General features: G+C 40.1%; 3 protein-coding genes across 6 annotated transcripts in view; all 3 read left to right on the top strand.

Moving 5' to 3' along the window:
• si:ch211-195o20.7 (cytospin-A) overlaps positions 1-22,153 on the top strand; it is a 404,502-nt gene extending 382,349 nt beyond the window's left edge. Inside the window, exons 1-12 of one of the 4 annotated variants that reach the window (XM_061063324.1) lie at positions 6,678-6,985; positions 7,606-7,739; positions 9,241-9,861; positions 10,027-10,079; positions 16,052-16,581; positions 16,853-16,949; positions 17,066-17,132; positions 18,198-18,258; positions 18,578-18,674; positions 19,849-19,965; positions 20,052-20,111; positions 20,627-22,153. In XM_061063324.1, the coding sequence (XP_060919307.1) occupies positions 7,700-7,739; positions 9,241-9,861; positions 10,027-10,079; positions 16,052-16,581; positions 16,853-16,949; positions 17,066-17,132; positions 18,198-18,258; positions 18,578-18,674; positions 19,849-19,965; positions 20,052-20,111; positions 20,627-20,716 (1,833 nt within the window). In that variant the 5' untranslated portion in view covers positions 6,678-6,985; positions 7,606-7,699 and the 3' untranslated portion in view covers positions 20,717-22,153. Of the gene's footprint in view, positions 1-6,676; positions 7,740-9,240; positions 9,862-10,026; positions 10,080-16,051; positions 16,582-16,852; positions 16,950-17,065; positions 17,133-18,197; positions 18,259-18,577; positions 18,675-19,848; positions 19,966-20,051; positions 20,112-20,626 lie in introns of those variants that run through there. The other 3 variants (XM_061063326.1, XM_061063327.1, XM_061063323.1) reach the window with 3 other exon arrangements.
• On the top strand, positions 1,816-5,291 carry zgc:193593 (uncharacterized protein LOC564090 homolog). The gene is made up of 2 exons (XM_061063395.1): positions 1,816-2,047; positions 3,271-5,291. Exons 1-2 carry the CDS (start codon positions 1,997-1,999, stop codon positions 3,562-3,564), a joined length of 345 nt encoding a protein of 114 aa, XP_060919378.1. The 5' UTR covers positions 1,816-1,996; the 3' UTR covers positions 3,565-5,291.
• A 1,338-nt stretch (positions 22,154-23,491) lies between the features above and the next one.
• cd109 (CD109 molecule) lies at positions 23,492-44,655 on the top strand. Its single transcript, XM_061063366.1, has 32 exons — positions 23,492-23,656; positions 23,778-23,929; positions 24,014-24,042; positions 24,195-24,428; positions 24,552-24,674; positions 24,787-24,826; positions 25,585-25,663; positions 25,751-25,850; positions 25,974-26,094; positions 26,183-26,292; positions 26,375-26,566; positions 26,849-26,953; positions 27,083-27,145; positions 28,308-28,478; positions 28,573-28,725; positions 30,103-30,172; positions 30,375-30,459; positions 30,599-30,716; positions 34,861-34,974; positions 35,091-35,309; positions 35,536-35,677; positions 37,174-37,350; positions 37,458-37,539; positions 37,646-37,877; positions 39,532-39,703; positions 39,938-40,131; positions 40,332-40,487; positions 40,618-40,683; positions 41,426-41,565; positions 41,690-41,846; positions 43,277-43,379; positions 43,585-44,655. Exons 1-32 carry the CDS (start codon positions 23,577-23,579, stop codon positions 43,782-43,784), a joined length of 4,179 nt encoding a protein of 1,392 aa, XP_060919349.1. The 5' UTR covers positions 23,492-23,576; the 3' UTR covers positions 43,785-44,655.
• The last annotated feature ends 27,434 nt before the right edge of the window (positions 44,656-72,089 follow it).

The following is a 72,089-nucleotide window of genomic DNA, read 5'->3' as shown; positions in this document are numbered from 1 at the left end:
CTCAGTAAGTCTTCAATGAAAAGGTGTTGATACAGATACATTACAAATGTGTGCCCACTCGTTTCTGCTGCCCCCGTGTGGCCAAAATATTTTGTTATTGCAGATTGAACTTTTCATTTAGCAGCACCATAGGGGCACAGTTTAAATGTGCTTAACAATTTGTGAATATTCCTGCAATTGACATTCCCATTTACCTCCTTTCACCTTTTGTTTACTGTGTACCAAATGTTAGCATGCTAACGCACTAAACTAAAATTATTAATATTGTAGGAATACTAAGCATCAGCATGTTATTTGAACATGTTAGCATGGTAGCCTTAGCATTTAGCTGATACACAAATTGTATACCTACAGAACAGCTAGCATGTAGCCTCTTAGACTTGTTAATGGTTTTCTTTAGGCTACATCTGCATTGAAGTCAGAGTTTTTCTGCTTTTGTTCAATGTTTTAAGACTGTTTGTGCTGTAGCCTAATAAGATTCAGAGGCATTATTATTCTGCAGTATTAAGGCTGTGTCCTCTTATCAGAGATGAGAAGGTCATGTTGGCTGCTCTCTTTGGAGAGAATTCATCTCTTCCAGTGAGAGAGACGTTATCCACACATCCATCTCGTAATAACCTTTACCCTGAGTTTAGAACCCCCCGGGCCTGAAAGCTTAGAAGTTGCTGACATGGCAGGAGAAGCTTTTCTTAACATATACAGAAAAACATTTAAATGATGCCATTCTAGCGGTTCTGAGTTCCAAAGCTTTGTGGATAAAGCAAAGGAACGACTGAAGTCAGAATAAGGTAAAATTAATAATGTACCGTACTAAACCTGAGATCTCTTCTCATTTATCATTTTGCTTTTGATCCCTTCAAACAAAGCGGCAACCTTGGGTGTTGAAAAATGAAGCCAGTGCGGATGTTCAAAATCAGCAGGAATAAACGTGTATACAGCCTTGTTCAAAAAACAAAATAGGTCTTATTAGTAATTGTCTTAATCAGCACACACTGGCTGATTTTTTTTATAACGCATCCATTTTGATTTAATGAACCATATGTGTTATCCATAGTTAGATGCCTAGCTGACCTGATTGACAGGTTGGCACGATATAACGGTTTGTGAAGAGGCTTAAAACCCGCCTCAGCTCCGACTCTCAGCCTATCGTTAGGTTGACTGAAAGTTAGGCTGAGACAGAATTTCCAGCATTGCGGCTGCTGCCGATGAGCCTCCGGAGACCCCTGCAGTAACAGATGGGTGACGAGACTCGGGCTTCGTCCATTAATATTCACAGTCTATGCTTCAAACCAACAGAAAAACATAAGATTCCTAAATAATGTCCAAAGAATTGAAATGGCCTTATGCCACTATTACCTGTCCCCTCAACCCTGCACTCACATACTGCAATTATTTTGTGCATTGATTTATATCATCTATAATAATTTGATGGTATGGCTGAAATATTCACTTTATTAATAAGAATAAGAACTTTATGTATACATGTTTTCATCATGATGTCACAAAATACAGAAAAAAGTTTGTGTTTGATAAGGTGAACTCAAAAGTGCATCGGACAGAACTCTGCAAACATGTATACAAAAAATTTGAATTCCATTGGTTTGATAAATAAACTTCATTGGTAAATTGTTACAACCCATTGATTTTATGACTTTCTAGGAATCAGTCACCGCCACACCCCACACAACCTTCTTTTTGTTGAGATCAACTTCTTTGTCCCTGTGTGTTCTCCTGTAATCCCCTTAGACAAACCACCTGCAGACTAAGTGTTATGTAACAACAGCCAGGACTTTATAAGAGTTAACAAGGCTGTCCTGCTTCAGACACCTGAGCAGGGATTGAAGAGTTCACACATAGGGACGGCCCCACTGTCTGTGGGTTTCCCTGTCCTGGGAATCCAGGAAGAGGAGCTAGAGAGAGAGAGAGCAAGAGGGTGCTGAGTGCTATTTTGCTTTATACTTCATTTTGATTAACCAACATTGTGGAACACTCCGAGATGTTTTTCAGACTCCCAAGACTGACGCCTGGATACATCAGGCTGCTGCAGGTGAGTAGGATTTGTCATTTAATTGCTGTTGTATTGAACATCTGTGAATATATAAAGGTATGATAAGTTGAACAATAGTTTGAGTCAAGTACATGTAACCACATATACATTTTTCATGTGCTCTATTTGTATACTCTCAGTTGACACTTAAACCGTATAAACTACCAGTTAGCGGGAAAGTAAAGTGCTGAGTCATTAAAAGTTTCTTGGCCGTGAATATACGAATGGAAACAGTGTATCCACGTTATTGCTATTTTTCTATATCAAGGAAATTTGTTCTGATTTATGGCCTTTAAAACAAAAGAAAAAAGTTGCAACAGCCCTCGCAATGCGTTGGAGTTTTAGTCTATGTAAAAGTACCATGCTCTGTCTATATACAGGCCGCTAAACAGTAGAAAAAAGCAGCAGATCAAATAATGTTGACAGTGTGAAAGAAGCCATTGATTTAATAAGGTGTCTTCAAGGTTTCATTGGCACGTTCAGAAGTTAACCAACAATGAGTATATTCAGAAAGTTGGTTTCATTAAGCTGCCTCTCTCTCAGTCAAAGTCCAAGGTAGTTGTGACAAGATGATTAATACAGTATTGTTATAGCTTATACACACTATTCACAAAGATGAGCTTTCTCCAGAATTCTGTTTTTGTAACAATAGCCCTTTGTTAGAGCACACAAAGCACAATCACTTCTTCGTTGGTGTTTACCACAGACAATTGAGAAATCAGAGTCTGTGACAGTCCATTGCATTGTAAATGGAAATGGGAACCGGGTGATTGAGCTACAGGAATGGCTTCTTAACTGTCTGTGACAGAGCACCATTAGAAATGATGAGGTTTTTTTTTTTTTAATTATTATTTACTCCTATGCTTTTTATAATTGTCAAGGGCCCTCCAAGGAAATAACCCATGTCGCAAAACAGACGAGCTTTTTGTTTGTCAAAAGAGATACAGCGCTTTTAGCTAAATGAGGGAAGATGAGTTTTTAATCTCTCAGGGATTGGTGGGAGTAAAGGATGGAGTGAGGGAGAAGGGGTGCTTATTATAGGTTACTCATTCTATGCTTTAGAAATTGGCTACAAGGCCTTAAATTGATCTTAATTTATGTAATTTTTTTTAAATAAATCATCACTTTTTGTTAATTGTTTGCCAAGAAGTGCTGTTTCTGGTATTTCTGGACTACAAAAATCTAACATTCCTCTGATAAAGTCCCATTTCCTCCCTCTCCAGACCCAGGCCTACCATAATGTGGCCATGAGTCCTCCAGCTGAGAAGACCATGCCAGGCATGGCCATGCTGCTGGGGGCCCTGGGGATCGGGATGTGTGGCTACAGCTCCAGGCAGTTGGCCCTCCACCACAGGCCCTCTGCTCGGGTGCTGCAGTTAGTCGGCACACACACTGATGCCAGCATGGTGGGCACGGCTGCCCATAGGAACCCATTCCAGGATGTTACTCGCCGGGCTGGTGCCTACCAGGAGATCCCCCCCCCCTCCTTCGTCGGCCTGAAAGTCCCAGTGAAATAACCTGTGCTGGCTTGGATGAAGATTGGCTGACAGCACGGGTTGAGTTTGAGTAACTACACTTAACACAGGTCCGAGATTGCAGCTATGCTGGCCCACTGAAGTGAGGCCCATGTGCTCTCTTGTGTAGTGCAAGTGTGGATATTTGACCGACTTCAACCTTTCTTGTCAGGAAGTTGGATGTCTTGTATGACACGTAAAAAAATAGATCAAACGCTAACAGATAAACACACAACAAATAAATGAATAAATTAGACACAAATGTTAGCAGCTGCAATGCACTATGAGGTATGTACATGACTATTATAAATAGTTGGATGAGTACGCTATAATGCTGGAACTTCCCAAAGACTGTAGCTGAATGTATTGAAGGAGCTAAGATGTTCAATTTGGAGACATTATGTGTCTTTCCAAGACATGGCGTAAAAAGGAATTGACGCTTGGCAGTGCCCTTCTGCACACAGATGGTTGGCAATTCTCTGTCTCTCTGTACACCCGCTTTCCACCCCTTTCCCTGCCAGCCATGTTCAAGTGCTCGAACAGCCCGTCTTTGCCCATGACTTCAATTGATTTTCCTCTGAGGAGAAGCAGGTGCCATTTATCAACAAGCATTGGCGTTTGCTGGCACAGTCTGGCTTCAACTGTCAATCAAATCTATAGAAAGAAACAGAACAGCTTTGAATCACCAGTGACTGGTTCTTTCCGTTGTTGAGTGAAGTTATTTTCTCTTTGAGGGTGGTCAGAGCATTGAAAGAATAATAGAGATTGGCAGGACAGGTTTGTAGAATTTAACAGTTCTTGTAACAGAAGAATGTCAAGTATATTTTCCATCCAAACCTGAGTCATGTAAACAACTCTTCAACACCCCTTGATAGATTACGAATTCAAATTTACCGTGCTGAGTCACAGCAGGGGTCAGGCCAGCAAAGGTAAAATGGCGATTCCTTGTGGATAAGCGTGTGTCCTCTGTGGAGATTACCCCAGGTGGGAAATCACTCCTGGCAAACATAATCAAACGCTTAATCCGGTATTAGAGACAAAGACCTGTGAGTCGTAGGCCTTCAGTCCCTGTGCATCCTAACTTTGCACCATTCCCCCTGCAGTGTCCACCATTCATCCCACTGTCATAGATGGATTTATAGATCATGCGATTGGTGTTTTGTTAACACCAAAACTGTAGCCTGCAAAAAAGGGACTTGGGATGTGGCGAGACGTTGAGTGTGGTTGAGAATGTGTGCCGTGCCTTGAGGATAGCACAGGGTTATCTGTCCTGAATAAAGAAAAGGAGCAGCATAGAGAATAAAAACGAGGATCCACAAAGACCAAATGGAATGAGTCAGAGGTACTCTTTCAGGAATATTCTGAAAGTGGTGAAAAAGCAGAATGGCGAGAAAGTTGTGTGTTTCGTCACTTAAGGGTCGGCCAGACCTCGAAATCCTTCATTGCTGAAGAGTTGTCTCCATCCTTCTGCCAAATTGGATTGTCAGCTAGTTGTAGGAGGTTGCAAGTTGTTAGAGCCCTGATAGTGGCCCTCCAGAATGCTCAAGCAGTAGGTCACCAACAAAATCATCGTAATCCACTCAGCAAGGGCGGCTAATGGCTCCAACTGGCATCAGGCACAAAGCAATTGGTCACCCTTCTCTGGACAGAGACTGACACCGATAAATAATCTCATGATGGGGTTGTGATGGGCTTAGAAACAACAGGATGCTCTGAGTCATGGAGGATAAGATACACATATGAGTCAACATGATCGTATTTGAAATACAAATCTGAAAGTATGTTGGCACAGATCTTCATCTTATACACATCCAGGCTCTGCACCGCTGTACTGTAAGTGTGAAATCAGTGTAGAAGGGGCGATGGAGGTTGTGTAACACACCTGGCTGCTTTTGATAGATTCTCTCTATACTGCAGCAGTGCACAGTGAGCACAGAGCACTCTGAAAACCGATTGATCTCAATCAGAGAGTGAGGGAGAGCTTGTCTCCACTGCAGCAAACTTCCTATTTCACTCAAGAGTTGAACCTTGTATGAAGGGGAACCTGGAGGACGGCACACTGACAGAAAGAAAATAATGTGGAAACATGTTAGCTGTTGGAATAAAATACAAGGGGGAACGTTCGAAAAGCTCAGTATTCATCTGTTAGCGAGTGGTGTGTGTCACACATTAGTTCCTTTGTAAAAGTCTACGAAGCTGAGTTCAGCTGTGTCTGTTTAATAAGAGATGTTTGTTCTGTTAGCAATGTAATTGACATTTAATGACTTGATGTTGGAAGAGATTAATAAAATAAAAGCGTTTGGAAAACTCTTCTGTTGCACTTACAGTAGTCTCCCCTTTGTGTGCATCATTGCGTTGTGAAGTTGTGTTTTTGTGCAAAGAAATTAATGTTTTAGTCAAAGTGAAAAACATGCTGTTTGCTATAATTAGGCTTCAAGAGAATGGCCTGCAGATTTCAGAATTTAGATAACATCCGAGGTAGGTCAAAGACTTCAATCAATCAATCTTTATTTGTATAGCACCAATTCATAACAAATGTTATCACAAGACCTTTTAATCTTTCTTATATTATCTACAAAGACATCACATGAATCCATCATGAGCACAGCACTGGCAAAGACAAACTTCCTTTGAAGAGGCAGAAACCCTCAAGCAGAACCAGAGTCATGAAGAACAGCCGTTTTTTTTTTTTGTTAAAGTGTCCCGTCCAGCTGAGGATTGACAGCTTCTGTTAACAAAATGTGAGATTTCTTTTTTTCATTTAGTGTGTATTAGCCAATTAGAGACAGAGTAGGGAAGGTCATCTCTTCACCATACTGTAGGGGAGAAGATAGAGGCTGTACTGCTGAAAAATGTCAATCAATCAATGATGTGAATCAGAGGGCATTTAAATTGGATATACCCTATGGAGACTGAAAAATAAGTGGGTATAAACCGTGTACCCTGCACTACACCCCTGGTCATATCATGAAAGAGATTCTGGATTTAATGAAAGTCAAAAGCTAAGTGAAAAGGGGCCAGAACCATGGGCTGTAAATGGCCAGAAGTCATTCCAGTGGTAACAGGATTTTCCCAAACGTAGCTCAACTGCGCACTCCAGTGGACGCATACAGTACACATCGTCTTCATCGCTAAGGGATGTTCAGAGTTCTCTCACTCTTGGTTGTGTCAGTCCGGCATTGCTATTGGGTTTTTGCCACTTTTTTTGGGGGAAATTTCCAACTCCAAAATGTAAACTGGGATTAAAGGTTGTTGTGAGCTGAACGCAGCTGCAGGTCGTCCGTGAGTCCTCCTTCCCTCTCTGTGAGCACACAGCGGGACAGTGCGCTCGGCTGAGCAGCCCTGAAACAAGCATAGCGTGGAGGAGAGAGCTCAACAAACTGCGAACAAAGGGGACCTGGTATTTATTTGTCAACTTTGAAGGGTCTGTACAAACTTTTTTTTTTATTGGTATACAAAGTATAGGAGCTGGTTTTGTTGCAGCAGGCGCAGAGTTAAAAGTTACTTTTCTCAACACGTTTCTCAGTGATGCACACTTAATTCCGGCTTTTATGCAAATGTTAAGATAGCGCGCTGAAGTCTGTACCGTCACATTAAATACACAGCCTATGTGAGGTTCGTGGGAAATGTAGTTTGCCAACTTGGACGAGTGTTTGTAGCCTATTCCATATGGCGGGATGTCTGGGCGTAAATCGTCTCGTGTGTAGGCTACAGTTGAATGGATACATTATATGGATGAGAAAACTTCTGGTCACTCTGTGTCATGTCCTCATGCGGTTGATCTCACTCATTCCTGTGATTACATATAACTGTGTAAACACACTGATTCACTCCAGTCATTCAAATGTGCATCACGAGCTTCCTGTAACCGCCCTCAGTCTATCTCCAACTTTGTGGGGGGAATCAGAGTTCTTCTGTCCGGAGCTAAGAGCGGACCTTAAAGTCACTGGATTATTTCTCAGCTGTAGAACAGTGCATGACTTCATCCATCATTTTATTCGGCTGGGTGTGGGTGTGTGGATGGATGTGTGTGTGTGTGTTTAGGTCACCTCCACTGTGCCACTCTGGTCTGGGCTGAGTGAAAGAGCAACAAGCACCTGCAGGGCACCATCAGTGGCCCAAACCCCATTACTGCAGTATGGGCAACTTTTCCAGCAAGGACGGCCATGGACCCACAGGTAGGTCAGACACACACACAAACTCACACACACACACTGCACACCCTCATGAGGCTGCAATTTATTTCCATTTTTCAAAACCAGCTCTGGCTTGTAATCACTCCCCTTCAATTGTCTTCTTACTTTCTGAAATGGTTTTCAAATATTTGGCAGTGCACACAGACACCTGGCAATGTGTCTGTTAATGTGGGTGTGAGTGTTTTTTTTTTCTTTTCTTAGATAAAAGCACCTGAAGGCTTGAGTAGTACATGTAGTGCCAGGAGGGCATGGGGAAAGAGAATACAAATAGATTAAGGAGGATGCTATAAAGACTGTATAAAGGGGAGGTGGATTAGGGGTAATCAGGAAATTGAAGGCAACAAAAGCAGAAAGTCTGTGCATGTGTGTGTGTGTGTGTGTGTGTGTGTGTGTGTGTGTGTGTGTGTGTGTGTGTGGCAACAGCGGGAATCTTGGCAGCCCTCCGGTGTGTCGCTCAGTGAGTGGTCATTCTCCTCGCGTCCCCCTGTGATTCGTTCTGGCCTCGCCGGGGCCAGCTGTGATGAATCGGCAGAATTCCTCGGCTCAGCACAAGGGCAGCGGATTAATCATAGGAAGCCTAATGCTAGCCGACACACACGGACCTCAGTGAACGCACACACACATTCTCTCATTCAGTCAGTCTGCCACCCGTACGTGCGGTTGGACGAGCACATTAAAGGTCTGGAATGAAGAAATAAAAAAAAAAAAAAGAAGCAGGGGCTGGCATGAGAAAGTTATTAGACAATCCTGTCATTCTTTCCCATTGATTGGACCTAAGAGCAGGTGGTGTGTAACGTCTTTGGGAATGTTCGACTGCTGCTCTTACATCATTTCATTGAAAGAAAACACAAGTATTACTTGCGGTGAGTCTTTTGTCCAAACAAGGAATCGGAGGAAAGAAAGAGAGGCGTGATGCTCACTGGGGGGGAAGGGATTAAAAAAGAATTTGTGTTATTATGTCAAGTTTGGACATTTATTCACAGCCAATTGCTACAATCTAAGCTATAATGGGAAATTACCCCCCCCCCCCCTGTATGTGTTTGTTTCTGAATTTGGAGAATGAATGTCACAGCAACACTGTGGGTGAAAAGTCAAAGAGGAATGTCTCTATGAAAGCATTCATCTTCAGGGGCCAGGCCGGCATGTTTCCTGGCTAATGAGGTCCTTGCTGCTCTGGTCACCTCACTGAATGGTGCTTTCAGTGTCAACATGCCAAACCAGTGACCAATGAAATGTTTTCTAACTATATTATTCGATCCATGACGCAGCTTCTCAGGCAGATCCTGAATTGTAGCAGGAACATAATCAAGCCCCCCCCCCCCCCCTTTCACTCAAAATGTAGTTTATTGTGACTTTACTTTGACATTTGACCTCTACTGTGCAGCACGATGTGTGTGAAGAGTCTGACACCAGCTGGCTTGTTTCACATTCATCCAGCATTAATTCATTAGTTTGTCTGAATTTTCATGTTTCCTTCCTCCAGTGGCCCATGGGGAAAGTTTCCACACTCCCCCTGCTTCTCCACAGAGTGATGAGCCTTCTTTCATACCTGGTGCCCCCCAACTCCATCACCCTACTTCACCCAAACTACCCGCTGCAGCCCCAACATCACCTCCACCCCCGGTCCCAGTCCCAGGCCTCACACCTAGCGTGAAGAAAGCACAATCCAGCACCAGCCCTACAGCTGCCTGTCCTCGCCCTGAGCGGAGGCCTCAACCATCAGCCGGCTCACATAGCACCAGCGTCGGCTATGGAGTTAACCCCGTTCACGACAATCCGGGAAATACTGCTTTTAAAAGACAAGCTTCTCTGGGGAGGAATGGGGGTCCCCCTACCTCCACCCCTCGGACTCCTGTCTCACAAAGTCGGACTGTCACCGTCAGCCCGACAAAGGCCCCCTCGTCTCAGTGCAGTGCCTCACCTTTGGGGGGCAGCTCTTCGGGAAAGAACTGGAGAGGAAGGGACAGTGGCCTGAGTCAGTCTTTACTGCACGCTCATGAAGCTGCAGACAGCCAAGGGGCTGAGGAACTGAGGAGGCTGCTGGAGGAGTGTAGGACAGCTCTCGGCATCACTGCAAGTCAGGATGCAACCAATAACACAACAGGTAAGGGTTATATGACTGTAATAATAAGACTCAATATCTCCTTTAATGTGCCTTTTTGACCTAACATTCCCCTGTTTACAGAAGAAGGTAGAATCTCATCCCTTGATATTTTCATTTTCTTAAATGCACGTGATGTCATCTGACATTTCTGTATCCATCCCTCAGAGATACTGAAGCATCTGCTGGCAGAAGTAAAGAGTCTGAAGAGTACATTTCAGGTGAGATTTGCTTCAAAGGTTATCTGTTTTTAAAGGAGGAGTTTGCGTGCACATTTTGGCAATATAAAACCTGACATTTCTCAATTTGAGGTGACTGTGACTTTTTTTTGTTTTTGCCGTGTATTGAAACGCGATTGATATTGATATTGTTTGATATCGCTAGTATCATATTAAAAACGTAATTCTGGTATTGTGACAATCCTAGGAGGTACACATGCACCAATTGTCCAGCTCTTGACCAGACTGACTTGAGTTGTGACTGGTAGGTCGGGTCCTCACAGATATAGCTAATTCTAATTCTATGTCCACAAGCTGTTTCATGCCATGAACACAGCAAAACAAACACTAATACACATCTATATACACACACACACACACACACACACACACACACACACACACAAGCTAACACATTGGCAGTGTGGATGTGAGGTGTCCATCAGCAGAGGTGAAAAAGCATGACTGGCAGATAAACACAGACTGTTTTCTATCACTCACTCCTCTTGCCTGAAAGTCAATCCCTACCCATGGTGGGTCCACACATCCTGCTGTCTGGATGTAGAAATGTGCTCCCATTGTCTCTCTCGCTCTGTCTCCCCAGAGCTGGGGAAGAACGTGCATGTTAAAATATCCTTTCATTTTCTCCTAATAATCTTTGGTTGCGGTACAACACTTACTATCACATTCATAGCCATCAAATATCACACAGGTCATCTTATAACATTCAAACCTTTTTAGGGACTACGTTTTTTTTATCCCATTTTTCTTAACGTCTTTGGTCTTTTACCTGCTCTTTTGTAAAGCACCTCGAGGTAACACTTGTTATGAATAGGCGCCGTACAAAAAAATGATTGATTGATCAAAAGTTTTCAAAAATACTCATCAAGCAAGCATTAGCTGAAGTAGCTAGCCACAAGTGTTAAAAACAGCTAACAGCTAAACTCCAATAAACCGGGGATTGCTTGCTTATTTAGAGAAGTCTGACCTTTTTTACAGATAGCTCAAAATATGGGGATAATGTCCCTTTTTGAAATTGATTTTGCCCTTGCAAATGTATTTTTAAAGTATCTACAGTCCAGGTTTTCACAAATCATTCAGAATGTCTTCTGACACACTTGAGAGACTGAGGTGGATTAGTAGAGCAATGTAAACAGGATGTTATACACTCCAATAAGTCAGAGTAGTTCTGGTGACCTTTCATCTACAAGATGAAACCAAAACACACCCTTACCCCTCCCCAAACCTCCAACCCCACTGTCTCTATAGGTCTTGGAGTGGGCCCCACTGGGAGCTGCAGCTCTACTAATTAAGGTCTTCCTGTGCTCCGCTTATTCGAAGAGGCCAGAAAGAGGAAAATCATTGAGATCATCTTCTGTTGAAGTTTCTTGTTGCTCATACTTGTAGAGTTGGGGTAGAGTTGTTGTGGCTGTGTATGAAGAGAGAACAGATCAGGGGCTCAGATGGCCGAGTGGTTAGGTTGGGTAGGGAGGCGGTAGTCCTTTGAGCTGGCGGCCTGAGTTCGGGTCCGACCTTTTGCGCCCTTTGATGATGTCATTTACCACTCTATTTCCCAGTTTCCTGCTCTGTCCACTGTCCTATCAAATAAAGGCAAAAAGCCTAAAAATACATCTTGAAAAAAGAAAAGAGACGGAACAGGTATCTTGATTGTTATAAAGATTCATGTGTTGCCTAATTGTTAAAGTGACCTGACGTTAAGCGTACATCACATCACGCACGCTTGTTTTACTCCTTATGACAGCGGCAGAAGATGCTCATCCCATATCTCGGTTTAACCATTTATTAAGTTCTAAACCAAAAGTTGAAATAATCATCATACACAACTCAGAGCAAAACTTCTCAAAGCCGTCTTCAGTCTTATTGCTTGGGCGTTTCATGCTTTTATGAGGATGGTGATATGCTGCGGTAATTTCCTGTCAGTCGTTCCGTTCCAATTCCTGACCCTCCCTTATGAGGATTGAAGCCAGAGGCTCCCAGTTTCCTCCAGATCTGCCACAGATTACAACAGCTGCGATATGACACGCAGAATGCCTCGGACAATCCCCAATCTTTTCTTCCCTCTGCGACTGACGTAACCTCTTGTTATACTTTGACTCAGTCATTCATCAGAATCACTTTAATTCCATTATGTTGCAAGCAAGCTTTTACCAGCACTCTGTGTCACCTCTTTCTCGACTTGATATTCAGTCCCTGCTTCCTCCTGTCTTTTCCTTACTCTCTCCTACACTTTCCCAACATCCTCACAAGTTACTTGGAAATATAAGCCATGTAAAGGCCAGCTAGACCTCAGACAGATTGTGGTATGGTATCACTATGAGGTGGCTGTGTATTAGAAGTCGGTGTAATCCAGCACTGTGTTTACACGGGCCCTTGGTTGAGAAATTTAAGCTAGCAAAGCTCGACTTTATGAACCTCCTCAGCCTGCTCTGCTTTCCTGGGAGCCTTTTTTTTTGTGGAGAGCCTAGAGAAGGGGAATGCAGTGCAGAGGAGGGGGTTTACATTCGGTTGTTCAGGACACAAAACTTGTTTTGTTTTGTGCTGTGTGACGAGGTTGGGGGAGTGGGGCTGCAGCTCCCAATGTCTGACAGGCCATGTGTTTATGTGTGTGTGCTGCACGTGAGACAAAAACCCTCACAAACACGTTCTTTTGCACTGAAAGTCTCGACTCGCTGCCATTACTTTTAGCTTCATAGCCTCCCTTCTTGTGCCTCTCTGTCTTTTCTTCCTTTGCTCATTCACTCTGACCGCTCCTCCTCCAACAAAAGAACCAAAAACAATTACCCTTTATTTTGCTGCACACAGACATGCACTCCTGAAACCTTCCAGAGCCATTTTCATTCACACATGCAACACATGCTACCACAAATGTAGGTGCATTTTCAGGAGTGTTTGTGCATACTAAAAGGCCATATCTCATCTCCCCTGCTCTATCCCTTTTGCTCCACCCACCCCTCCTCTTTCCTGCTTCCGTACTTCCTGCTTTGCTTCTTCACTTCCATCCATCTTATGTGACCCCAACTTGCTTGAACCTTAATTTCTTAGCCCCGACCTTTTTTTGACCTTCTTTTCCATGTTATTTAAGAAGCCATCATTCTTCCTGCCTCAGGTCGTCTCTAAAGCCTCTCCTCATCTTTCTTCATGGATATAGTCCAGTCCTTGTCTGTCACAGAAGTACGGTAGTTTCAATGCAACTGCATTCAGAAGAAACAGGCATGATTACCCAATGTGCAGTCAAGTATTGAGAATTTCAGCCGATGTAACCATCTGTCTGTGCTTATTGTGCACCACCAGTCTGGAATTGTCTTAACCAACAAGAATGAAAACACTCAGTTTGTGGGGGGGGGGAGGAGGAGGTGTTTGTGGGGGCTGGTCAGATTTTTGTTCCCTTCTGAAGATTGAGTCAATCTGAAAGTAGCTTTGGAATCAGTTCCAGGTGAACGCTGCCGGAGATTTCCAGGAATTATCTCCAGGTTCGGTCTTTTCTTTCTTTTTCTTTCTGGTAGACTGCTCCAGAAGCCCAGGCCCAAAAAGGCCCTGTTTCCTGAGGACTGGAAGGCTGTTCAAATAGGGATTTGTTTTGGAGGCTTGGAATAGGGAGCTTGTGCACATACTGTCCATATTGCAGCACAGAATAGGTTAAAGTGACTTGGGCGCCCTGTTTTTTATGTCTGCAACTTAAAGGTTTAAGAAGCAATTTTGATGTGCCATTCAGAGGGTATACATCCATTTGTAAATGCTAAATGGACTTGGAGCTTGTATAGCACTTTTCTAGCCTTCTGACTACTCAAAGCACTTTTTACACTGCATGTCACACCTACCCACTCACACCCGTTCACACACTGATGGCAGAGGTTGCTATGTAAATGGAAGAAACTTAATACTATTCACACAATTTCATATGCCCCCCGAAGACGCAGCGGGAGCAACATGAATGCCCTTTAATAAGTGTAAAATGTATTTAACCCTTTCTGTATACACACCCCAGGCTGTGGAAAGCTGGAGAGAGGAGCCCTTACAGAATTTAGATGTTTCCTCAAGTATGTATTAGAAAGACTGGGTGTGGAGTTGAACTAGGGACTGATGGATAAAATACAGACCCACACACACACACACACAACCTTGGACTTCTGACTAAATCCCCATTGTGCTGGACCCTTACCAAGAATGTCAGGGACTCAGATGTGCATCAATTGTGTGGACAAGTGTATCTTTGTGTGTGTTCCTGTGGATGTCAGATACCACATCTGGTCATGCAGTGGGGCACTAGGTCAGCTCTTGTGGGAGTAGAAGATTGTGTGTGTGTGTGTGTGTGTGTGTGTGTGTGTGTGTGTGTGTGTGTGTGTGTGTGTGTGTGTGTGTGTGTCTTAAGACTGACAGTACCCACCCTTATCTCAGTGTGAAGTGAGGAGCGTCCCTTCCTGTTTCCTTAAACAGACATGCTCTAGTTGGAGTGTGCGCATCCAGATAACAAAAAAAACACTTGAAAAGTTTCTTAATATAGAACGTCTCCTAACAGAGATGGCGATCCCACTGTTCATTTGACAAAATGTTGCCAGGAAGGAAGCGCTCCAACTTAGCCTGAATGTAATAGAAAACCCTCACAGTGTGGTTTTAGTGGTGAGGTGAGGAAATAATGGAGGTGTATGTGTGGGAGACAAGAAGGGAATACGATATGTGTGTGTGTTCCTCCTTTGTGTGTGTATGGACTGTAATCGGGTCCAGCTGTGGTCTTGAGTCACTGGTCAGATGAGAGAGCGACTTGGCTCAGCGACGGCCTCCTCCTCCACATCTCCATCCATTCTTCATTTAATTACCCAGCCTCCCAGTGCCTCCACATTTTTCACATCTCTCTGGTTAACATTGCTCAACATTTAGTAATAAATCTTTGCATGATTATTGCCACTTTTATGGTCCTGTCTGTATTTTCCCTTCTTTCTCATGCCCTCTTTCTATATATCTTGATGATTACCTAATTTTGGGGTTTTTTGTTACCCTTATTTTGTACTTTACTGTTGGAGTACTGTAATCTGGCAGTGGAATTGGCTCAACGTCTGGGGTGGTGTTTTTGCATGTCTGAAGCAATAATACTCCTTAGAAATAAAAAAGCTGAACGCTTTTTCTCATTACTCATTCCTTGCCAGAGTAAGGTTTCCCCCTGACCACCCGGCTCGTTTTCTAGGTAAACACGAAAATGAAACAAAAAAAGCTTTTATTGAGATTTTAGCTAAAGTGTTGGTGACACACAAGACAGTTTCACAATGCAACCTTGGCCCTGCACCAAAATATTGCGCAAACATTTCTTTTCGTCCAAACTTGTTTGGCGTCCTTTTAGAACACATTCTCATTAAGTTGATTTTAGATGACATGACACTCAAAGCAAAAACCTCTTCACTATTCAGTTATGCCTCATTACAGTTGACTTGCCAGCTCTTCTTCTTCTTCTCTGTGCTTGCTGAGGCTTGCCGCTCACTTCAGTACAACTTCTCCTAATGAAGGGCAAAGCAGTTATTTCATTGTTTGTTAGTCAATACTCATGGTCTGCTCAGGGTTCAGTTCTGTTTGTTTTGGGATTCATGTCCAGTCTGGGTTTTAAATTGCCAGGTTGTTTTTTTTTAATCTGTTGTTTGGTTCACAGTATAATTGTGCTTATTTAAGTGTAGAGGCATGAGTCAGCTGTTTACACTGGGATGAAAAAACAGGCTGGATGTGATGCATTAGCTTTTTTTGTTAGCCACATTAGCAGCTCAGGATGAATTTATGTTGGTGAGCCTGTAACTTCATCTTTGGCCATCATAAGGTCAAATAATCATAGAAAGCAATGAGATGTTGGTATTGGAATCACTATGACCACATGCAGAACAATAAAAGTTCCCAAAGAACCAAATTGCCACACATTTAAATGCTCGAAATAAAAAGGTTCTTTATAAGTTGGTGTAATGGTGTTTCCTTTCTAGACAGAACGTGGGGAATGGCTGCAGTTCCAGGCTGACCTACAGGTGGCGGTGTCTGTGGCAGACCGTCTGAGAGCCGAGGCAGAAGAAGAGCTGACTGCGCTCCGAACGGCACACAAGGATGTGGAGAGGGAGCTGGCAGCTGCCCAGCAGAGACTGAAGGAGGCTGATGTCCAACTGGTTACCCTGAGAGGGGAGTTAAAGGAGAGCCGGCAGAGTCTGACGTCTCTCACCAAGGGTCTAGGTCAGGAACCAGAGAGGCCCAATAGACCAACCAATGAGCCAACACACAGCTCTGAAAGCAAAGAAGGGACCCAGAGGGGCAGGGAGAAGGGGTCGTCCAGATCGTGTAAAGAAGAGATGGAAAGTAAGAGTCCCAATGAGTTGACGAAGAATATTGTTAGCGAGGAGGCCAGAAAAGAGTGCAACAATGTAACCAAGCGTTACCTGAAAAATGTGACCAATGAGGAAAAGGCTGACGGAGAGACGCGATCCAGCGAGACTCGAAGGACGCTGACCTCAGAGAGGTCAAGGTGAGACAAACGGAAAAGTTTGATATTGTAGTTCTTTTTGCAATGCACACACACTGAATAGATTTTTTCAACATTCTTAAAAGATGAAGCTTAAATATGGTCAGACAGATGGATAATTACACTGTTACATAGTCATAAATCCATGTCTAAATTTGTTCAGGACTATTTATTAATTGGCCACTTGAGGACATTTTGCACAGCTTCATTTAATGTTGGAGCCAACAGATTAGAAAACATTTGGCTTGGCTGATCAAGTCTGTTTTCCTTCCAGAAGTCTCTCCAGGTTACCGGCTTCCTCAGACCCCCCCGCCGTGCAGAATGGAATCTCCCAGACAAAAACTGCCTCAACGTTTGCACCCTCAAACAAGGTGGACGATTTATATTGTGAAAGATCATTACAGTTTGGTCGTTTGCATGAAAATCATCGGTTTGTTGTTCTTGTTATGATCCGATCTAATTTGAATTAACTTCATTTGTTTTGAAGAACTCCGGGCCTCTGAAAGGCAGAAGAAGTCTGGATTGGCAAGACAGCAGGTCAAGCACCGACACAGGTGTGTGTGTGTGTGTGTGTGTGTGTGTGTGTGTGTGTGTGTTTATAATACTTGTGTACAATGTGTCACTTTGTTCTTGTGTTTGTTATTTAGCTGGAACTTTATCAACTTAATTCTCAAATTGGTATCTTGAGAGTTTTCACCACTAGCAGTCAAGTGCACTTTTGTGTGGGGTTCTTTTGCAAAAACAGGTTTCTCCAATTTTATTTACTTTTATTAATACAGTAACTGAAGCAGTCACTAAAGGGTGGTTTCACATTAGGGACCCGGGTCAGAGTTTACTTGACCCCAAAGTCCGGTTCATTTGATCAGTGTGAACACAAGCGTACTGTACTCGGGTACCGTGCCTGAGTCCGCTTGAAGAGGTGGTCTTGGGATTCATGTGTACTTGAGTATGATCCATGTGATATGTGAACGCAAAACAAAGAATGGAACCGCTATATGACATCATTCTAAACGTCTCCTGTCGCTTCAAAAAACGTCGTATAAACACAGCACGGCCCCGTTTCGTCTACTGAGCTGCACGGTACATGTGGACGTCGAAAGAGGGTCGTTGTTGGGGTCTCAGAAATAAAAACATCCAGCAGTATGCACTCAGTCCGCAAGCGGTTGCCATGGTTGCTTCTTCTTCTGTCTGCTTTGTGTAGCGGATTTGCAAACCAACTATGTGCATACTGCAACCTGCTGTATCAGACTTTGTACTCAGGTACGGAACCATGCTACTAATGTGAGCGCAGACCAGCGGGCTCAGGCACGGTACGAAACAACCGTGCCTCTAGTGAAAACGCTCTAAGTCACTCACAGGAGAATAATTATAGCTGGGGTTGGTTTGAACATTTCAAGAACTGCTTATGCTAATGTTGCTCTGTGTGTGCTGGATTTCTACATCTGCACTTGTTGGCTAACTATCACAATGCTTAGTCCAGTGAATATCAGTGTAAAATCACGATGCCCCAAAGTGCCCTTCAATCAGGTAGTTGTGCTTTTAACGTCTGAAACATCACGTTAGCATGTTGGTGGGTGATTTATAATAACAGCATGCTGCATTGTTGCTTGACTTTACAGGAAAACGTGAGGAATCTCTTAACAAGTACAACTCTAGCCTCACAGAGCTGCCTCCCACCAAGTGAGTGCACACACACACACACACACACACACACACACACACACACACACTGACAAACGATTATGTCCAAGAGGCCAACCAAATTTCAACATCCTGTTAATGCAATTACCACTTTTGACCCTGACACATTTTTCTGGTGAACTCATAAAGCTCCGTATTGGATCCACATCACCTCTCCTACTTGAATCGATGTGTTAATTGGGTTTTCTTTTGCGGTAACTGAATTAACTATGTTATAGGATTTTCCACAAAAGCACATCTTGTAAAAAGTCCTGCAGTGTTACTGTGAAGCCCTCAGCAGTTTACATCTTGTTGTCAGGTCCCAGGATGGTTTCAACATGCTGCTGCGTCGCCATGGAGGCTCCAAGAGGAACTCGCTGCTGCGCTGGTGTCAGAGCCAAACACAAGGCTACAAGGTTAACCTGGACACGATTTCATTTATATGTTTTTCTTAAAGCTACACTTTTTTTCTTAACACAAAGAAATTGGGAATTGAATGGCAGCAACAGTTCATGAGTGAAGTGAAAATAAACTTTCTGGTGTCTACTGGCTATAAACGTTGTATTTTCTGGTTTAAATATTAAGTGACATTTTCTAGGATGCTTATTGTACATCGTTAAACCACCAGCCAGTAAAATCCAGTTGTCCACTTGATCCTTAGTGTATGCTTGAACAGAAAAGCAAAGCTCTGAACACATTATCTGTATCCTATAAATACAGTATATGCTAACAATTCTCAAATCTTGCTGCATGAACAAATACAGTTACCACTGTATTAACCATGGATGAGATCATTTCTGGATACGTTGTGTATCCGGATGTGAATCCAGTCATTGATGAGTTCACCCTGTCCTCTTTAAAAGGACAGCAGTGAGTCATGTCAGTAGTTTATGTTTGTTTGCCTTGCTGCACATGTACTTTAAAGTAACGTAAAGAAAGAGCTTCCAAGGAACGACACAAAATGTGTTTCTATGGTAAAAGTATGAGCCAGTTATGACAGGTTCCATGTGTCTTTATATCTCGGTTACAAAGGCTGCAGCCAGCTGTGACGCTAGATGAAGTTTTCTGTGGAAATAACACAGCTCATTGAAGCAACAAAGAGGACAGATTCAAAGTGTTATACAGCAAGAAGACGCTTGTTTCACAGGGGACCAATTCAGGAAAGAGCCAGACTCACCTCTACACATAAACAAGCGTCTCATAGCTTTTCATATTCCCACTAGGAAGTCAACATTTTCCTGATCAAACATTTCCTCTATAAAATGTTTGAAAAGCCGGTTTGTTTCACTGCAGACATTTGTCTTGCAGCAGGAACAACACAGTGTAACTAATAATAATACAGACGGCTGTGCTTCACTAAGGTGTCCCGGTGAGCCATGCCAACGTGACAGTGAGCTAACATGAACTGTACTTGAACCCTCACACTGAAGATGAGTAATGGAATCCAGCCATGATTCAGTTTTATTCACACAAAAATGGAATTTAATTTATTTTGAACAATGCTTGCTTAGAAGTGAATTTCTGTAAACTCTTGAGGTCATTGTTTGTCTTGTGTTACCCTAACCTTTCCTGTCTTTTGTGTCTACGCAGAATATTGACATCACCAACTTCAGCAGCAGCTGGGCAGATGGTCTGGCCTTCTGTGCCGTTTTTCACACATACCTCCCCTCACACATCCCTTACAGCACCCTGACTCCAGAGAACAAGGTGGGAACTTTATCTAGAGTGTGTTTAATGCATTCTTGATGGTGATATTGGATGTTTAACTCTGCCCTTTCTTTCTTTGTTTGCAGAGGGAGAATCTCAGTCTGGCATTCAAAACAGGAGAGAGTGTTGGGATCACACGGACTCTGGTACGTTAGACAACTTGCTTTTTTAGAATCCAGTCAAGATGTTAAAGGCTTTATATGCGATTTTTTGATCCAGCAGATGTCGCCCTTGAGCACCAGCATGAAACCAAAACAACTCACGCTGCATTGTTGTGTTAGCATGCTAATGCTAGCGCTCTTTATTTTGCTCTTATCTTCACACTGCATGTAAATTTATACGAAAAAACGCTTACGTGACATAAATAAGCAGTGAGTACAGGATGTTATTCTTCTTTTCTCTAGTCCCTCAATTAAACAACTTTTATACGCGAGGGGATGAGCTGGCTGGCCGTCCCGTCCATGTAAACACGCTGTAGATACGGCTCGGAAAACTCGGAAAGCATCACAGTCAGTGGGACTCGGGTGTCACAGTCATTGTAGACAGTCATGACTCACAGAGTTATTTTCAGAGGATAAACTTGATTTCTGCTACATTTAAGTGTGAAAAAAATCACATATTCTTCCTTCGATTTTGAGATCATTCACTTTCTTGCCCACAGACGGTAGAGGAGATGCTTCGTGTGGGGGGTCCTGACTGGCAGAGGGTCCTGAACTATGTGGAGAGCATCTACCGTCACTTTGAGATGTGACTGCTGGAGGTACAGACTGACATAGTGGACTCCTATAGATGCTTTTCAAAAAATGATATTAAGACTGATGGATCCCAGAAAATCATGCCATAAATATGTTGGATGTCGACAATATTTTCTAATTGCCAGGAAAATTTGTAAAAAGCAATAAGAATGAAAAAGGACTCCAGAACCAAATGATATATGCTCAGACATATATTAGTGATCAGTGTTTTTTTTCTTCAAATGTGACTTTACAGATGTCGTCTGTGGTTAGAAAAACAGTTAAGTGAGTTATTAACTGTTTAACAAACTTGCAGTATTGACTTGATAAGTACTGCCAATGAGCAAGGAAACACACATTACAGACAAACCAGCTTTTACTACCTGGAACACTGGCTGCAAATCTCTCCTTTTTCCTTTTTTTTTTTTAAAGTTTAAGATGTGTTTTATTACTTGGTTAAGACAATGATATCTGGAACGAAACAAAAATATTCCAAAATGTAAATTGGTTGCTGTGGATAAAATTTCGTCCCGCTTGGTTTTCTGTCAAACTTCCTCTTATACAAGCTACGTGCAACCTTTGAGATTTTGTATCGTTGTCATTGGCTACAACATCAACGTCATTGGCTAGTGTTATTTTAAGTGTTGTAATTTCTCTCAAAAGATGACTTTCAGTTAATCAGTTTGAGATGAAACTGCAAAAATGAGAACCTGACAAACTGAGAAGGGGATCAGTCAGCCTTTTTAAAAAAAGTTACAAACAGTAACTTTAAAAAAAACGACTCGTTGACAATCATAGTCATTCGTTATACTAGATGCATGTAAAGGTAGAGTTGCTGTAAATGTCTTCACACTGGTACACCACTAACAGAGAGAACTCTATTGCATCATGTCCTTTAGTTAATCTGTCTGAAGTTCTTGAACTGCACAGTTTTCACTGCCAATCTGTTGTGAACTTAATTCTTTCTTTAGTGCTCTACTTTTGACTTTTTGCCACTCTGTACATATGCACTTTTGTCAGCACTTTGTGAGAACTTTGTAAGAATGTGATACTGTACAGATACCAATGTTACAAAGGCTAGGTGGGAATGAAGCTGCATGCCTTCAAACCAGTCAGAAAATATGTTCAGTTAAAAAGTCTGATTCTAAAACATGTTATTGCGGCAAAGATTAAAACATTGTGTTCAATTTGGCGAAAATGGCTGTGGCTGTACATCTCAAATATCTCGACCTCACAGATGTTGAAATGAACTCTCTTTCAGCCCCATGTCGAGAATCTGAATCATAGGTGTTGTTTTGACAACTTTAATGCTGAGTTATTTTTTTGCCAAAGTCCTATGTGCCAATTATTTGGATCCTCATGTGTGTGAAATAAACAACATTGTACAACATGTTTATATGTAACTAGTGTAAAAGAATTGATACCTAAGAAATAAAGTGTAAATATGAAACTAATGGTGACACTGTGTGAGTGATGTGTAATCCCTTGTCCTCATGAGAATATTCAGAGAACAGTCACAAGTCAACTTTATGAAAGATGAAGCACGTTTATTGGTTTTTGGTCAAGTTAGTTGTTACCATATCTCCTGGATTAGTCAGGTTTTTTGGCAGAGTGTGTCTGTAATGAGATCGCCTGCGATGATGTAGCAGTGCAGACTTGTATATATACCCCTGCATTTCACAAAAACCAGTAGAGTACCTATGTTCCTCCACTATTTGCCATTATCTTCTTCATGTATGAACTAGTAAATACCTTACACTACTAAACATCAGATTGACATTCAAAGTAAAGAAAGATCATAAAAATACATTTAATTAAAGGAAAAGAAACAAATGCTTTGTAGCAGTGAAACAAGGGGATCCAGATGAGATGCATCATTTACATTTAGATTTTTTGTTCTAATCTGGTTTTAGAGGCGATAAATATTCAATCCACATCTTGGTCAAGGTTCTGTTTTGTGTTGAAAGCAGCTCCACTTTAAAGCAGAGGCTTAGCCTGGACTTTACTGCCACCTGTGGGTAAAGAAAAGTAAATGCAGGTTTTTTATTGCAGCTCTGAATATTTTAATCATTGCTTAGAGGTTAGAAAATGCTCCCACAATGTCAGCATATCTTCTCTGTGCTGCTATATTAAGGACACACTTCTTTTATGAGCTGTATTTTTTTAGTTGAAAGTGCAAACACTGCAAAACAAACTCATTCAATATACAAGAATTTGTTTTTCAGTTTAAAACTAAGGGGAGGTGGGGAGGTTTAAAGCAAGTATTTTGATAACTGATCATTTCAATTAAATTCAATGACGTGTTGTCACGAGGAAATAAAGGTCTCACACTTGTTTACAACAAAGCTGAGTTGTTTTCCAAGGAGTGGATATAAAGTTTAAAATGTTTCAGCAAACAATGCAGATTGAAGGAACAGCCTCAGTATTCAGATAAATGCCAACAATTAAACGCTCAGGGGCTTTAGTGTCGCTTTAGTGTGACATTCAAGACATATCTTCTTCTCAGCGTGGATACAGTATCAGCTGAACGTCTCTCTCAAGGCTTAGGACGGGACTGGGAATCAAACCCTGAATAGACAGATGAGACGATTCCCCCTCGGCAAAGGCGGAAAGAGTCTGTGTGAACATCCCCCCTCTCTCACTCCTCTTCATCCTTTGTGTGTGACAAAGAATATATGTGTGATAATACCTGTATGCATTATGGTGTGCTCAGGCAGAGCATGTGAGGTTGGTCTCGTGGGGCGTTGGTGTGTGGACAGGAGGTGGGGTTTTTGAGCTCCTTGGTCAGGTCACTTGTGTTTTTTTACAAAGCAGACCCTGCCAGTTTGACAACCGATTTAAGAGTCGTATGTTGAGAGAAGAAGACACACCAGCAGCATGCCTGGGATCTGGATTGTGGTTTTGAGTTTTGGGGTTTTGTTGTGCGCTGTTCCTGGTTCCACTCAGGATTCATCAAAGTAAGTTACAAAGTCAATCACATTAAGAATGCATTATTTTATGTAATTTATTGAAACACAGTTGTTTTTCTTCTTATGATCCAACTTGTTTCACCTATCATTGCCTTCCTCTTTCTACCAGGACACTGTTTTTGATCTCAGGTCCAGAAATGTTGCATGCTGGGACACCGACTCCTCTGGCTGTCACCGTCCATGGTGACTTCTCTGGCAGGGTCGTCGCTGAAGTTACACACAGAAACACCAAAGTAGCCCAAACAGAAGCCTTCCAAGGAGGTGACCCTTTAACTACAGACAAGGTTGATTTGCTTTTTGACTTTTAACATTTTTAGAGAGCTAAAATATCATTCTGTTTTCAAGGTCCGACCAGGATCCTCACACTCCCTCCTGTGAGTATGAATTTCAACCTTCTTGTTTTTGCTTTATCCCTAAATCGATTTTTTGCTTCTTGGTAGTATTAGGAAACAATTGAATAACCTCTTTAGCCTGATGTCTCTGCTTTTCCATCACATTTCTAAACATTCTCATACGATATCTTCAGATTTCTGCGACCATAGCCCACGATTCCCGTTTAAACTTGACGGTGAATGGCTACACTGGGGACACTCTCATTTTCACCAACACCACTACCCTGATCTTCAGCCTGAGGAATGTCTCCACCTTCATTCAAACAGACAGACCATGCTACCAACCAGGCGATACTGTCAAAATCAGAATTGTGTGTGTTAAGTTGGATAAACATCCGTACAAAGGCAGAGTGGGGGTCTCTATACAGGTGTGTCTCTTGTCTTCTGTATGAAACAACAAAGCCAGAGGAGTTGAATAGATTTTTTTTGCAGGCTATTGTTGTGGTGGAGATGGTGGGGAAGTTTGACTGATGTTCTTTTGTCACTTGTAGGATCCCAGTGGGATTGTTGTTGAGGAGTGGGAGTCCAAAGAGAATCTGGGGATTGTGTTGCGGGAAGTCAGTTTATCACAAGCGCCTCTTCTTGGACTGTGGGTGATCACAACCACAGTGAATGTAAGAAATAATAATAGAGACTTTTTGACCTATGTAATCCATGCTGTTTAAAAAAACAGATTTTTGAATTGTTTATGAAGAGCAGTTTTCATTTAAATTATATCCCCTACAGGGTGTTACTGACAAGACAGCATTCACTGTGGAGCATTATGGTAATCTATTAGTTTGTTACTTAACTATTTATAAGCCTTTCAAGCACTTCAGTTTGAACGGTTGGCAGTTTTGGTTGGTCAATTGGCTAGTCCACTTCTTAGATTAAGAATAACTTTCTCATCTACTACGGATGAATAGCCATGAAATCTTGGCATTGACATTCATAGTCCTCTGAGGATTTACTCCAGCATCCCATTTAGGTTTGCATTTAGCATGTAACCTATCAAATATCCCAAAAATGATTGACTCCAAATGTGGTGCAGATTTTTCAAGGTCCCCAGAGGATACATTCTAAATACTGTGATCAAGTAACTGTTCCTGTTGTGCTGCCATCAGGTCAAACTTTATTTGTCCCATGTGTTGTTTGTAGCAACAAATATCTGCAAACTAATCCTATCAAGCCTCAGCACTATTTTTCATTCAGGAGCTAATGAGCCGATGTTAGCATGCTAACATCTTTAAGTATGATAGGGAACATGGTACAAAAAATCTTATTATCAACAAGTAAGCATTGTCATTGTGAGCACTTAGCATAAAGTTGCTTTTAGCTCAAAGTAAAACACTTTAACACAAAGCTAAATGCTCACTTTAGCATAAAGCTACAATAAATGCCAAATAATGCTACATGTTCAGTTAGCGCTGCTTTTAGGAGCAGTAACAAATAGCTGCTAGCTTGGCTGTTAACTGAAATTCTAATTTGAGTTATCCTTAACTTAATTACTGTCATCCCCATGATTTTACGTGTTCCCTGTTGCAGAGCGTCCTTTTGAAGTTCTACTAAAGACACCATCACACGTCCTTGTAGGAGATAAAATCTCAGGATCAGTTAGAGCACTGTAAGTACATAATATCATGCAAATCATTTGTGTTGCCTGTACACACATTTTAAGCAAAAATTCAGCAGTACTTTGTTTCCAACCTAGCTTACCAAGTGGACAGCCTGTGCATGGAACGCTAGCTGTGTCACTCTCTTTGGTGTCTGCTATGCACAATGCAGAAGCTCCATTCATGAAAACTAAAGAGGTAAAGTTGTCTCTCTGTAGCTTATCTAAAAAGTAAGGATATAATGTGACTCTCTTTAACCAGAATATACACTTAAGTATTATAAACAGCTTTAGGGGCTAAATGTTGACCGTTGTTTTCCAGATATATGGGTCAACACAGTTTTCCTTTAGTAAAGACCTGCTTCAAACCCTTCACACATCATCAGAAAGCAACAAAAGCAGACATGTACATGTTGTTGCCTGGGTTACAGACAACTTCACAGGTGAGTGTTTTTTTGTAACTATGTTGATTCAAGCATTGCATCCATCTTAATTTCATCGTTAAACCAACATGTTGCATCAACCTCAAAGGCTTTAAAGTGAACACAACAGTGGAAATCCACCTAATACAGGACATACTCCAGCTTGCATTCCATGATTATCCAGATACACTTAAGCCATCTTTACTCTTCTCTACATTAGTGAGTACTTTTATTGGTGTATTTAGCATCTATTTTAAACTGTTATTGTCATGAGCTAACTCCCTTCTCTTCTCTTCAACAGCTAAAGATCTGTAGATATGACAGAGAACCACTCAGCCCAGAAGACCTAATGTACTCTGCTGTGATTGAAGTCACTCAGAGCACATCCAGTTTTGTCATTGAATCTACGACTCTGACAGCTCCAGTGTCTGAGGATGGGAACGTCCATGTTCAGATTCAATTACAGGATCAAGTAGAGATACTTTTTATTCAGGTAAGTGTTTTGACCGTTGGTCCTTCTGTTTGGCAGTTTCGTTTTATGTAAGATGAGTAGTTTCAGTGGAAAAGTATTACATGGGTGTCTACCAGTAAGGAAAATATCACCAGGTACTGGGAGTAACATCCAAAAAGCATTACATACAATGCTAGGTTAACTTCCCTTAACCAATTGATTATTTATGTTAGTAAATTCATCAATCTTGCCAACATAAATCCTCAATCAGATTTTTAAATTCAGGATTTATATTCATATTCTAGACTTTGTGTTTCTTATCAGGCAAGATACCAGTCCAGTAAGGAGACTCTGAGGATCTACAAAAACCACTCCTCTCCCAGTGACTCGTATATTCAGATCTCACAAATGAAGATCTTACCGGCTCAGGTGACAAGACGGGAATTATATTTCACTGATGCAATTTAGACATTGAATACTAAAGCATGCGTGCACGCCTTTACAATGTGTTTATTTATGCAGCTAAAATATAATTCTCCAAACACATCTCACTTTTAGATTGGATTGCCTCTTCAAATAAACGTGGAGAGCACCTATCAACCAACAAATTTTCACTATGTGGTATGTTCGGTTAAATATTTGAAATCATGTTTTGTATAAATAACAGAACACAAATAATATCAATTAGAGCTTCATTTGGATCAGTAACATATTGCATATTTACAGTTACTGTGTAGATATATTTTGCTGTAATTTTCTGTCATTTCGGATGATTCATATTTTATAAATGAAAACAAAGCATGGGAACCAAGTGTGGCAACACCAGATTTTATATTATACACAGTGTACATGAATATATTTACTAAATCAATCTTTTTAAATAGAGTTTAATCATAATAAATGTTATCCTAGGACACGCTACAAAAAAAGCAGGTTTAGATTATACTCTGTTATATTAATCAATGAGACCCGAAATCTATCCACCAAAAACACTTGGGAACAGTGGCAAGGAAAACTTCCTTTCAACAAGCAGAAACCTCAGGCAGAACCAGATTCATGGGGAATATTCATCTGTCATGAGCGGTCGGGCTGAGAAAGTGCAATAGATGGAGAGACAGAAATGATACGATACAATTGGATACATTTTATTGTATCCAATTAAATTACAGGGAAATTTGTCTTGGACTCAAAGCGCTGCCAAACATTCAGCTGCTTCCACTACAATAAATACATGAATAAAAAAACAATAGAAAAACTCATCCACATATAACCAGAAAGGCACATACCTATGCAAAACAACACAACATATTTGCTTATTACCCATATTGCAAAAAGAGAGATGATGAGAGACAAACAGACAGACAGACAGACAGACAGACAGAAAGACAGACATGGAGGCATACAAACAGCTTCAACAACAACCCCCAAGGTTAACACAGGTTCATGGTAACAATGACAAAAGGTTATAGTAGAAAGTAGAAATAAGTGTTATATTGGCATTGACAGCTATTTTAAGGGTATTATAAGTGTGACTTGATAATTATTTAAATTGTCCTAATGTAGGTCTATAAATGGTATGGACTTGAGCTTGTATAGAGCTAATTTAAATTCCGCTTTTTATTTGCTGCCACCAGTGTATCATTAACTCTTTTTGATCCCTACTGTAAATATGCTCAGTGCAGAGTGCTCATTGGCCTCCTTATGATCATTGCCTCTTGAAACAGAACATTCATGATGTTTGTGGTAAAATAATTATACGTCCTTCTCATTGTTGATGTTTTAGGTAAGCTCCAGAGGCCAATTGGTGGCTGCTGGGACAAAGAATTCCCTCGTTTTTTCTCTGACACCAACATTGTCCTGGTCCCCTGAGGCTTTTGTCACAGTCTACAGCATCCTCTCTGACGGAGAGGTCATCAGTGACACAGCACGTGTGCCCGTCAACCAACACAACCATGTAACCCAATTTGGTGTCTTTTCTATGTCATCGTATTCTCATAGGTGTGTCTTTTCCCTGGACATGCTTTTGATTGTTGGTTACTTTTCAAAAGGTCTCCATCAGCTGGAGCAGTGTCAGAGCTCAGCCTGGTGAGCATGTGTCACTCACTGTGATGGCCCTTGAACCAGGGTTCCAGGTTGGAATTGTTGTGATGGGGATGCATGATGACGCTCTGCAAGCTGACCTCGACTTAAAGGAGGAGCAAGTATGACAACCCTTATGATTTACATGAAGTTAAAAAGGCTTTAAAGTTTAGATAGCTGGACAACAGACCAAATTGAACCTGTGACCTTAAGAATGAATCAGATTTGTTTCATCACTTCTTTGTCCATTTCACAGTTTTATCACACAGAACCAGTATTCCCAGTCCCTGTAATATGTTTCAAATTCTTCTTCGACACATATTTTCCCCGTTTGATACGACACAGACAATCTGTGTGAGACCACGAAACCGGTTCGTCTGGGTGTAACTTATCTGTTTGTTTTTTGTCCTGATGACTCGGCTGTTTCTAAGAGCCAGTAACTCTAGTGTGTTGAGGTGCAGTCCCTGAGGGTTACTGATGGGTTCAAGATGGAGGAAACAAAGCTCCACTACAGCGTGCTTTCTTACATGACCTTTCCTCATCTGTAAAGCAGTGGCGGACTGTATTGTTCACGATGAAATATGCTATTATAGAAAGGGAGATTTCCTCGGGCTTCTTAAGATTTGAGGCTGTATTACAACTTACATCACCAAGCAAGACCTGACCTATTTCAAACACTGATGCATGATATTTGTATTCTGTTTTATTCATTTAACTGCCAGAGCAGCAACTATTACATGAACACGACATTAAAATCTAGAAAAAAGATTTTAGCATTAATAATGGTAACAACGGCAATCAACAGGCAAAATAAAGAATAAGAAGACTATAGGGGCTTTTTGTGACTCAGTGACAGAGTCTCTCAACTGGAAGGTAGTGGGTTCGATCCCCAGCTCCTGCAGCCAAATGGCCAATGTGTTCTTTAGCAAGAAAGACACTTAACCCCAAGTTGCTCCCGCTGCTTCGGCAGTGGCTTGTAAATGTGTATGAATGGATTAGTTACTTCTGATGGTCACTTTACATAGCAGCTCTGGCATTAGTGTGTGAGTGGGTAGGTGTGACCTGTGGTGTAAAAGTGCTTTGAGTAGTGAGAGACTAGAAAAGTGCGATACAAGCTCAGGTCAAGCCCTTTTAATATAGATTTAATATTAGTCAATATGATATTGAATATCAGTCTCATCTTTTTAGAAAATAAGACTTGACAAAGCTTAACACAATAGCTGTGCTACTTCAAAAAGTGCTTCAAGTGACAAAATAAAAAATGACCCAGTGATCATATGCTCATGTTATGAAAAAATATTATAGTGCAATGATCCCTAACACAGTTTTACTTGTTAGCAGGTATGTGTCAATCGGTATCTTCACACCTCTATACTCAACAGTGATCAGTGATAGTGAACCTTTCTCATGTTTTTCATCTGAAAACATGTGTAGATTTATTTTATATTAAAACAGAAACAAATATCTTCATAATCTTCTCTGTGTCTTTCACACTGCAGGAATGTAATATATGGATGATGACTAATGGCAGACTTGATAAGAAAAATCAGCCCAAAGGACCTCAAAATGGTATGATTATATAAGAATCCTTTAGTCCTTTAGTCCTTGTAGGATTGTCCTCCTAAGCATTTACAGGCCCCCTTGTGGTCAGTTAGCATATTGTTCTGGTCCAACAATTGTGTTTCTATTCGATTACATTTTTATATGTTTAAGGTATTTGTGCAGGTTTAGCTTCATCTGGTCTATCCTGTCTGATTTTGTGGTTTATCAGATGAACGTACCTTAATGGTGGAGAAGTACTGGAGCCATTGGAGGAATACCAGTGAATCTCTGCTGTGGTTAGACTCGTATGTAAGGTGAGTGCTTAGAGGTTCATAGGAAAGAAAAAAAAGAATGTGATTTAAAAGTTGTCAAATATAGTCATTGTTTTCTGCATTAGAAAAAATTAGAACAAACCCTGCTGAATATATTGTTTATTTCTGTTGTTGTCATCAGTGATAAAACGTGGACCAGTGGGGAGATAACAGTGCCAGATGGTGTTACTTCTCTGACAGCTGTTGCACTGGTGATGTCAGATAATCTGGGTTTGGGCTTCACTCACATGCCACAAAAGGTAATTTGAAATTTCCCTGTGTGCTACAATTGCTCCCAAATTCTTGGTTTCACAATTTTTAGCATTTATTTGTTTTGTATTTTGGTAAGAGGAATGTACTGTCTTGAAGGAAGAATATGCAATTTTTCACTCTTACATTTAGCAGAAATCAAGTATATCCTCTGAAAATACCTCTGTGAGTCATGACTCTCTACAATGAGTGTGACACCCGAGTCCCGCTGTCTGTGATGCTTTCCGAGTTATAGCTACACTTTGTTTACATTGACGGGACGGCCGGCCGGCTCATCACCTTGTGTATAAAAGTTGGAAGGAAGATACAGATGTAGGGAATAAGACAAAGTGATGTTCTTAGCAGAGTGTCTTGGGATTCTTTTCCACTATAACAACCCGCTCACTTTAGCTTTCCATTTATTATTACACATCTATTGACTTGAAGGTCCAATATTTAATATATTTACTAAATTAAATCATAAAATGACATGACTATATCATCACACATTAAGGAAACATCTTATGTTGAAGTCTCTGTAAACAATGCAGCAGCCAGTATGTCCTCCTAAGTTTAGATTCCGGTCCGGAATGGTCAGTATTTGTTTGACCAGAAAGGCAACCCCACACGGCTGTTCTGCTCCTCGCCCCTCGGTTTGCAAGGCAAACAGTAAACCAACAGGTTTTGCAGGAATGAAAACGGGCAAGCTAACTGGTTCTGATATGATTCTACCTCGTCCTTAAAAGCCTCCATAACCAGATATTGTGGTAAAACTAGGATAATTATTTGATTTTTTATTTGATTTTTTTAAATGAAAGATGTACGAACGAAGAATGGGCTCCAGACTGATGCAGAGCTGGTTAAACAAATTAGATTCAAATGTCTTGTCTTTCTTTTCTTTTCTTTTTTGCCACACAGGAAAGCATTCAACATCAAATTAGCTGGAAATCTTTTTTTTCAGATTGATATGGTTATAATAAGTCCTCCAGAGTCTGTGATTAGAGCTGCACAAACTATCAACAGTCTGTTCTTTATAGCAACATTCTGCCATGAAGGAATGGTACTGCGCTCGAGTACTAGTATTGGCCAATCAGAATCAAGTATTCAACCAAGCTGTTATGATTAGCTATTACATTTCTCTTTCAACTCCTGCTAGTTGTCACTCTAAGAAACTAAGTCGCGGACACTATAACTTGAAGCAATTTGCTCATATAGTTTACAGAAAAAAACTGAAAAAAAATGCAGCTTTTTTCAACCATTTTTGAATTAAATTAACAAAAAATGTTGTATTCTGTCGCCCATTTTGATTGCAATGTTCCCTTTCCTAGGTCATAATGTCAGGTTTAGAAGCAACTGCATAATAGCATTTGCACAATAGCACAAAACTCAAGTGCAGCTGAGGTTAATGGGAATGTCATCAGATTAATGGGAATGTCATGAGATTTTCAGGGATTTGGTCTTAAACCTGAGTAATGTGCACAATCACATTTTTAATCAAGTTGTAACACAATGTAAGAGAAAGGTCAGAGATTAGCTAAAGTTCTTTGAATTCATCCCAAAGGGATTATAATTATTTGTGCTAAATGTCATTACAGTTCTTTTAATAGCTGTTAAGACATTTCATTCAATGTTTAAAAAAAATGTCATCCTCATGGTGGTGCTACAGGATAAATCAGGCTGTCACTAAAGTCATGGTGTGTCTTTATGGAAACAGGGATGATGCAGCAGAATTTTGTGACTGTACAGATGTTTCAGTTTGTCCCATAAAAGGAAGATCAACTGACAGAGTTAGTGCCCTTTCAGACACAAGTCTATGTTTCAAAGTGTTTCTGTTAATGTTTTAAAGGAGGTGTTCTCACATCCAACTATCACATGAAGTAGGTGTGTAGGACACAAAACTGTCACATTGAAAATAAAAAATCCCATATACTACTTTTGCAGTGCATCACCAATTTATCAGAAAAAGTTACAACGTTTCAGTCCCTCGGAACCTTTGTCAAGTGTGTTCTCAAACAATTTCCCCACCATGATCTTAAGTAGACAATGCTCCACCCACTGTTGTATGTGCTCAGGTGTGAGACATTTAATCTAATTAGAAGTGTTTCTCAATCACTTGCAGTAACATATGCAGACTCAATCACCCCAGTATCCACATGTATGAAGGCCAAAACACAAATCAAAATACTACATAGGTCTTACAGCTTTCATAAATCATTTTAAAAAGTAAAATTCCTTAGAACTCCTTAGAGCAGTGGTTTCCCAACCTTTTTGGGCTTGTGACCCTACTCTGACTTGTTTTTCCATCATCTTATAGTTTGTCTACTGTGTTACAAGTGAACATTTACTTTAGACCATATTTCGGCTTTTTCTTCACTATATTTTAATACACACTATATTACTGTTTGATCAATAAATACAAATATCAGGTGGCCCCATTTGAATGCCATGCGGGACCCCAAGGTTGTTGCCTGCCTTAGAGCACAACATGCCATAGAATCAAGTAATTTAAACCTTTGGGGGATAGTTTGTAGAGTAAAAATCCAGCATACTTCCCTTCTGTTGAGAAATCGGTCAATATTACTGCCTCTCTCTGGCAGTGTGACGTTTTTAATGCCCTGGAACCTGAATGATGAGATGTCATGTTTAAAGTCATTTAAATGTACTGCTACAGAGTAAGCTCACTTAGTCTTTGTTTTAGTGGACGTGACACAACCCATGAGGGGGAGTGAGGCACAAGTGCTTTCCTTTAAAAAAAGATTTAAACAAGCTTTCTGTGAAGTTCCTGCAAAGCCTCAAATGTAAGAGTTTATAATATGAAGCAAGGTGTTGATAGAAGTTTAAGGTTTAGAAACACACAATAGTAGCTTTTTTCCCCTCCATTTTAACTGCCTTGCATATTTGGCTTTGTTTCTAATGGTCACATGGATATTTTTGACAGACTGCAAAAACAAAAGCTAAATGTTTCGATGTTGTGCGAGGAAGTTGTATTTGCAGACTTCTTCGTTCTCTAAAGCTGTACTTATATCACAGCCTGAGATGCAATCCTTATGATGTGCTCATAAAACAATGGAAATCCTCAAGGCAGCTAAAGACAAGTGCTTGTATCATTCAGTTTACATATCAACCAGTATAGCCTGAGCTTTATCCCAAATCCTAGCTGTGAATATACTCTACTGTGCTGCAGAGATATTATCTCTGGGGATCTCTCTGTGAAAAGAGTAGTGTCGTCCATATTGGTTCCAGATGGGCTCATTGTAATTTTTGTCACAGGGCTGTTTTGCTGTGGTGTGTTTAAAACTTTTTGTAAGTAGTTCAGTAATGTGTGTAGATCTCACTATGGTTTCTGACTGTGGTCTGGAAGTCACTTGTCAACAAATGAAACCTTAATGATGTGGCGTTATTTTCTATTAACAACCTTGAAACTGTCTTGGACCTACCATCACAACTTCACTGAAGAAAAACACAAAGCCCTTTTTTTTGGTGGTGGGTGGGTGATTACATTCAAATGAATATTGTTGATATATATAAGTCATCTCAGTGTCTCCCTGTAGTCACAGTGATGGAAAAGAACAACACTGCTGCATCTTTGAATATGTAATTTCACTTTAAAACACAGCTCAGTTGACGAGTCAAAGTAATATCCAGCTCATAACATCCAACATTTCACTTTTTCATTTAGTTTTTGATCTGTAATGAGTTTATTTTTCACTGTGGTTAAGTAAAGGTCATAACTTTCAATCTAACAGAAGGTCCTTACTTAATTTCAAAATAAAAGCAGGGATAAATTCAAACTCAAAGTACTGTACTCTCAGTTTACAACAGTACCAAAATTCTAAATAAAAGCAGCATAATTATAATTTTTATATGCTAAATAATGCAATTTCAAACATGCAATTAAAAATTGTATTAATCTCGATTAACTATTGAAATGTAGCGATAATCACCATTTAAAATTTGCATAATTTGACAGCCCCAGTTTTATTTTATTGTATGATCAATAACATATACACGTGCTTATCCTCATACTGCGTAGCTTTTTCTATAGCGTACAGTTACAACATCACAGCCATTTCACAAGCGATACAAATTTAGACAATTCTGTTACATCAGTTACCTCACCTGTTATGATTTTTTTTTTTGCTCTTTCATTCACAGTTGATTGTGTCCAAAGATTTTTCCTTGTCACTGGATGTCCCGTCACACCTCATCAGAGGGGAGGAGATTGTGCTGGAGGTGAAAATAATCAACCATTTAGAGCACGACTTAGAGGTATGAAAGATAAAAGAAATACACTTACAGATTGTTATTAAAAACCAGTGTCACTGCCATTCATGACATTCAGGATGTGTTACATTCAAGCTTTGTTTCCATGTTTCCCTCCACAGGTTATCCTGCTTCTAGCACAGAGTGAGGCCTTTCAGTTTGTTTTGGCAGAGAGAGGAGATGTCTCTACTCTTAATGTGAAAAAACTCACCTTAGGGAGTCATGTATCTGCTGTAGCACTGTTCCCAATAAGGCCTGTGGCTCTGGGTGAGATGGAAATATCTGTGGATGCCATATCTGTGGATGCCTCTGACAGCCTTGTTTGGAGAGTGCTTGTGAAGGTGTGGTTTAATGGAAACACTTGATACAATCTATAAATGTAGTGTGTGCAGTCTAACTTAGTTAAGTTGAGGGTAGTGGGGCTGTGGCAAAGAAGTTGCATGCCCACTTCCGTTTCTTTCCTTGTCTCCAGTGTACTTAGACTTAGCGATGCAGTATGAAATGCAACTTTCTACGTGGCATATGTTTAATTCTATGTAACAGTGTATTATTCCCATGTTCCCAAAGCCTGAGGGAGTTGAACAGTCCTATTCAGAGAGTCTTTTCCTGGAGCTGGCACCAGTGAAACACAACAACTCCAGACCCGTCTCCTTCTCCTTTCCACCAGATGTGGTTCCAGGCAGCCAGAGGGCCCATGTGGCACTGGTTGGTACGTTGACCACTCGTCCTCCCTTCTTTACCATTGGCTGTTTCTTCCAAATGCTCGTCATGTTTACCTTTAGTCAGTTGGGCATGTATAATGAGGACTCACATTTTCCTTCCTGCCTATATAACGAGCTGGAGTATATGCTCATCAAACCCAGTGCTGTCCTAAAAGCATTTAGGTAGTGAATGTTTTAAAATGGAAACAATGGACATCAAACAGGAATGTTTATGGCAGGCAGATTCTGAACAGCTGTCGGGCTGTTGGGCTTTGCTCCATTCAGGTGGAGGGATGTTTGGCATTTGTCATGGTAGAAGAGAGAGCCTCAGCTTTTTCCTTAGTTGGATCCAAATTTGTGGTTTAGTATATGTGTGATAGTGACCTTTTAAACACATTACACAAATATGCAGGGTTTTTTCTCTACTCTTGTTTTCTGCTTCTGGGGGTGTTTTATAGTTTCCTCGCTTTACTTCCATATCTTGTTAACTTTAACATCAGTAAAGAACAACCTTAACTGTACCAACCACATAACAACTCTAAATGCCCAGGTGTTCATGCATTCAATGATTTTCTCATATTGTATGACAGTATTGGCTCCAGTTTGCCCTCTACAATCATTCACTTCATTACACAACCAAGTCTGGAAACTCTGGAACACATTACCACCTGACATAAACTTAATTTCATTATGAGGTATGATGTTAAATTGCATCGTTCCTATTCAATAAATACATTCAAATTAACTCAATCCCTGCTATGACTTTAAAGCGGCATAAAGAAGCATTTCATGAGTGGTTCTCAAATTCTGGGTCGGGACCCAAAAGTGGGTTGCAGAGCCGTTTTCAGTGGGTCTCGAATGTGTTCCTGGAAGAAAAATGCTATCAAAGAGAATATACAGCGCTTTTTTTTTAACAAGTTTGTTTCATTCAGTTTCTTTGTTCTATCACACGTTGTACCTTCTGAGGTCCAAACTGCACAATTTTTCTTTAAATAAATCAGATAGATTAAAAAATATAAGGAATTTGGGTCGCGTTTTTTCGCGTTGGTGGGTCCTGAGGCTAGACCAGCTGTGAAACATTGATCTACACCAAGACTTTTCACAATGTGTATCACTCCGCCGAAGCCAGGTGTCCTGATACAGTAAATTAACATTACAACAGACAGCAGAGTTTGTCCTGATTAATCTAGCTGGTACCTCTGAATCACTAAAAACAAACTATTTTTTAACTCGCTGCATGATGAAGTAAAACATATAAACAATATATAAAACTAAGTAGCCTGCAGCCCTGTGCCTTCAACCAATCACAGCAGTGCTGATATTCAGTACAACATAACATAATAATTCAAGAGTAGCATTCAATGGTACTGTAAATGTTGAAAATACTATCATGATTGACAGAACAGACACTCTCTGTCCCCCTTAGGCCTATCCAGTCTTGAACCTTACAGGTAAATATTTTGTGCAACAGTTAAATCCTTCCCCTCTTTATCGTGTTGCACAGGTGAACTCCTGGCCTTGTCCATCAGCAACCTCAATTTGCTGGTCCAGCTGCCTCTTGGTTGTGGGGAGCAGAACATGATCCACTTTGCTCCCAGTATTTATGTTCTCCAGTATCTGGACAAGTCCAACCACGACGACAAGGAGATCAGGAGCAGGGCTCTGGGCTACATGAAGGAGGGTGAGCAGCCTTTAACAAAAAAATCACTGACATACAGTAAATATAGGGTTAGGTTGCAAATGTTATGGTAATATAGCGTCTTTTGAGTGACGTGTTCTCTGCTGAAGGATACAAGAGACAACTGTCCTACCAGCGAGATGATGGCTCGTTCAGTGCGTTTACATCCAGCAGTGACTCTGGCAGCATATGGTAGGTCACCAATGTAATGGTAATGGTCCAGTATTCCAAGCAATCATGCTCCCAGATTAGATCAAAAATAATTGTCCTCTTATGCTTCGTCTTTCTGTGGTCCCAGGTTGACAGCCTTTGTTCTGAAGTGCTTTCTCCAGGCCCAGCTCTACATGCAGGTAGACCAGAGTGTCCTGAGCAGGGCCAGGACCTGGCTCTTGAAACACCAGGGGCCCCAGGGAGAGTTCAACGAAGTGGGCAGGTTGATCCACACAGAGATGCAGGGAGGACTGGACGGTGGTTCAGTGGCACTCACAGCCTATGTTCTCATCGCACTGCTGGAGGACGAGACATATGCTGTGAGTTCAGAGAATTTGTATATTTGAGTAAAAAATTGTTTCAGTATGACATTTTGTAGGATTATTAAATATGGAAATGACTCATATTTAGTGTATTTATCATCATATGTAGCCAGCCATTCCAATAACCAAAGGATACCTCCATCCTTATCTACATAAAAAAGGCCCAACCCATGTCTTTAATCACACTGTAGAGTATGATGAGGTCATCATACTTTATTTTATAAACAGAAAAGTTGTTTATAAAAACGGGCCTACTGAAATGCAAGGGGAAAAAAAATCCATCAACATAAATATGAATAATTTTTAAAGCAACAAAATATGTGAAATGGTAAAAAATAAAAATCTAAACAATTGTATTTATTCAAAACAACTCCTCACTTACTCAGATGTCCCAGAGTATTGGGCAAACCCTGGACCTTATTTTGACAATCTCAAACTCATGGTCTAAAGCGCAAACTCGCCAAGTACCTGAAGCATTCCAAAAACATCAGAGATGATCAGTGCCTTTCCAGGTGAAGAGTATTTAATAAATAATACCATTAAATACAATATAATTGTATTTCATGAAGTATAACATAAAGTAAAAAAAAAAAGTTTGGCTGCAAACATTTATTCTCTATTCTATGGATATGTAGTGGATGCGATACAGCATGTGTAATAAATGTCAGTGGGCTCAACTGTTGGTAGTCGTAGTTATTTATAAGAATTATAATAAATCCAAGTCTTTGTTGAATAAGAGTGTGAGTGTCACGGGCGTTGAAAACATGTGAACTGGACCCAAATGCAGAGCAAACAAAAATAATTTATTTTAACAAAAAAAGGGAAAAACAAAAACTTACTTTGTTCAAACCAAAAAAGGGAAAACAAAAAGCCACAAGGGATCACACAGGAACAACTAACATCCGACAGATGACACCGACAAACGACAATGATCTAACACAGAGGTGAAGAAACACAGAGACTAAATAGACATAGGGTAATCAGACACAGTGAGACTAACAAGACACAGGTGAGGACAATCAGGGCAATTAAACTGGAGGGAAACACAGAGAGGCAGGAATACAAGAAACACTGAAGACAACTACAAAACTAAATCATGAAACACTAAAGACACACAGAACTCAAGAATGAACAAAACACACTAGAACATAAAGAAACACCAAACACTGAAATACAAAACTAAATAAGACCAAATCATGACATAACCCTCCCCTCAAGGGACGGATCCCAGACGTCCCAAAAAAAAAAAAAATCTCAAAAAACACAAAGCAGGGTGGGTGGAGGTGGAGGAGGGACTCCGGACCGTCAGGCGGAGGGCCTGGAGGCAGGGCACATAGCCCGGAAAGTTCAGGTGGACGGCCAGGAGGCCGACCAAACACTGAGAGTCAAGAATGAAACAAAACACACTAGAACATAAAGAAACACTAAACACTGAAATACAAAACTAAATAAGACCAAATCATGACAGTGAGTGCGTGTGCTTCTCGTGTATTAGACAGAATGAAGCTGGAGTGTTTGTGTGGCTCGAGTGGAAATCTACTTAAATCTACTAAAACATCAACAACCAATAATGACAGCAACACTGTGTATTACTGGTCATTAATGAATTTAAGTGTTTTCTGTTGACTATAATAATGTATTCTGTGTGAAGGCCATGTACCCAGAGAATGTGTCCCTGGCCAGTACGTACCTGGAGGACAAGGTGTCCAGTGGAGTGGTCAGTAACTACAGTCTGTGTCTGGTGGCCTACGCTTTAACTCTGGCTAACAGTCCTGTAGCGGTGGCTGCCCTGACTGAGCTCAGCAGCAGAGCTGACTACAAAGGTCAGATCAAAATAATGTTTTCCATGTAGATAGATATCATGGCTTTGAGTTTGCAGATAAAGTATATTACACTACTGATAATCAAAGAACTTAAGTAGCTCTTCTATCATACCCACAATCTGTCATGTGTCAATTCCCTTTACTCATCATTATTTTGCAGATTTGAAAAATCTGATGAAACAGCGCATGTTCAAGTTTATGTTGACCGATGATCACCGTTACTTTGTTGTAAAGATGGAGTCATGATGTGGCGATCCCAAGCGGACCTGGAATCACATGGTGACTGGCAGCCAAGCTCAGTGCAGATCGAGATGGCCTCCTATGTCCTGCTGGCTCTTTTTAGCCGCGGCAGCTTCGTGGAGGGTATCCCTCTCATGAAATTCTTAAGCAAGCAGAGAAACTATCTGGGAGGCTACGGAACAACACAGGTAACGCAACCTATTCCCTTACGCAGCAGGAATAGAAAAAAGAAAAGATAACATTTTTTTGCTTGTAAGGGATTGTGGGAACTGTTTCAGTCCTCTGTTTTTACTTCATTGCAACAATTCTGCCCAATTGTGCTCCAAATGTTAGGAAGGTGATCCAGATTCAAGCGTTTTGACCTGTTGCCCTTTTCTCTCTCTGTCAGGACACAGTAGTTGCCCTCCAGGCTCTGGCTTACTACGCTGCCTTAAGTGGTGCCCACTCCATTGAGCTCAGGCTAAATATATCCACCTCAACATCTTCAGCTGTGTCACTATTTAGCATCAACTCCTCCAACTATCGGACATATCAGACCCAGGAGGTAATCGATAAGTGGAATCTGGTGCTTTGTTTTCACGATTCAGTATGTTGAATATTTTATAACATGCTGCATAAAATATCAAGCATATGTGACTTTCTTTCTTTCTTGTTGTTCATGTTATGTTTCTTAGATTAATGCTGACAAAGATACAAGCCTGAATATATACATGGAAGGAAGAGGATTTGCAGTGTTTCAGGTACACTTTTCCTCCCTCTGCGCTGTACAGTAAATTCATTATATAACATTTATAAACTCGAAACAAAAGATCTGATTTCAATTTACTGCTGTTGTATGAATCCTGCAAATCCTATATGAGGAATGCACAACTTAAACACCACAACTTCAAACTACCCCTTACAATGCAGGAACGTTTTGGTGCCTCCAGCATATTCAGTTGAACATAAAGAATAGTTTAACTGGAGCATGACCAGAATAAATTGAAAGCAGCAGCCGTGCAATATCGTTTCCCTCAGCACAATGTACTGCATTGAAAATTGCTAAAGCAAAACAGATCAATGCAAATGTATTGACTGCCATCAATTAACATCTGGATCTAATACTTCAGCTTGAAGATCAGTCGTCACTCTGTGGCATGAGGACATCAGTCAGCAGAGGACTGTGGTGAAAGGTTAACGTTTTAAAAATGTTCAATATTACAACATTTTCCTTTGTTCGAGCGCCATATTCTGTTTTTTAACATCCACCATTTACTGCTTTTATGCTGAAAAACGTTAACACAAAGAGATTCTAGCTTTCTTTCAGTAAAGGACAGAAACAGAATCTGTTCCTTTGTGACCTAGAGGCCTTTGCATTAAATCACACACATTACAGACTCATATTATATCTGGCTGTGCTATCAGGCAGCGCTGTAAACTTTTAACTCTTCACCACTAAATCAGAGTTTATAAATGTTTAAACCCCTCTATGAATCATTCCAGCTGAATGTCTTTTACAACGTGGAGAGTGAAGCATTTTCACAGAACCTCCAGCACACTCTGGACGAGGAGGCTTTCTCATTAGACGTGAATGTTAGTGAGGAAACAGACCGCGCTCACATGCAGTTGTCTATATGCACAAGGCAAGTACTACAAAAAAAAAAGTGTTGACCAATATGGCAAGCTAATCTCATTTTATGAAAGCATGTATTCTATGGAACAAGGGATTGAAATAACAACATGGTTGTCTGGTTCGGTCCTTTGTAGATTGAAGGACAATCAGGTGATATCTCAAACAGGCATGGTTATAATGGATGTGGGCATGCTCAGTGGGTTCACCCTCTCACCTGGAGCTGCTGCCTCAACAGATATTATAAGAAAAGTGGAGACACTGCCTGACAGAGTTATCCTCTATCTAGATTCTGTAAGTATTTTTTTATTTTTACAGTTTCATTGTCAGAAGTCAAGATGGGCCTCTATGATACCCACAATGTTTCCAACAACGATAATTTAAAAGTCACATATTATGTAAAATACACTTTGCCATGGTTTTCTAACACTAATATGTGTCCCTTGCCTGTCTACAAACCCCCAAATATGAGAAAAGTCCATCCTCTCCGTCTTTTGCCTGCTCCACTTTTCAGAAAAGGTGTGCTCAAACAGGCCGTTAGGAGATTTTCCCTTCATGACATCACAAAGAACATGAATCCCTCCCCTAAGTGGGTGACCATCCCACAACTAGGTGTTTGTTCTGCACTCTGTGTCTGTCTTCTCACCTAAGCGATTGGGCATGATAATAGACTGTAAATATTAATGGAGGAAACCTGAGTGACGTCAGCCATCATGCCTGTAAATATGTTAATTTATGCTGTAAAAACGGCATTTTGCATTTAAAGCTGTAGACACAGGTTCACAAATTGCTATTTTATACACAGTTAAACTGTTGTTGTTGTTGATTTACATTAAGCAGTTTATTCTTGGCTCGCTCTCCCATGAGACAGATGTACTAACCTAACCCACTGAAGTTCTGCTTCAGCTGTGTTTCTAAGAGGAATCAGGTTTCTGTTGTTTTACATACAGAAATGTATAGTAGCCCCACACACCCTAAAGGGCTACATACTTGTTGCTATTCTGTTGAAGTAGCCTACTTGCAGCTTTAACCAAGAAAGACAATGGAGGGTGGACACAGACTTTTTTGGATAGGCTGCCAAATACGTTTAAATTGCATTTCTTACTGACTTTTTTCCCTCCACTCGCTATATTCTGTTTTGTTTTTTACAAAATTACATTTATTATGCTTTTCAAGAAGATACATTACAACAGGTACACACATTTACATTTTTTAATCGCCGCTTAAGACACACCTCTTTGCATTGGCTTTTAATAAAGTTCAGCTTGACATTTGGACACTTTATTACGATCCTATTTAATTTAGTTTTAATTATGCGCTTTATTCTTTGTTTCTTTATCGCTCTTTTTTTTCTTATTCATCCTTTTTATATTGTTTTTTTTAACCAGTACCTGTTTGGTCAACAGAGGTTGTTTCAAATATGATATTGAAATACACTTTGACTGGACATGATACAAAGTTTACACATATACACAGACACACCCAAGAAAAAATTAAACTGAACCAAAAACATAAAAAGAAAGGATAAAAAAAGACAGAAGGCGGGGAAAGGAAAAGACCTCTCATTCTTATGTAGCAGTAAGGTATAGTGATAAATAAATGATTTTATATGCTTAAATGTTCATCCTGGAATGTAATTTTCAAGACATTTGATAAATTGTTTCCATATAAATAAATGGTGTTTTAGCACATGTTGTTATTCACTCTTTTGATCCTCGTTACAGCTTACCAAGTTGGAGGTATGCGTCACACTTCCAATCATTAGAAAATACAAAGTGGCCCGTGTACAGGATTCTGTGGTGCAGGTTTACGACTACTATGAACCAAGTAAGTACAGTTTAAGACAGTCTTTATGATTGAACTGAAATATTATTGAATATGTCATTGTGAATTACTGGATTTATGTCAAATGTTTGGGGGGAATGCTGTTCTTCTTGCCCTGATGCTTTTCAAATCTGAAAATAAAAGGACCCTGAACATCTTGGCCAGTATGGTATTTGTATAATCTGACTTTTTTCCCCCTCTCTCACAGAGAGAAAAGCAACAAGGATGTACAACTCGAATGCTCTGCACGACATGAACTCCTGCTTCTTCTGTGGTGAGGACTGTGATCTCTGTAGGCCAGAAATGATCATAGTGTCGTCCCCGCTGTCATCACACTCAGGAAAGAGGTCCACCTACAACTTGATTTGGATTCATTTGTTTCTTGGAGTCAATGCTTTTTTCATGTAGTCTATTTATAACATAGAAAAATGATATTTAGACATAGTAAATAAACTCAGAGTGACATAATCTCAGCATGCATACAAGTTGATATACACTGGTTGCAATGTGAAATGTTTCTTTTTTTTACAAAACCTTTTTTATGACAAATGATTGTAATATTTAGAGGGCTTTTTTTTCATGCTGCTCTTTTGGTAAATGCTCATGTCATCCACTGTTTATGATGATTTGTTTGTTTTGTTTTGTTTTTGGATAGAATGTTAGTGAGAAATTACTTTTCAAATCTCAATATCATATTAATATGTTTTGTACATACATTTTGGTGTGATACACTACAAAACAAATAAAACAGCTTTATGATTCTGAAACCTGGTATTCTCTATCTGAGTCTACGTGCTGACTGGAATAGAGTTGGATGAAGAACTCATGTGCAGTCGGCAGAAGAACAAATGAAATCGATTTCTCTGTTCCACATGCGTCCTCTTGACGCCAACTTGGCCGAAACAGCAGACATGCTAAGCTGCCTGAAGCAATATAAAGGCTAAAATAATATTTATTCTACAGCTCTTTTGTACTTCCCAGCAACTTTTGGGTTGCATATGTTTTTCCTCATGTTGATTCATAACAGTCTTGCAAAAGTCAACCAGACCTCACTGAGTTACGGTGTCAATATGTGGCACTGTGCCTTTCTTACCTCCTCTGCAACAAAGCTGTCAGCCAGAGGAATTCACACTGACCTGTAGTCGTGTGCAGAGGGAGCACACATGTCCTCACTGGAGAGTAATCAGGTTTGACATTGCTGGCATATCATGAAATATGGATGTTGTTTTAAGATTTCAGCCTACTGTGTTCGGTTCATGGCATGTCACATAATATTCAAGATTTTCTTTTTTTCCAGAAGTTTTTTTCTTGTAACACCCAAATGTACCTGAGATAAAATAGTAACACATGGAAGGCAGTGAATGGTTTACCAACATTAAATATAACTGTTGATCTGTTTCAGCTTTCCTGTTGAGTGAAGTGATTCATTTTACAAACAGATCACCACCAGTGCCCTGAGTTTTATTCTATAGATGCAACCCTCTTTAGACCTTTGCCCTGCTTGGAGGACATCAGCCTATAACTACCCATGCATGCCCTTTTTTCCGACAATGTGCTGTTGTGATGTTTTTGTATTTTAATGACATTGCATGTCTGTTTTTTTTATTGTGTAAGATGTTTTAGAAGGCACACTGGGTAAAAACATTTCCCTCGAGGGGCAATAAAGCTTTTAACCTCATAAGCCAAAGCAGACATGGAATGAAGTTAAGATGAGTTACATAAAAAGTAAATACTCGAGACAAATCTTTGGCTTCATTTGACCATGATTAAGGGTTACAACTTGCAAACAGATCTCCCATTATGACTTCCTTTGACTTTTTGTTAAAGTGCTTTAGAGTTATGTAAATATTTCAATTGATTAGTGATAATACTGTGAATATTTTGACCTCGTGAATACAAAGTCTTGTGCTTTTCTCTCTGAAAGTCCCCAAATGCTCACATATGCAGTTGTTATATGACATTATCTTACATAAGCATGTTTTCTCTACACACCAGGAGCTGGATTAAGATCAGAACAATGGGGGGAAATGCATTAAAAAACATACCAGTCTTTATCCATTAAGATGTTTAAGCTGTTTTTTTAATGGATGCTGCCAATTTGGTAGTGCTTCACAAAAATCTGAAAGGCATGTAGTACCACTCTCTGACACTAGATGGCAGGCTTGGTAACATAATAACTTCTCTCCTGATATCCAGGTAAGCTTTCCTAATCAAGTTCATATAAACAATGTAACTTTGCTCTCACTGCTTACAACAGATGATAAATCTGAGGAGGATGACATGGGTAATATGCACTCCTCTTAGACACAAGCCAAAAGTTTGTTGTATCTAAGCAAAGCTTTGGAGAAGCACAGAATACCTAAAAATTGTCAGGTTTACCATCTCAGAGTTTATTTCCAGTAAATACTTCTATGGTGTAAAGCAACTGTGATTTGGCCGGGGTTTAAATATCCATTCATGTGTGATAACAACACAAACATTAAGGTCATGACAGGTGACCCTACCTAACTAAGGCCTTGTTGTGGGTCAGGCTACAAAAACAGACAATCAATCAAGGGCAAACAGTGGCCATGATGTCATGCATATACTATGTCTGAAAACGGCCTAATTTAATGGCGTTAACTGCAGAGAGTTGAAGGGTAATGAAAGAATTAATAGAATAAGGTGATTTGAAGCTTGCCACATGTTGTGTATAAGAGAGAAAAAAGATTTATGCCTTACGGACAATCTATCTTTCACTTTGTCTTCAAGTTAAAGAAAAACACAATATTTAAGACAAAAAAAAAAGACTCAAAGTGAAGCGCTTGCAGAAGTCCCTCCTCTCTTTTTTCCAAAGAAATTCTCTTCAGCTTGTAGTTAGGTTTAAACATGCCCTCAACGACAAAGCAGTCCAATTTAAAAAAATTAGATCCATTGAGTCTGATGTCTTTCATTCATATTCACTCTTGTCAATGTGGCCAGGAAAGCATTAATATTGGCAACATGCCTTTAACCTATGCAATGCACATTTGGTGAATCAAACGAACATGAGCTACATCTTCTGACAGGAGCCATTAGAGAGGCATTCAGTAATTTTGTTGGACTTAATGCGATGAAAGGAAGGAGCATGTGTTGTGTTAAAATAAGACATTACCACTGAGAGCAGGGTTTGTAGATTCATCTTCCAAACAAAGTGCATAACTTAGAGAAATATGCCTTCTGTTTAGTAGATTGGTACACTCATCAGAAAGAAAAAGTGTGTGCATGTATTTGAGTTTTTGTTGTTACTCTGAATGCTCGACAATGACAATGATTTATTCTTTTATTATATTAATACATTGCATAATACAGATGCAGTAGTTTACATATCTAACCGCAGTTATTCACTGCAAGATAATGTGGTTAGGAAGTGCCTCTGCAAGTGTGATGCTTTATGTCAACAAAGCATTTATTCAAAAAACAGAGGTACTAAATTGCACTCTGTGGCCATCCTCCATATGACATCAGTTGGAAAGAATCACCATCACAACAAACAACCACATCATATGGATAGCCAGCGCTGACATTGTCAGGCCAGAAATGGAGGGTTGCAACAACAGCAAAGATGAATCGGATGGGAAACGTCAAACTCCCTAGCGATGCTACCTAAACGATGGAAGATGATGCATTTTGTTTGGCTAGGCTCCATTCACCGGGGCGAGTCATGGAAAATCCCTTTGAGCGTCCATCCCACCCAGAGTTAGTGTGTATTTACACAACCCCCAGGCAACTCTGCACAGGCCGGCCCAGACAGACAAATGCATCCCAGACAGAGGGGACTCCATAGGCAGTACGTAGGGCTGGACGTTCACTCAAGTTCAGCTTGCTGATGGGAAACCTCAATGACCTGATCACTATGGAATGATACTCTGAGGTAGAGGTGATGCCAAAGTTAAGGGGTCTGGTCCGTTCTCCGTCACCACCAAAGATTATGTTTGGGTGATTAGTGTCTGTATGCTCGCATGAGTGAACTGTCTGCTTATGTGAGTCACTGTCTCCTTGTGTGTCAGCATGAACTTCTACAAACAACAAGACAATATTACACAACTTATTTCCTGAATCATTTAGTATAAAACATGATCTTGCTCAGCTATATCCTAAAAGATTCAATCCAAAATCGTAATTATTTTTACTGAAAAAAGTTCTAATAACCCGTTATTTATATTACAGTAGCAGGAATTTGGATTCAGATTTCTTTGGGTTAGTTGATCCTCCATTATGGTCTGGCTGAAAAACAACTACTTGAAGGTATTGCCATTTAATTTGGTTCAGACATCTACAAACCTCAGACAACGAATAATAATGACTCTGGATCCTGACTTTTCCTCTGATGAAACCTTTACTTGTTCTTTAGAGGTTATAAGGTGGGAACTGCATTTATCTGATCCTTCGGCTTCACTTAATGCCTGCAAAGCTAATGGCCACTTTTATTATTTTCACATGTCTGATTGGTCTCACCTGTGTCTGATTGGCCCAGTGTCTTTAGTCTTTTGCTTTTTCTGAAATCCCATAGGCGGTGAGTGAGATCACCCACTACTCATTACTGTATATGGTACACTATAGGCATTTAGCATTTTTAGTGCTGTCCGAATTATAGGTGAGAATTGGTATGCCGTATAAAGTGTGAAAAGTACTGTAGGCTACAACTGATGGTTACTAATCAGGCGATTTATACCATCATGCATTGTGGGGCAAAGGAAAAGTGTGGATGGACGAGAGGTGCACCACCAGTGTGCTACAGTGATGAAGTCATTGACTTTGAGACAGTGTCTGACAGTAGTGTTTGATCGTGCTGATAAGCTCACTTTACATTCCTCTGCAGAGAACTCTCTTGGTAGCTAAAGTATAAGGCATAATAAGGGCATAAGGTCTTCCCCAGTTTCTTTGCCAGTTTGTTTCTCTAACTCTTGCTCCTTGTGGCTATAGGCCTGTTGTCTTAGCTGCTGGCTTGACATTTTTTTTAATTTACATCTTCATATTTTCTTACCTGCTTGCACCCAATTCACAATCCCAAGCCTATTCTTTTTTCATCTTTGTATTAATAAAAGTAAAAGTGTGCATCTGGGTCCTCTGTCTTTGTGATATAACAGATAAACTTTATATCTACTGCATATGAGCAAATAATAGCATGCTAACATTTGATCCTTAGACAGTGACTGTAAATATACCATCAACTGAACATAAGTTTTGTCTTTGCGTGCATGTAAGCATAGCTGATATGAGCATTTAGTTCATGGGAACACTTCTGCTAAAGTAGCTTTAGCCTGTTGGCCCTGATTGTCAGCTAACTCTCCAACTTCCAGCAGATTTATGTCCTTCTGTTAACAAATTCCATGAGCAGATTTGTAACTTAAATGACCAAACAAAAAGATGCACTGTATGCTGTCCTTGTTGTAGGATATAATAGAAGCATTCATAGAGCATGCAGAGCATTCTGCGGCTTCCCCAACACTTCATTTAGCTTCCTCACAGATTTCACTGCTTCTTAGCCTTCCTTCCCTTATGTGCGAGTGAAAGACCACTTCCACTCTGTTCCAGCTCTTTTGTAGCTGTTTCCAATGTGCTGAAAGGGCATCATTGGAAAAGGCTTCAACTGTACAAGCTCTTAAAGTGTGATCGATTTATCCAGCCTGGTCTAAGATTGTTTCTTGACTCATCACTTCTGTGCTCCTTGTCTTCAGCCTCTCACTTGGCAAGTGAGTCAGCCAGGGTCTGGGGTTCTCTTAAGCTGTGTGTCTATGTGTGTATGCGTATGCTACAGAGGGAGTGAGAGAATGATTCATAGCAGACAGACTAAACTTGAACGGTCTTGCACACACACACACACACACACACACACACACACAAAAGTAGCTAACCGTGTACAAATGCTAGTATGACTCCTCTCAGTAGGTGCTCGCATAGTTTTCCACTCATTTTTCACCAGGGTCAGTTTTGTTACCCCAGACTCAGCTGTCACACATTTCCTCAACCTCACTGACCAATTAGAGTAATCAGAAACAGGTGCCAAGATTTTTACGGCATGGCTTCCTACTATATGTGTACGTGCGAGTGAGTTTGCACTGTATGCAGACACAAGACCCTGTTGGAAAGACAAAAAAAGAAGAGAGGAAATCGAAGCAATACTGTTTATATGTGTTAAAGGCAGAGAGAGAGGGAGAGAGAGAGAGACTTATAAAAGCAGCACATGTGTGTTTGCAAAGTCACATGACTGACATGAGATTATTTTGTGTATAAACCACAGAAAAGAGTCAGAGTTCCTGCAGTCTGATTTGGACCCAAACAGTGTCTGAGGCGTCTGGATTTGTGTGATCAACTGCTTTGATTACTCGGCACAGAGGAAACACGCAGGCGGACTCAAACGAAATGTGACGTGAGGGTTCATGCAGTAGCAAAGGATCACAGGATTGATGAATGGAGGGAGCTGAGAAAATAAACGCTCCTGCTCTGTTATTCCACTGACGTATGGCTCGACGATAATGAGCACTTAAATGGTGGACCTGAATGCTGCTGGAAATACTGGGGTCACAGTTGAGATGGAGTGTAAGCAGTAAGATATGAGTAATACACCAGCCATGTGCAATTTGTATTCCAACTTTGTACAGTATACGTACTTTATGTCTGTGCTGTTTTTGAAGTCAGTATACCAGGAACTATATACTTTATGAGATTATACCTTTTTTATGATTTTATTTGAGGGGATATCAAAATTTAAGAAAAAAAAAATCCAAATGACATCATCAGGGTGTTTAATCTACCAGGACCTAAAGACTATACATTTATTGAAGAAAGTTCATATTTAAAAATGAGGAATTGAAAGTTAGTAGACATACTGTACTTACCTTGTGTGTATTGCAAGTGAAATACAGAATTATTTGAGTACTTCTTTCTGATTAAAAAAACCTCAGTGTTGGTGCTTTATATATTTCTGTTACACAATAAAGTCACATGAAACAAAAGACATGGACATTTATTTCAAGGACACATCCCTGACCATATCTTTCAAATAGAAAAAAAGAAACCATCTTTTTTCAGACAAGGTTGTTTCATCAGAATCTGTTTAAACTTTAGACATGAAGGCAGCACCAGGCTCATACAGTCTAGAAACTGAAAATTATTAGGCGACACTTCAAATTATGGTCACAATATTCAAGATTTAGTAGTTGCTTATATGCATGCTTATTAGGAGCCTAATGGCTGCTTATTAGTCTTTATTAAGCCTTTTTAAGTACCTTACTCTATCTGACCATAGTCTATAGCGCATAGCCATTAACTAACCCATTGCCCTCAATACATGAATTATCATCTTAATAAACTCTCTTCTACCTGATAAGGGCCACACTAAGCAAAGCATATTAAAAATGTATGCTCAACAACTTCCTAACATATTACCCATAAGCAATTATTAGGAGTGTATTGAGGGCAAACTCTTAGTTAATGCCCTAAAAGATCACTGCATTAAATGTAGGACATTTTAAATACCACTGTGCAAAAGCCTGTTTATCTTTCTATCTCCCTGTCCACAGTGCTGTCTGGTCCCATCGGTCCTGTGAGTTCAGCAGAGCTGATCGTGTTGTCTAAATATTTCCTGTCACAGTTTAAGGAGTTTTGCAGGAGGGCAGATGGTATAAAACTCAGCAGCATAATATTTCCGTTCATCGGCTGGGCTGCGGGCCACTTAAGGCCCACTACAAAATAATGAGAGGCAGTTATAGGGAAGCTCCCCTGGTCAGACACAGGCAAGATAGTCAAAGCTAACCCTTCAAGGTGTAAACTGTTGCCACCCCATTACCATTAATGTGCGTGGATGTGTGTGTGTGTGTGTGTGTGTGTGTGTGTGTGTGTGTGTGTGTGTGTGTGTGTGTTACTAGGTTCAGTGGCATTCAGTCATGAGATGTTATGTCCCCAAATCATAAATCCAGATGATAAAGGCACCAATATGTGTGCTTGTTTTTTCAGAGTTTATAATGGTATTATCAACTGCATTAAAGGCTAACGTCTTTAGCTGAAATTCAAACTTTTCACAATCCTAGTGATGACTTGTAAACTTTACAGCCTGCCCCTGTCTGTGAGGCGACACTTCACCTTCTTCCTTTGGTGCTGTGAGCTAAAGTTAGCATCCAGTTGTCAAAGAGAGGCCTAATCACTTCTATAATTATCTCTGTCTTTTCTGTGTCAATAAAATGGATGCATTTTCAGCTCGAACACTTGATTAGATTCTGACTGATCTCAGGTTCTAACTATTTTGTGTCATTTTATATTTTAGCCATAATAAGGATAATTTACTTAACATTCCTTTTCCTTTTCAATTCTGAGTATTAATCACATTTGAGCACTGATCATATTTTTTCTTAAAACTGTGCTGTTGCCTGGTGACATCTCTCTTTTCTTCAGCTCCAGACAGCATCTGTATGTACATGTTCTGTATCAATAAGTGAACACACTCCACCCATGAGGCTGTTGACATATCAAACACCTCAGGGAAACACACCCAATCTGCTCCTGATTTTTACACTTAAATCAACCCGTCAATTAAGTGGTGTTTGGAGACAAGCTGAGCTCTTGCTGCAGCAGACAGACAGAAAAGGAATGTCTGTAAGGACAACATATGTGACGGGCTGGAAGTGAACCAAGCAGACACTGATGGACTGCAGGCTGCAAAGCACAAAATATGCATTCAATAGTTTGTTAGTGCTGCTGCGCCACACACACCTCAGTTCAAACACAGTACACAAGATTTGTACGATATGCACTGTATAAATGTCAAACTGTGTGTGCCTTAAATGGACCTAGCACATACCTGGAATGTGAAAAGACATTGGTTTTCCATTCCGATATGCTCAGGTCTTGTAGTTGGTTGCAGAATTCAACAAGTCTGCATTCTTTTATAAACGGTTTTTAGTTCTCTTTAGGCTGGCAATAACTCCTGATGTTTTCAAAAGATGAAATGCTGACATAAAGGACAAACCATAGAGACCTCAATGGAACAGAAACATTGGCAACCACTTTACTATTGATTAAAACACAATTACCTGTAATGTGAAGTACATGATTTCCACAGAATAGGCAACAACTTGAAAGACTAATAAAACCAATATTAATAATAATAAAAGGTTGTTCCCAGTCAGTCCATAGCTGATATCTGCCTGTACAATTGGCCTGTGAGGCGGGATCTATAGGAAAGAGTTAAATGGAGTCCTTTCTGTTGGATTCAGCTTTGTTTTTAACAGATGGATATAAGTGTGATCTCAATTTTCCTTCAGCAAGAGAATAAATGAGCTTAGTGTTTTGACTCCACTTTCAGAGCATTTAGATGTTACATCTAAGGTTTAGAAATGAAATCCAAATGGTGGAAATAGAGGCGACAAATATAATTGACATTCGTCTCTATGCATGCTCGTTAGCTGTCCCATGCTCTGCTCTGTTGCCTGTTGTGATGACCCCTCTCTTAAATTAGGACCATCTATCTTCCTGTTCCCAGGATGGATGGTCCCAGGTTTACTATGGAACTGTAACCTCTCAGTGCCCTCATCCCCTGCATCTTAGTGACCTGTCTGCTGAAGTCTTTACTGACACAAGTGACAGCCAGGTTGTTCTTGTTCCCTCCTGACTCTTTCTGATCTCCTCACACCATACCATACACTGTAAAGCTGCTTCTGCTGTTGAATTATTGTTTGCACTCTGGAATTTCTCTTGTCTGTCAGCTCACTTCCAACATCTGAGGTCCATATGAAGCCGACTGGTCATCTGCTGCCATGGATCTTATCCAGGACCAGTGTTGTGTAGTAGCCTGTGTACCTGGAAGCACATCCAACTAGTACACCCATGTGCACATATTTTATTCACTGCACACTGTATATAAATACACACAGACATAAGAACACAGTGAGAGGATATTTAATTTGTAATAAGAGAAGTGGAAATCCTTTCAGCCCAGTGCTTGGACACAAGATATCCATGACTGTATTCTAATATTGTTACTGTAGCATAAAGTGATGGTGGGTTTGTGACTCATATACTCTACTGTTATATTAAATCATTCGTCAGAGAAACAGTAGATGTAGTCTATTTCATATGTATGTCATTTGATTTTGGTTCTTGAGTATTGAAATAGAAAAAAATGGATAACAAAAGGCCCAAACTGATACTAAATTTACATTTACATACAAGTGTTGGCTAACATAACGACTTAAACAGCTATCTTCTTTTGCTCCTATTGTAAGAAAAAATCCACCAACCAGCTCCACAGAAACTTAACGGTAAATATGTTTTGATAAGAGAAAAAAGACTGGTGTGCACATCCAAGCAAATTGCATACAGCTGCAGGACAAAAAAGATATAAACTGCAGAAAAAAGGGAAAGGTCTGCACACTGTTCAGCTCCCAATGAGCAACTCTATTAAGGGCAACGTTTCGATCCAAAGGATCTTCTTCAATATGTTTTGATAACCACAGAGTTAAAATTCCAAGCTGAGATTTTACAGAACTCAGTGTGATAGCTTGGGAAAAACACAGATGCTCATGGCATTTACATACCGCCATTTAAAGGTGGAATACTTACATCCTTGTTATGCCTTGCGTGAAATGTGTAGTGCACAATTGCAGAAATCGTGGGGCAAATTCGCTCCACTCCTGATCCGCCATCAGAGGAAGTGACAGAGGCGTAATGGGGGGAACTGTTGTGGACTGTTTGCCTCTTGCGCAAAATTCACACACTGGAACACCAATATTACGCTATTACAGATGTAAAGTGTAGGTACAGAGGTGTAATGACGGCTGAACTTCATTATAGCGCTGTTGCAGATCCACAATCTGTAAGCGGTATTTTGACTTTGGAGAGCTACTGTATTATTTTAAGATGGTTCCTGTGTTTCTATCCTTGTAGCCACATAAAGGACTTTTAGTTTGATTTGATTAGATCAATTACTTTCCACATGTTATATAATAGCAATTTGTTTTCAAGTGAAACAGAATTCAAGCAGGGTACTTAGAGAGCACAGATCTCGAACAAGACCGATAGTTTTATTGTTCATCTTTTTAAAATATACAAGTGAAACCCCTTCATATGTCTGCAGGCCTACATACTCTCATAAAACCAAATAAATAATTTATAGCATAAAAAATTCACAATACTTGTAAATGCTTGTAAAACTCTATGAAATTAGACACATCATGAACAAAGTGCTCTGAATTCAGCAAAAAAATATTTGTTCATAAGGGGGAAACTGATTTGTTTTTGACTCTAATACACTATAATTTAGACACTGATGTCACAATTTGGTCAACATTATTGCAAGTTAGTGAGCCCCAAATGGCTTGTACGTGAGTCGGATCTGATCCCAAATGTCCACCCATCCACCAAGTTCCATGATTGCTGGCCAGTTGTTTTTCTGTAGCCATGCTGACAAACAAAAGGCAATAATAACATCAACTGTGTTGCAGCGGAATGCTCCAAATCTGTATTGCCATTGTCAGAAATTCCTGATATCCTTAACCCTAAATCACAACTTACTTTGTACTACAAATTTTTGCCTCACTCTTTGCTCTCTATTATGGTCTTTAAATAATTTGAACACCATACTGTATGTTCAATATTGAGCTTAGCATATTACCAAGAGACAAGCAACGATTTCACAGCAATTACTGCTCCAAGCAAGTGAATAGGATATAAATACAATAACACAAAATAGTTTTCACGCTTCAGTTTTTGCAGGGACTAAGCCATCTGATATTGTTTAATCTGTACACTTTGGAGTTGATGGTAGGTTGATTATATTACCTTTAGACAGGGCCAATCTCAATACCCATCAGCTATTCACCGGAGAGATTACACATCTGTGACAGCCAACTCTCTAAGGCTTCCAGTTTAGCCAGTAATTATCATTAGTGACTTGTTGTCTGAATTTGCACGCAAGCATCTGTTTAAAAGGATGTCATCAGAGGATGGTCGATGGCCAATATGACAGATTACATTCTGTCTGTTTTGCTCTCCAACTAGACTGTTTACCTATATTCAGCCAAAGCCAGCAGAAATGCTAGTATATGGTACCAACTTGACTACAGACAACCTAATGCTTTCTCATATCAAAAATTGTGCCACATGCTTACAGATGTTTCACTTTAATTTCTGTAGAATCTGTAAGTAGATATTAGACAGAGCCAAGCTAGCTGCTTCGTTTCCAGTCTTTGTGCTAAGCTAGGCTACTGCTGGCTTCAGCTTCATATTTACCGTATAACATGTGAGTCAGATAAATCCTAACAAAAAAGGGAATGGGCATATTTCCCAGCATGTAGAGCTCTTTCCTATATGTATGGCTATTTCATCATTCATGTTTAAGGTTATCTTGTAAAATGTAGCCTATGTGAGCCCAGATTTCTGAATTCAAGCTGGTGACACGCAGATGCGTGTAACTAGATGAATGTCAGGAAAGTGTGACTGAAATAGAACAGACATGCTGAGCTAACCTCCTAAAATATTCCAAAGTTAGAAAAAAATAATTTCCATTTTCTTTTCTGTGTTGTATCATTGTAAGTTCTTTCCTCCTTGTTCCCATTTAAACTATGCACCATACATAAGGCAGAAACATCTACTGGATGGAGACAAATGGAGTGAAGTCAGTCTGAACCCCCTAAACTGCTGAGGCAGGAAACAAGGGGTGAAACGTAATGCCTCTGACCTAAATAGATTTTACAGCCACTTCTTTCACGCTGGGGGAGCCAGCATATGCAGAAAACATCAAGAAGAGGTGATCAACGGCAGACATTATTTTCCTCTTTGCAGAGTCGGGCAATGAAGTACAGTTGGGTTATGCTCAATGCTATGCAGGCTGCAGCTTGCACACACTGAAGTGAATGGGCAGGAGCTGTGAGAGCTGGTCCTGCCAAGTCTTACATAACCCTGCCCAGACAGGCTGAACTCCAGCTAGCCTGCAACAAAAGCCCAGCCCAGTCCTTTTTCATCCAGGTAACATGCAGATGTTTCTTAGAGTGTTAACTTTGAAGGAGACGGTAAATTAAAGATTAAATGGCAGGAAGGTAAAAGGGGGAAAAAAGGACAAAGACAAAAAACGTAGAGTTGAGGATGGATGGGAGAGAAACGTGAGGCTGTAGAAGATAGTAAAGAGTGATTGACTGTTTTGCATGGTACAAATCTTTGGGTTGTCTAGACTTCACCTGATGTATGATGGAGGTCCAGACCACTAAACCCCAGGGCAACTAGTAATGGACATCCATCTGTGTCAGAAACCACCATCTCCCTCTCTCGGGCCTCTTTCCAGGAGACGCTTCGGAGCCTCCATGCTGAACTTTAGAAGCTGCTGAGATAAAGTCATGGAAACTCTGGGCCCCAAAGCTTGTAATTGCTTAATTGGACAGCATGGCTCCCTCAACTATTTCTCTCGTCTTTCTTTTCCTATCTAGCTGCATGCATTGATGAGAACATAAACCAGAGAGCTCAGACCGAGAGGTGTGCATGCGTTCATGTGCCTGCATGTGAATACCAGTGATTGTTAGAGCTGAACTGAAGCCAGCCTGTGATTTGTGGTTCTCTGATTTGGAGCCATTTTTTCCACATCAGACTACAAGACTCATGTGCCACTAGCTTGTCATGGAGGATCCAATTGGTAGGGGGTTAGAGATGTGTTTTTGGGTGGATGATTTGTGTCTTGTCCCTGGTGAGTCAGCTTCTCCACCCACTTGCAAGTAGTAAAAATGAAACATTGGATTTAATGAGCATATAGTAAAAAAGAGATCAGAAAAGTTTCACCTCAATTTGTCTTCATTGGCAGTGATTTTTACAAGTGTCAGAGGCATTTAATCTCTATGCATCGTCTTGTAAACCAGTCAAATTATCATGCTTTACTGATCTTTGCAATAATAATCTCTCATATATGCCAAAAGTGGACCATATTACCACTTAACTATTTGGTTTTACTAACCCACAGAGAGATATTTGTCCCTATATAAGCCTACTGTATACCTTGAACTACAGAACATGGGTCATTCACAGCTCTCAAGGGCCATTCTTGTGCTGCATTTACAGTAATCTTAACATCAGCACTTGCATTTCTGGTGGAACACCCAGGTAGGGTTCTTTCTGGTCTAGTCGTTATGCCTCTTGAGCACTGAAGTGCTATGAAAGTCAGTAGACCCTGAAACTCTAGAGGGCCCAGGATAGAGCCATTCTAATACCACAGAAAAGTAAGGAGGCAGAACAGAGAATGGGGTAAATATTCAGTATCATTGTTTGTTGAGATTTCATGCTATGGGATGACTTGTGACTGACTCAATGTGTCAGGTTTGCCAAGAGGTATGGTTTCTATTGTATCCTCTGTATGTCTAAATGTTTAAAGGGTCGACAATTTCTATAATCAGTAAGCGGGGCATTGCAAAAATCAGAAGGCTTATCTTATTTCTTCCTATAGATAAAAAAAAAATCTCCCTGTTGTGACTCCTCTGAGTCTCCTTCAGTCCCACGAGGCTCGTACAAGTCTTTGGCTGTCAGATGACACAAGCAACAAACCCATTCATCACTATACCTCAGGTCCTGAGCTGTTGAACAGATGGACAACAAGTCAAAGGATTTCCTCTTGTCCTAAATTTCTGCCATCCCTTTCAGGGCTCAAAAGACTTATGACACACGTCGTTGCTGATGTCATTATTGTGTAAAGCTTTAAACAACAGATTGAAAAACCTGCTGCAGACAGAGAACAGGCCTTCCTCGGTCTTGTATGACTCAATTTCACTGAAAATATTTTGATTTTAAGTCCCTGTGGTCTTGACTTGTCTGCATCGTAAATAACAATCATATCTCAATGTTTTTGTTGGGATTTGTATGCATTTTAACATATTTCACCACATGCACTGGTTATTTCATTAACTCACCCTTGTCATTCTGAGCACAGGACTGGAAGAACCTTAATGGGCTCGATGGAGTTGTAACTAAAAACCATAAAATCTCAATTACTGTAGAAGTCGCTCAACAGGACAGGGATAATAAGGCTTTGGATTTAAAATAGCTAATGACACGTTTAACATCATCATGCTGCAGATTGTAAAGCTCAAACCTTTTTTCCCCCCAGAAAAGCCAAGACAACATTATTCTTGGTAAAATAGTGTCCCATTGCATTACTAACATTTCCAAAATGAGACGCCTACTACTGACACATTAAGATCTCTTCTGGGAAGCAAGGATGTCAAAATGATCAAAAATTATTGCATCTATGGAATAAAATCATCACATTAAATCATCCATAAAACATAAAACAAGGGGAACCTCACTTTTACTAAGACAGTAGTGACTCATATAGAGACTTTTATTGCTTCTCTTCCACAGTGGTATTCTCTTATAGAAGCCAGACTAAACAGACACAGCTCAGCATCTTCAAACCCAAACAGGATGCTTGAGCCATAGTATGAGCGTGTTTTTGTGTGTATGAGCGACAAACAGCTCAAGTGGGCTCATAAAATTGTCAGTCTCATTGGAATGATAGGACGATGGTGGGCGGTCAGATTGATGGATGAGACTTCCCAGTGAATCAAACAACTCGAAACAAACAACTTTGTGCACCCATAAACTAGCAAATCCCTTCAGAAAATATCATTAAAAGTATATTCTCTGTTTATTTGACTGTTGTGCAACCTTTACTAATTCCCGAACAATTTCTAACATCGTCAAGAGCCCAACTAAGGGTCAAAGTTCATTCTTGATGTTTAATTCAACATTTATGTAAGCAATGTGATCAGAAACTCCATTTAGTATATGTTCCAGGGCAATCACATCATGATTCTTATCTGCATATGGACGACATCATGGAATTCCAGAAGCTCAATTTTATTTATATACTTTTAAACCACTTAATAACAGCCCAGTTAAAGCCGCTCCATAGCAGCTACTAAGTGGACCCTGTGGTTTTCACAAATAGTTAGTCATGCTGATTCTGAGGCTATCATAATAATGCTGCTCTGTACAAATAATGAGCGTGCTGCCAGAAAAGGTACCCATTCATACATTGATTTATTGGATGGTCTTGGACCCAGACAGGATGTTTCTGCATTGAAACGTGAAAAATTAATACTTTACATCTCTGTATTTGAAGTTTGTGACATTTCTCCCAATTACTGTTTCACAAAACCATTTGATCGTTTAAGTATGTAAACACCTTGTCGAGACTCAAATGAAGACCTTCAGTAAGAAAATCAATTGAAAATGTTCTTCCTTTTATTGGCTGCACCTCTTTTCCTTATTGGATAGTTTAATAGTTCGACAGTAAAGAAGAGGAGGATCAGACATGGCAAATGATTGCAGCTGGAATTAAAGTTACACAATTCAAATTTGAAAAGCATGAAACCATTAAGACACCCTTTGTTTTACTCCATGCTTTGCCACTATAAGTCCTTCCTGTAAATCAATGGGTCATTTTTCCAGACTGTCTATTTCCCCCCCACACATTCTTTATTTCTAAATTTCAGACCCTCTATAACTTCTGTTTAAACTGGGTTTACTGATTTATTTCTGTTTTTTCAATCCTGTTGGTAATGACAGAGTAAAGTGAATTTTGTTTCACTCCAACAGGAAATATCGTATCAAATGAAATGACAGCAGATACGAAACAACATGTGTTTCGTGTGCTGCATGTCAGCGTAGGATAACAGTACTTTTGATAAATTTTCCAGACTGTGTGCACTATCCAAACCTCAAGATCTGGAAACAGTCTATCTATTTTCCACGTCTCACTTTTCAGACCAGTTGATGAATTCTGTCTGTAGTTTACCCGTTGCCGTTTTACATACTAGGTCTACTTAAGTTTAAATGCATTCTGTATTAAATAAATCCGTAAATGAAATGTTATACAACAGCATCTTTATGGGCTTGACATTCCCTACAAATATAGGCACTATTAGGGCCAATCATTAAAGGCATTAAGACTCAAGTTGTGCCAAAATGTACAGTTGTGATAAAAAAGGTTAGACTTCTGGTTTGAATTTACTGTGAGTAATAGCTGCTGCTTATTTCTTCCTGTGGCTAAATGATCCTAATGTGATAATGAGATGAACAGCCTGTCATTTTCTAATTTCTCAGAAAGCAGTAGAAAAAAAGTCAGTGAAGTCATGACATCAGCTCAACTCAACATGGTCTACCACATTAACAATCTTTAAATGTGACACCATCCGTCTGCCTGAAGGGTGACCTCATACTTAATTTAACACATGGTGAACAAACCATGGTGAAGTGGTAGGTGCTGATAGCAGTAGATGTTAAAGTTGCCCAAAGGATATTTTCTAAAGCAATATGATGAATAGACTGAATTAACTCAATTAAGTAATTTCACCTTTTCCCTCTGTTTGTGTGTGTTGAAAGTTGCTGATATTGGGAAATTTGATCCCCTGCCGACTATGGAAAGCACGACATTCTGTCTTTTCCAGTGCCCACTGCGCTTCATGATTAGTTTTCAAGCCTCCTATGCATATTCAGCTCCCAGGCTTTATTTTCCGCTCATTAAAAGTAGCACCCTTAAACTCGGGTTCAGCGTGACAAACCTCTCCGGTCATCACATTTCTCCACTAAAACAATGCAACAGTTTGTCGACTCAGCACTTCCTCCTCTTCTCACGTTTGTTGCTGTGCTGCAGGATGCCTGGTTCTCAGGCTGAGAAATTTTTATTGACTGCTGGCAAGAGGGTCCATGAGGTGTGGATGCTACAAGTGGTGATTTACGCACACTTACACTCAGATGAACATTACATCACCAATTATTATCCTTGACCAGAGAGGTTGAGTTACCTGGAGTTGCTCACATCAATGTTCTCCTCTAATCATATGTTTACAAAATTAGTTTCATTATTCAATTTTTATCATAGTTTGAATGAAACCAAAAAAGTCCCACTAAGTACTCTAGGAATGTAATGGTTATTGCAGACTGATGTATTCATGTGCAAGGACACCAGTGATGTCATATGTAGAAATAATCACAATCCAACAGGTAATGGTGTAGTCGGAAATGGGTCCGGCCATTACTTTAAACTTTAAAGCATGACCTCATTCTCCTTGCCAGTCTATGTGCTTCTGCTGCTTCGTTGGAGTATGGCTGAGGCGTTCATTATAAGCTCATAAATGCCTTCTGTAAGGATTTGGTGCCCTGGGTCACTGCAGGCGGTTAAAGAAGGCCCCTTAAAACGTGTCCCAAGCTGGCCCATAAAGACTGACCCAGAGGCACTTCACCCACTGCCCCACTTCTCATAGGTTTAAGAAAATAAAGGCCGCTAGTGTATTGTCCTAACAATTTTACCTGAAACATTTTCAATTGTTCCTCAACCCATAGCGGGGAGCCTTATTTGTTGGATTAATAAATGAAGAAATTTAAAGAACTTAAAAAAGTTGTGGGCCAGGAAGTAAGGTCAGTTCTGGAGATAGAACATGATCATGTTTTCAGGGATTACTGATTGAAAAACATCTGCTGGTGACACAACTTCACTAAAATGTGTGTGAAAGTTAATGTTGTTCATTTATCTATGTTTGCTTATGATCTAATCTGTCTTTACAGATTCTTCATGAAAACACAGTATCTACTGTAGCTGCGGGACTGGATTTGGATTTGGAATTGTTCTTGTTTCATTCATATAATAATTTATCATCCACTACATTGGCTGTACACATAGAAGCTGTTCTTGCCTGTGGAGAGCAAAAGAGGTGAATTGTAATCTGCCTCAATGCAACTCCTCACTCATTAGTATTCATCTAAGGACTAACGTAGTGTTATCAATGTGTACAAATAGATATCTGCATTTAGGCTAATTACATGTTACTGTATTTCTTATCATCAACTCCATTCTATTTCCTCATCACACAGTAAACTATGGCAATGCACAGAAATAGAAGTCTCATTGGAGGTCCTTTAGTGCTAACTTCTGCTTACACAGGGGTCCCCGAATAGTTGGCAGCTGCTCCCGGGGCAGTAAAGTCAGATCTGAGATTGCTAAAGACCAAGATAAGTCATGAGCTAGAAGTATTGAAAGTGATTTTGTGTGTTGTTTTGGCTCTTTAACCAACTGTTCCTGAGACACAGAGGCACCGATCAAAATACAAGTGTGTCAGTTTAGACTGTACATAACTTAAGCCGTTTTCACATATGCACTCCGGATAATATCTAGATATTTACAGGAGGACCACTCCGGAGATTCTCCCGACCTAGCCATTCACATATGCTCCTCACAGCGGGGGACTATCCCTGTCAGAGGGGAGGGGGCGCGGGGGGATTTCCCGACGTAAGACGTGACGTAAAAAAACAACGCGGAAGTAGCGGCCGAAACAACAGAGTCCACTACACAACGTTATAATGAGAATATTTGCCTTTATATCAATGCTATGTGTAGTCCAATGGAATGACAACATCCACAAAAGAGAAGAGAACAACATACTGAGGAACTAAAAACATTATGCAGCCGTTTAATTACGTGTACGGAGATCGTAGTGGTCGCGTGCAGACACTTTAGCCGGTCACTATATAAACATCATTCTCTTCCTATTGGCTCAAATTGAAAATCTCCGGAGTATATTCTTCCGCGTTCAGACATCAGCTCCTCCGGATTATCTGCGGAAAAAATACTAGGGGTCTGGCCGGATAAACTCCGGGTAATATCTGAGTAAAAAAATTTGGCTGTTGTGTTCACACGTACAGCTCCTCCTGGAAATCTCCAGAGTTTTTCAGGAGATTTCCGTATGTGTGAAAAGGGTTTGACTCAACTGGTATTTTTATGCAAATCGTTTCCCCTGGTGGGCACAGTAAAGCTCTTAGCTTGAAAGAGTAGTTGTGACTGCAAAAGAAAATTGAAGCTTTGCTTTATGGTATTTTGTTGTGATTAGTTACATTTTTCAAATGTAAACTGAGAAATTAAAAGAGGCCGTTTTTTTAGTTGAAACGGGAAAAATATGTACAGTAGCTTTAGCCATTTTTGTCCTTTCACAAAGACGGTAACTCAGGCAAATACTTTGATCAGGTCTCCACCACTCTGCAGTAGACAAAGTCTGTTGTAAGTTTAGTGGTTGTCCACATTACTGATTAATGTGGAAAAACTGAGGGGCTTATTGTTTTTTGACATCTGTGTATGATTTATGCAACCTAAGCACAAACTGTAGAGCCAGTGAACCAGAGATGTTTTAACAGATGGAGTAATAACAGGCAGTCAATAAACTTTTCTGACTTCTGAATGTAGCCATTACTTTTGGGAGTTGTGGTTTCGTTTTTGTGTGTACATTATGTGTATGTAATTGTATTTCTGTGAAATTCCAATTATAGATATTTTCAACTGAACAGATTCTCTACAGCTCTACAGTAGCTTGTGTGGTTTGTTATGCAATACAACGTCTTCTGAAGTCAGAACTATTTGCTTCAGTTTTGCAAACAGCAGCATTCAGTCAGAGTGTTTGTGTTCACCATAATTTCAGCAGTGGAGACTTTCTTGTCAGCTGTGACCAGAGCCTGTGTGCATCCTGCAGTCTGCTGCCTCCATGCAGCGATTGTAGCTGCAGAGCCCTTTATCCTCTCTGCAAGCAGGATGTCAATAAACTCACTGAAGCTTTTGGTGGAGCCAGACGGAGGAACTGCTAAAAGGCAGTTTATCGAGGATCTCGTAAGTTCAACACACAGATGTGGAGTGTTTTCTAAGGGTGGAGGGAGAGCGAGAGCAAGATAGAATCTGCCAAACAATGTACATAACACTTGGGGTCAGTTCTGCAGTTTAAGTGCTGTTACTCAGTTTTATATATGCATTCAAAAGCTCTGCTGAATATATGTGACTTATGAGTCACATATATGAGTTATGAGCAAACATTCAGTCTCTCTTCACTCATTTATACAGCCAAAGGGGCCACAATCTGTTAAGTGGGGCCAGCCAAAGGAGCAGGGACTCCATCTGAGTCACAAATGTAGGGTTACACTAATACCAAGAAGCAAGACAGGCTTACAGTGAGTGATTTAGACTACTTAACAGGCCTTTTATTTGTTATTCTTTGCTTCTTAAACCTTTAAAGGGGTCATGGGTCAAAGTCACAGCCTGGGGGGGAGATGAAGATGGTTGATTAAGAAAACAACATGGAGGCAATATCAGCAGAGCGCGGAGAGACAGAAAGGCATCCCTGTCTCATCAGGGGGGAGGAGGAGAGGACAGGGAGCCGGTAACAGGATCCACTGTGGTGAGGGGTGATGTCATGTAGGGAGACAGGCGGGTGGTCAGTTCACCGACAGGAACAGTAAACAGGGAATAGGACAGTGAACCAGCAGGTGTCACTGTTCCTCTGCAGGGCCCCCTCCCAGACAGGGGCCAAGATGAAAAGAAAAGTTGCTGGGAAGCTCAGGGCTGTGCTCAGACAACATGAAAGCTCCTGATAACATATCAAGTTGTAAAATCTGGCAGGTCACTGGAATAATTTATCCCAGGACTTCCCATCGGATGTTTGAGATATGATTTTATGGGAAAAAATGGAAGCATTCTGGAGTTTTCCTTTTTGTGCCTTTTAAGACCATCCTTAGACTTTTACAGTGTGAGATGTCTCCCCTCACATAGACAACATCTTGGGCCTGGTAATGGAGGTGTTCATACTTATTTCTAATAGAGCAGTTTCACCAATGTATGTACAGTATATTTAATGTTCATGACAAAATCAGCCAAGCAAAGCTAAAGGCCCACTATAGTAGAAATATAGTAGAAAGTATACAAAACACATTTTTGTGTACTTAACACATTTTAATTGTGGTACTGGTACACTTAGTGTTACTTAGTAGCCAATCACACAGAGACACATCACCCTATAGGCGCGGCTGCTCCAAGAAACGGCTAAGTGCATCTGGGGGAAAAAACAGCTAGGAGCTCCTGTGGAGCTGAGTGAGCATACCAGTGACCCAAAAAAATGGAAAAATGGATTTGAGCAAACGTAGAGTTGCTTTGCTCCTAGACGAAGAAGGGGAAAATGTAAAAAAAAAAAAAACGAGGTAAAGCCTTTTCCTTGATTTGATTGGCTGCTTTGGCCTAAAATGACATTGACGAGTGCTTTGACTCCGTGTGTTGACCCGAAAAGTAGAACATTGATAACTTTTACACCGGACCATAAACTGCTAGAAAAACGGTCATGCAGCAGCAAGAAACAGCACGCTACCACAGGAATACAATGGTGTTGCTCGTGTTGCTTTTCTAGCGTTATTTTTGTGTAAGTGGGCTATTTCGGAACAACTCTTGTTAAGTGTTTTTTTTTTTAATCTTTAAGTTTTACCTAAACTTATTGCAATATATTTCAATTTACTAGAGTGTGGAGCAAACATCCTGTTATTGTCTTTAAAATGCACCTGCAACACTTAACCGGTGTTTGGAGTGACGTGTTCCTTAGTAACACATTACTGTTACTCCAGTACTATTTTTTCCAGTTACTTGCGGTAACTTTTTGTGTATCCAGTTACTTTTCATATTCACCGCTGTTTCAATGACAGAAATATAAATGGACTCGTTATTTAACGTGAAATAGAAACAACTGTACCTAAAATGAAGGTTTATTGACATCTGATTCGGCGGGCGAGGTAATGCTAACGTCAGCACAGTAGCATCCTGGGAGGAGAAATATCAGGCAGTGTAAGTACACATTATGATGATCATTTAAGCATGAGCTTTGTCTTAGAAATCGTTTCCCTCCTCGAGGTAATGAGCAAGAATATAGCTGTGAGCTGCAATTAATGCAGTGCAAGGAAAACTTTGTCCACCGCATGGAAATAGTCATTCTAATCTCATAAAGCATAAAACCAAACAACACGCTTTGGATAAAAAGTTGTGAGAGAGTCCGGTGATGCAAACATCGGTGACCAAGGTGCAGCTCACGTTAGCTCAGCAGACTAAGAAGGAGACACTCGATACAAACAGAAAAGCTTTGATTTTAAATCATCACCTGCTCCATGCTCTGTAAACCAGGACTATGAAATTGATAAAATGCTTTCCAAATCAACTTTTGAGTCTGTTGCATTCAGGGAACTAATTAGTAAAATACTTAGATATTGAAAATGGCTACAATATTATGAATGTGAGAGTTGTTTCCTCTTAGTGCCACAGCAACACTAAACAATGTGCACATTAATATGAGTATTGAAGCAACAGGAAGTAACACCGAAGTTACTTAATGCAGGAACTCAGTTACTAACTTGTCTCTGATCCCTTTTTACCTGAAAGACAGGGTGATGTTTTTTATGGTGATTATAATCTGATTATATGGCTTTGCATAATATCTCAAGAACCTTAATCAAGGCAAGGGTTTCAGCGTCTGTGACTGAAGGAAAGTTTAACGTTATTTATGATATTGCTTACGGCTGCCAAAACACTCAAAGTGGATAAATAACGAATGCAAACTGAGCATAGGCTGCAATAAAAGTTAAACTCACTTTGATTGTTTTACAACATCAGCATAACGTTCATAGTTCGCCTACGGGTTAAAGATTGTTGAAAGTTGTTCAAGGCATATTATTGCAAAGGTAATTTACATGATCTGTGTCACTTTACGATCATCGTTAATGTTCGTGAGCGGTCGGATGCGCGAGTCGCTTTAAATGTTGCGGCCACAAGGAATTGTGGGGCTTCATATCTCATCTCCTTTCGTAGAGGATGGTCCAGTGTATCCTATGTTAAAGGAGGTTATAAAGGAAGCATTGACCCACCTTTCCTTAACTTTTAGAGAATTCGAACCGCTCTTATCACGGCCGCCACTTAAATGCTTCCGGGGTTAAGGCAAAGTGGATAGTGAAAGGAGATAGGAGGGACAATTTGAACGCACCCCAGATAAAGGGAGGAGGTAAGACAAGACAAAAACACTGGGTTCAAAATAAAACAGGAAACACTGAAAACACACAGAGAACTTATGAATGATACAGTAACAATACACACAGGACATAAAGAAACAAAATAAAACAGGAAACAGTTAAGGCTAAACCAGGAAATAAAACAAGAAAAAATGAACACAAGAAAAACAAGCAACATGAAGGATGGAGACACAATAAAACAGGAAATGAAAGCCAAATACTGAAAAAAACCAATTACAGAACTACACAAAAAAAAATCAGTAACTTGTAACTGTAATTACTTTTCAGTAACATGCACATCACTGCATTTAACATACCTTTTGATGTCATGTTTGAGGCACTTTCTGACCTTGAAAGTGTATTTCCTGCACACTTACGCAGAATATCAGGTTGTTAGTATAAGTCCAGTATACTCCAAGAGTCACTCATAACAAGCTTTTCTTTGAAGGAATCTTTAATAAGATAATAGCTGAAGTCAAATAACAAGCACAACACACACATTCAACTGAACTGAACTTAAGTGAAAGCTAACTTAATTTAAACTTGCCTTGTGTAAGGAGGGGGGCATTTCACTAATTTTACAGAACAGTTTTGGTTCACTTGTCATAAAAGTATATGTCATGGGAATAAAGATAATAAAAGATGAGATGTTTTTGACAGAACACACTACGGACAGATGTACAGGAAAAGATAAGCAAAGAGATCAATCCTCTCGTTTTGTCCACATGGGTCGTCAAAGTCTCCACAACCTCTAAGTCCCTCTTGAATGTCCCTATTCTTCTTCCTGCATCTCCCTCTATCCCATTTTTCAAACCTGGCGCAGTTTGGGCAGATGGCTGTTCATCATGACTCTGGTTTTGCTCAAGGTTTCTGCCCCTTAAAAGGATGTTTTTTTCTTGCCACTGTAACTTTGCTAAATATTGCTTAGTGCTGTGCTCATGATGGATTAACGTTGGGTCTTTGTAATATAGCAATGAGCAAAGTCTTTTAGCTGCTTTTTGTAAACAATAGAAATTATACAAATAAAGATTGATTGATTGAGTTATGCGAAGAAAACCACAGGGGACTACTTGCATGAAAACAATGTATGAACAAGTATTATGAGTAGCTTTTATAATGGTAGATGAAAAACTGTTGCCATTGTGACTACACAACAAAAGATGGCAACGAAGGCTTGGAAACCAACTCTTTTAAACAGTTGCACAATTCAAAGTTGAAAGTCTTCAGAGTTGAAAGTGTCTTAGATCTTTTCCTAAGATTATGCTATAAAATGTTGGTTCTCCCTCCCTCCAATCAACTGTTTGACAGTGTACAGTCACATCAGAGAAAGCATAGATGTGTAACTGTTTTGATAGCATGACTTTCTGTAACTAGAGGATAAACAGAACGTGTGCAGATGGAGATAAGTGAAAGCCCATATAGTAAAATATCTTCACAGATTGCTCCTCATTAATACCAGTGGATTCCTGGAAATACTGGGTTGTAAACACTTCAGCAGTAACTGATTTAGTCTTCCCAACATTCTTGAGGCAGCTATGTCACTTGGTTTCATTTGAATTAAACTCAAGTGCATTTTACTGCATACAATAAAATTAAGGGCATTTCAGTCTCCTCTACCAACTGCTGTGTTTCCCCACTGGCTTAATTCACCCTCATGAATTTTACAATGAAATGCAAGAAAATTCTTCTAAGGTCACATGTGTTAAGGTAACATACTTAACAACAGTTTTTCTGTGTTAATTTCATTACAGTAGATGTTACATTAAGTTATATTTAAGAGTGAAAGCATTTTAAGGCAGTGAAAGACAAGCTTTTATCCTGCTGAATCCATGTTAATTCTATTGTTCTACCTTTCTCTCTGGTTCAGGATTGTTATCTAAAAGATAGATCTCTTAAAACACCAGGGAACGCCCCCCTAATAGTTCACTCCTGACGAAAAGTTCACACAAAAGCACATGGATTCTTTATGCACTATGAAACCATTAGATTCTAAATGATGATTGCGGGTTAATTCGGAAAGACTGAAGTACTAGAGCAGACTTGCTTCCAGATGTGATCACCTAGCATTTGGATGAATCATTTTCACCATTACTCCGACCCCCGGTGGGGTTAAATTTGGACTATGTTTATATGCTGAAGTCCCAGTCACACACAGTCTTTTGATCTTATGCTGCCTCCACAGTCATTTAATGCTTTGTATCAGAAAAGCTCAAGTCTTCACTGGGATAGTTAGCCTCTTGTAATTATTTCCCTAATTTTGGGGTCATTTATCAAACATTTTCCTTATATTAGTGTCTCTCTGCTTTTTGTGTTTTTATGACGAGTGTCCCTCTCATCTTCATCCTTCCAGACCCAAAACCACAGGCCACATGAAGCTCAGTGCCTCGGAAACACATCTGGGGCATCTGGATCCTACAGGATACACAAATGCACGCTTACATGCTCCGACAGTGCTTCATACCCACATTTACAGATGCTAGCACACAAATGTAGCACATGAACACACAACCATGGACGTGCCTTCTCTTATTTATAGCATGTGTACACTTACAATGTGTATGATTTGTATTTAATATTTATGAGATACATCTGAAAAAATTTCCTCTGTTTTGGGACATTCTGTCGACTTTGTATCCTCAAACGGAAATCTGGATCCTTTCTGGAATTCATTTTTGATGCCATCTTATGACAGCCATCCTGGACTGCAGATTCCCAACATACCTACAAGCTCATTGTGACTTACGCCAGGTTAACGCCCCTAAAATGGTCTCTTGATACCTTTAAAAGAGCGGTAATGGCTCCAGCTCTTTGAGTAAGAAGGCACGCCAGAGGGTTGGCCAGTGTGTCACCAAGTTTCAAGTTAGCGTGCCTGCAAATGAATGGAACACACACACACACACACACACACACACACACACACACACACACTGACAATCAATATATTGTGTTTGGCTACAATACTGCCATTGTAGTGCGTATGTGTGCTTTAAATCAGTCCACAGCACTTAGGAGGTAAACAAGTAGAGAGAAGTTTAATTAATCCATGCTTAGCAAATCTTGAGGCTCGGAAAAGGGGTTAACAGGCAGTAATTTAACAATCAGGTTTGATGTTGCCACATATTCCAGAGATCAGAGAGGGAAGTTGCCTTTTTTTGGTAAGGTAGAAATGCATTGAATAATAATCCCAAAATAAGAGCAAAAAACCTTTAATAATGAGTGTGTAGTCATGTCAGTGGCCTTCTATCTAACATCTCCCTTAGTGTGTCACTGCTTCGTCGTTCCCCCTCTCACTGTTGACTTATGATAGCAGTAATCAAACGCCAGTGCTATGGCTTTCTGTTAGACACCCACTCTTTTTAAAGACTATAATAATAGTAAAAAGGAAACCCCTACCCTCTGCTCCTACATAGGGAACATCAATCCATGCAAGCAACCAAACCAAAAGAAATCGGTGGCCGTTCAGCTCTCAGTTGTGGTATTGGCAAAAGGTTTTTAGTGGATCCCTCATCAACAGAGTGAACACAAACCCTGAAATTTGCACCATGTATGCCTCTCTGTTTCTGTCAGCATAGCAATTTTGTTAACTGTTGCAGATGCTCCTAAGGCAGCAGCCCAGATTCCATGTGGCCTCCAGTCCTTCGGATGCAGAGTTAAATTCTTCACGCTCTGTTAATGTATTGAATAGAAAGAAGCTGTTACTTCAAACTGCCCTTGGAACATTTTTTTGCATATTTATTCATCAGTTTTGCGGTTTGGCTCAGGGGGGACATAAGCGGATCCTTGGTATTTAAGGAAGACAGTATCACGCTACAGTCAAGAGGATTCGGCTTTACATTAGGTTTGGCATGTCAAGAGAGATTTTCCGTTCCTGTGGACACGGCAGGCCCATCTGCTCTTTCCCTTGCTTGATATAGGCAGCATCACACAAAATAAAAAGCTGAGATCATCTTAAAGAATCATGCAACCCATGGAGTTTACCAGTGACAATCAAATGTTTTATGTGAGGTCATTTTATAATGCCAGGGAAAACCTCAAGGTTTAAATTTAGCTCTATTTACATATAATTATGTCTTTAAATGAACAATAGCTGCTGTGAGCACTTCTCTCATTCCCCATTATATCTGAGGTAAGTGAGAGTGATCATTTTCACATAATTACATCAATGTAATTCTAGGTCTACATTAGCAGTTGACTTTGTTTTAGACTCATGGATATAAAGCTACATTCTTTGGATTAAATTTGGATTAGGGGCGGCTGTGGCTCAGTGGTAGAGTTGATTGTCTCTCAATGGGAAGGTTGGGGGTTTGATCACCAGCTCCAGAAGTTGCTGCCGCTGCTTTGTCGGTTGCGAATGAATGGGTTCAGTTAAGACTTATGGTCACTTCACATAGCAGCCTCTGCCATCAGTGAGCAAATGGATGTGAACGGGTAGGTGTGACCTGTGGTGTAAAAGTGCCTAGTGTAGTCAGAAATACCAGAAAAGCCCTATACAAGCTCAAGTCCATTTACCATGAAATCACATCCATTAAGTTTATGTCATATGTCTATATATTTGAATACTATTGGCATACTTGTTATTGATTTTTTTGTTATTATTTGATGCTTTGGCAATATTGAAGAAGCAAAGCGGGATTTCCTTCACCAACTAACAAGGTGCATGAAGAGTGAAAGGCATGTTTCGGCTTATGGACTTCATCAGGGTCATCCCGACGTGTTCGGCAGAATGACCCTGATGAAGGCCACAAGCAGAAACGGGTCGGCGTAATTTGTTAATAAAATTGATCTTCATACTTCAAGTGTTGCTGGAGCATTTTGACCTCTTCATGCTTTGGCAATATTGTAATCATTACATTGGACATTGGATTATAC

This window comes from Labrus mixtus, chromosome 18, assembly GCF_963584025.1.
Source record: "Labrus mixtus chromosome 18, fLabMix1.1, whole genome shotgun sequence".
NCBI lineage: Eukaryota > Metazoa > Chordata > Actinopteri > Labriformes > Labridae > Labrus > Labrus mixtus.
This window is presented reverse-complemented; position numbering and strand designations above follow the sequence as displayed.

Excerpts from the sequence above, each read along its gene's own strand:
- zgc:193593 (XM_061063395.1), top strand. The coding sequence starts at position 1,997 with ATGTTTTTCAGACTCCCAAGACTGACGCCTGGATACATCAGGCTGCTG. Across the intron at positions 2,048-3,270 it reads GATACATCAGGCTGCTGCAG|ACCCAGGCCTACCATAATGT; the intron begins GTGAGTAGGATT and ends CTCCCTCTCCAG.
- cd109 (XM_061063366.1), top strand. The coding sequence starts at position 23,577 with ATGCCTGGGATCTGGATTGTGGTTTTGAGTTTTGGGGTTTTGTTGTGC. Across the intron at positions 41,847-43,276 it reads TTATCCTCTATCTAGATTCT|CTTACCAAGTTGGAGGTATG; the intron begins GTAAGTATTTTT and ends TCCTCGTTACAG. Across the intron at positions 43,380-43,584 it reads TTACGACTACTATGAACCAA|AGAGAAAAGCAACAAGGATG; the intron begins GTAAGTACAGTT and ends CCTCTCTCACAG.